The following is a 72,089-nucleotide window of genomic DNA, read 5'->3' as shown; positions in this document are numbered from 1 at the left end:
AGCCTTGCTAAAGCAGACAGCTGGGGGCTGATATTCTCAGGCTGGTAAGGGGCCATTGATCTAGGCCTCCCAGCCTAAAAATAGCAGCCCGCAGCTGCCCAGAAAAGGCGCATCTATTAGATGCTCCAATCCTGGCACTTTGCCTGGCTCTTCCTTGTAGTGGTGGCAAGTTGGGTAATAAGTGGGGTAATAAGGGTTTAATCTCACCTTGCTATTGTAAGGTGACATTAAGCCCGGGTTAGTAATGGAGAGGTGTCAATAAGACACCTATCCATTACTAATCCTAGAGTTATTCAAAGGTTAAATAAACACACACACACACACAATAACAAAGTCTTTTAATGAAATAAACACTCAGGTTTTCCATCATTATTGTTGTAATCCAATCGAAGCCTTCAATCTCCTGCTATAAATAAAAAATAAAAAAACAACAATATACCCATAACTTTCCAGCGAACAGTCAAGTCCCACGGCGTAATCCATATCTGAGGGGTAAATACTTTACAACCGGGAGTGGTCCTAATGCGACCACCCCGACTGTAAAGCACTGAGGAATGAGATGCTGGGAGCGGAGGTTCAGTGACTAGCACTGACGTCACTGAAGTTCCGCCCCATCACAGCCTGACCTGGAGTGAACTCTGAAGCATGGGAAAATCCAAGGGAAGATGTTACCACAGGTAATGTATCTATTCTTTCTATCTATTCTCTCTCTTTCTTTCTGTCTATTCTTTCTTTCTATCTAGAAAAGGATGAAAAAATGGATGCAACAGATCCGTTTTTTCGATGGATCCGCACTGACAGATTGTGACTGACGCCAAAAAAACTGATGTGTGAAAGGCCTAAGTGACCCCCTGTCCTGGGAGTGAGTGGAAAAATTGTGTGGGATTTGGTACACCCACTGCTGGATAAAGGTTATCACCTCTTCACTATTAATTTTTATACCAGCATCCCACTCTACAAATCCCTCTCTGCACAAGATACCGCAGTCTGCGGTACTGTCCACAAAAATCAGAGAGGCCTCCCAAAAATGCTACTTGGGCAGATGCTCAGAAGGGATGAATGCAGAGATTAGGGTTAAGGTTGGAATTAGGGTTAGGGGTGTGTTAGGGTTACGGTTAAGGTTAGGATTAGTGTTGGGGTTAGAGTTGGAGTTAGAATTGGGGGGGATTCCACTGTTTAGGCACATCAGGGGGTCTCCAAATGCGACATGGAGTCTGATCTCCATTCCAGCCAATTTTGCAGTGAAAAGTCAAACGGTGCTCCTTCCCTTCCGAGCTCTGTCATGCGCCCAAACAGTGGTCTACACCCACATATGGGGTATCAGCATACTCAGGACAAATTGCACAACTTTTGGGGTCAAATCTCTTTGGTTACCTATGGAAAAATATAAAATTGGGGGCGAAAAGATCATTTTTATGAAAAAAATATGACTTTATTTTTACGGCACTACATAATAACATAATAAACTTCTGTGAAGCACTTGGGGGTTCAAAGTACTCACCACACATCTAGATAAGTTCCTTAGGGGACCTACTTTCCAAAATGGTGCCACTTGTGGGGTTTTCCACTGTTTAGGCACATCAGGGGCTCTCCAACCGCGACATGGCGTCCGATCTCAGTTCCAGCCAATTTTGCATTGAAAAATCAAATGGTGTTCCTTCTCTTCTGAGCTCTGCCATGCACCCAAATGGTGGTTTACCTGCATATATGGGTTATCAGCATACTCAGGACAAATTGCACAACAACGTTTGGTAATACCGTTGCTGTGCCCTGCGATTGGCGCGATCGTGCCAATCTGGGGGGTTTTCACCGGTGCCTGGCATGGTCAGGCACCGATCTAGGATTGAGTACATCGGTACTCAATCCTAGCCTGAGACCTCATTGTTTCAGCCAATCTGATAGGCTGCGATTGGCTGTTCAGAATTGAACAGCCAATCACAGCGCTCGGGAGGGCGGGATCAGAGCCCGGGATGCAGACTTCATCTTCCCTTAGGTAAGATGGCACCGGAATTTTAATGTGATCACCCTGACTTAAGTCACGGTATCGCATTAAAGGGCATGACGTACTATCCTGTCCATGGTCATATGGGCCTTGGTCACCTGGACGGGATAGTATGTTAGATGTCACTAAGGGGTTAAGCTGATCCACATTTCACTTTGCAAGGATGTTTCTGAATAAACTTTGTGACACTTCAATTCCACAGAATCATGCTAGTACAGGAGCAGGGAGCAGGCTGGTGGAGATGGTATAACTCTCTATAAAGAAGGCAAAGATAACTTATGACCATCTCCACCTGACAGGTTGCTATATGCATGCTACTTAATAAGACTATATAAATGGTTCAAGAAGCCGCTATGACACTTCACTTATCTATTTTGGTAATCATGTGATCACTGGGTGGCGGTGGCAGCTGCTTGGGCTTACTGGCTCTACAGTGCATGCAAGGACCCTACATTCATCCTATAACTGGGGGCTAGTATGACAGATCCAGTTACAGGGGAAATAAAAAAAATCAAAAAATTCCTAAAAATAGAATGATAAAAATGCCTTATTATCGGTCTTTCATAACCTTATTGGAGGGACACAATGTAAAACAAAACAAAAGACAAAACAAAAGAAAAGACAAAACAAATGTAAATCTTTATAAACAAAACTGTCACTAATAGGCAAAACTATAATTTCAAGAGCTGCCCCCATTGAGCTAAACTGCATGCCCTCTATATAAAATTGTGCAGAACAGGATGAGGGGTAATTTAGCAACACTTTATGCTATTAAAAATGTAAAAATGAGGAATACATTTCCATTTTTAAGTTTTTCCAATATCACATGAAAATTAAAAATATGAGTTTAAAACAACTGAAAAATAAACTCAAAGTATCAGGAAAAAAAAGCGTTTGTTTGAATAAACTAAAAAGTAAAAAAAATAAGTTTTCAAAACTGTTCGTGCCTGGTCTCCAACCGGTTAACACAAATAAATTGTATTGATGTTCATTCTAACATTGCTAAAACTAAAGGCAGAGATATAATTCTAATGGTTGCATATCTGCCAAGCTAAGTGCTAAGTAAAGATTTGCACTTTTTTCTCTCCTTTTGAAGATATTTTGGAGGCATTACACTGCCCTCTGGTGGATGTGTTACAAGACATACTTTATTTTGTTTCTATCAGTGCAAATGTGGTGGAAGACATTGCATCCAATTCTTGAATAAACGTGCAATCATTGTTGTCAGGAGTATTGCTCAATAGGTCAGATAAAGCATGCTACATTTCTCGTATGAAGTCTTACAGGAAATCTCTTATGTGCCACCATATGAAATTGGCGGCATAGTTAAGTAAGCTCTCATGCACCTTTATGGTAGCCAAATGATCTGTAATTCCCAAACCACTTCTACATAAAACAAAAAACTTTTATTATACAAACCATAGGATGCATTCTGGTACAATGGGCTTCACGGGTCTTGCTTCATCATCTCCTCTCTCCATCCTTCTGCTTACTTCATGTGGATGACTTCCTATGTTACCCACTCAGTGAACCCTTCTGTGCAGGCGTACTTCGCTCTGCCATGCTAAGGACAGGGCAAATTACTATAATGCGCATGCATGAAGAGAGGCCAAAGAGTCGATGACCTGAAAGTAAAGGCAGCGCATGCGCAAAACAGTACTCTGCTCTGCCCTGTGCCGTGATTGGACTTTGGCTATGCCCCTGCTCAGGGGTATTACTACAATAAAGGGGCACTCAGGGTCATATTATAAGGAGGCACAAATGGGGTGACATATCATAAGGAGGCAGAATGAGTGACACTATAGGGTATTATTACTGTGCAGGGCTCAGAGGGGCATTATTACTCTCTAGGCCACTGGCTATAGCACTATGGTCTATGTAGAGGCAGGGGGATGTGAGGAGGGTGTTGGAAAGAAGTCAGTCAAAGATGTCTCTGTGTTACATATAGCAGGGCAAAGTTATGGATTTGGATTTCTTTGGTATATTCAGTTTGTATTTTGTAATTCATAAAAATTAACTATTAACACTTATTTTTACTTTCTTAATTTGCAGCATTTTTCACATGCTTACCTACATTTTTTGCACGCTCCGTCTACGCAAGATAAATTACACAGTCTATGGATACAATGCGGTGATACCGCATGTGTTTAATGAACACGTGTTATCACCGCACATAGAAAGGGGGGCGGCGCTTTGGGCGGAGCAGGGTTTTCGCAGCGTCCAAAGCGCCGGCAATACTCTATGTGGAAACATACCCTTAGTGTCCATAAAAATGTTGTCTGTCTGATTTTTGGACATGTTAAAGAGAAAAAATAAAATATTAATTGTTAACCCTGATGTTAAGTTATCAATATTTTAAGGCCAGAAAACTCAAACTGCAGATGTGTAGCTACATTCATCCACTCCCCCAACTTGCTTTGAAAGGGGGTGAAAAATGACAGAGGATTGTTCCAATGTATTCTGGTTACATATACTATATTTTTTCATATTAACAAGTACAGTTTGAGAGCACAGATTGTTATATCATCACTTAATAGCTATATGCCTGTCTCAACGCTTAACAAAAAGTAATGTACAAAGTGGATAACAATCACTAGGATAATTACATATATTCTTTCCAATGTCAGACGCTAGCATCCGGCAGTGGGAGCAGCGTTCTTAACGGAGGGCAAACACACTGATCAGTATTGCGGGTGTCACGCTAACTATAGAAATTCAATTCTAATGTGAGTAATTTCAGATATCTTAATTTGTGATGCCAAAAAACCTGCCATACTATATACTATGTAATTTATGTTGTCTGAATGAGAATCTGTAAGTAAAATTAACGAAAACACATATATGGGCATGCAAATGTACATTCATCCACACCTTTATATCTTCTCTCCATTGCTGCATTCCAGAGAAATTAGCGTTTTAATCCACGTGCAAATAAGCATCAAAGGGAATTTGTCAGCAGGTTTTTGCTATGCAATCGGAGTATGACATGAGATAGAGGTTAATGCACAGATTTCAGAGTTGTGTCACTTTTCAGGCTGTGTACTGTAGTTTACTTACAATTAAGGTTTTATTACTAGGTGATTTACACTGCTAGGACTAGATCTCATGTGCCTTCTAGTCTGGCCACACCCCTTCTGTGATAAGCAGCTCTCTATCAATAGACAATGTACATAGAGAGCTGTGGTGTGGGCGGGGTTAGCTTTTCAGTTCACCCAGTGAACTAAGTGATACATCATTGGATTCAGCTGTTCTTTTCCTACATTATGCTGCTCTCAGACGAGGTAGCAAAAATCTGCTGACAGATTCCCTTTAAGTGCTTCAGGTGTGACAGAGCAGTTAAGGGTCCTCTGCCTCCCCAGGATGTTCCCCCACTCAACACCAGACTCTTGAGCTTGACTGATAACTAATTGTTTGATTTCCATGTACACAAAAATACTGATAAAGGCACCTGTACATGACAGGCAAGACAGGGTCTGACTATGCTCACCTGCCAAATTCAGCAAAAGTGCCAGCATTTCGCACATCAGAAATGTTATGCATTTCTAGCTATGCGCTGGGAAAGATTCACCAAATACATTGAGTGGTGTGTGTCTCTTAATGAATTTGGCGAATCCTACTCATAAATGACAGTGTTAATGAATCAGCCCTTAGTCTTTATGAGTTTTACCAGTTTTATCCAAAACATTATTTTTCAAGCATTGTCTATATGCTGACAGCTGGATGGCCATTGATGCAACCTCAGGTTTACTGCTGAGAAATAGTAAATGTAACTACTCAAGGTCTGATAGTAAATTATTAAAGGCATACATTTCAGATCATAAATTGTATCCTAACATTAACTATAACTCAAAAACAACTCCAAAGCACTTTAACCCTGCGATATTGTAACTTTGGAACAATGGGATAAAGTTCCTCCTTCTGCATTCTAGCAGGAACAGGTTGGGTTTCCAGCTGTCAGGGTTCCTTCAGACATGCAACTTCGTTGCGTACTATAAAACCGGACCAATTATTTTGAACAGAGTTGGATCAGAGATTGATCAGAATGTGCTATGCTTGTCATCCAATTTTCTCTTACGTGGAAAAATTAAAAGGAAAATTACTCTACCTTCTCAATTCTGAAAGTCCATGAAAATTGGACCGCACTCGGATGTCATGAGTGCAATTGGATTTCTTCAAGAACCCATTGACTTGCATTTCTGATTTTGATCCAACCCTTGGATCATGTCACTGATATTTTCCATGGACCCCTAAAGTTACAAAGGTACGAGTGCTATCTGTGAAAAACACAGACAGAACGCACACGCAAAAATCGGATGTCTGCATGAACACAGCTAGGGTCCCGTCCCTATCTTCTATTGTGACAGTTTTATGAGCTGCATGTAACGCGAGATGCTTCAATAGAACCTGATGATGATATAATCACCAGGTGTCTGCCATCATAATAGAGCTACTGGGTCCTAGCAGATTGAGATCAGCCGTGCCAGCAATTAATGTCACTGTAGTAGGTTGTTTTCCCCTGAACTTGGACTCTTAGGCCGGGGTCACACTAACCGACGCAAAATACGGTCCGTAGTTTACATGCGTAATTCGGATGAATGACCCCTAAATAGTACTCCGTATGTCATCCGTAAGCAAGGTGTGGTCGCGTATTTTGCGCATGTCAGCATCCGTATGTAATCCGTATGCAATCCGTATGGCGAGATTTTCTCGCAGCCTTGCAAAATGGACATTTAACGGTTTTCAGGCCTGCTAACTATTTAAATCATTAGCCTGCACCCTATTTATTGGCTCAGGAACAGGTGGCTGCCTCCATTCTGTCCATTTGTAACCTTGCCTTCACTAGGTGTGTTGCTGTTGTATGTGCAACATGGCAGAGGGTCTGACTTTCAACACAACTGAGCAGGTTCTCTTCAACTGGCTTTTGTCATGCCGCTTTGGTCAACCATACCCAGTGATAGTGGATCCACAGAGGAGGAGACGCATGTGGGTACATCCACTTTTGAGGCAACGACTCACAAGAGGTCATTTTCACCGCCTCTATTCTTCTCTGCGGGAGCATCCTGTAAAATTCTACCAATACTGTCGCATGAGCCTTGCAACATTTGATCTACTCTTGGAGACAGTGCGCCCTGGGATAACCTTTCAGGACACAAGGATGCGCAAAGCTATATCTGCAGAGGAGCGACTTCTACTCACATTACGGTATGTACTACACAACCACATTCTCTATGTTCATGATGTGTTGGCCAAAGTATGTATTAATTGCTTCATGGACTAATTGTAATGCCCTCATCTTATTCCAGGTATGTTGAACCTTACAGACCAGAATGTTATGTGTAATATGTACTGAATATCACTTAGCAATTGTGCAACCAAATATGTGTGTGTTAGTAGATATGAAATCCTAACAAGTTTGGTATGTACGTACCTGTTTTTTGGATAATTTGTGCATTCTAAAATGTTCCTTTTCTGTTGTTCTTCAGCTTCCTGTCCACTGGCCTGTCTTATGCCGCCCTCCACCATGAGTTTCTCATTGGAAGATCTACCATTTCTGGCATAGTCAGGTCGACATGTAGTGAAATATGGTCAAGACTACATCAACTCGTCATGCCCGAGCCCAGGATGGAAGACTGGTTGAGGATATCAAGGGACTTTGAGGAGGAATGCCAGTTTCCTAATTGTATTGGGGCCCTTGATGGCAAACATATCCGGGTGCATAAGCCGCCGAACTCTGGCTCCCAATTCTTCAATTATAAACAATACTTTTCTGTTGTATTGTTGGCTCTGGTCGACCCTCAATACAAGTTTATAATTGTTGACATTGGGGCCTATGGAAGGACGGGAGACTCTAGAGTCTTCAATACTTCCATTATGGCTCGGCGGCTACGCACCAACCAGTTGGATCTACCACCACCACGCCAGCTACCAGGCTCCACTCAAGAATCTGTCCCTTATGTCCTTGTGGCAGATGAGGCGTTTCAGTTAACTCGCAATGTCATGAGGCCATATCCCCGGCGCAACCTTGACCACCGGCGCAGAATTTTTAACTTGCGCCCACCACGCGCTCGGCGACTGGTGGAGTGTTCCTTTGGCATTTTTTGTGCAAAATGGCGGGTACTCCAGTCTGCCATTCAGCTGAGTGAAGAAAATGTTAATGAAGTAGTTAAAGCCTGTGTGGTTCTTCATAACTTCACCAGGATACATGATTGTTCCTCCTCTGCTGGTGTTGTGCGTGGGTTGGACAATGTGCGTAGGGCGAGACCACCTATCAACCCGCAACGTAGACCGCTCTCTGGCCTCAAAGTGCGTGATATTTTCACAAATTACTTTATGTCACCTGAGGGGGAAACTTCTTGGCAAGAGCATACTGTGTCTATGTTATAATATTTTGGTTTCTGTGTGTCTAAATATATATATTTCTTCTGATTCTATGACTGTTGAATTGCATTGGTAAGCGTATGTTATTATGCGGACATGTTTTTTTTTAGAATTGAGACAGACGTAAAATGTAGTAGACAAATGTTTACTTTTGCTTTTTTTGTTTTATTTTTTAAAGCAAAACATATTCTTGCCATATCAGAAATGTGGCAATGGGCCAAATTGGCCTTTTTGCAGATGTGAACATTGTGTGACAATAAAATTTTCACACATAGAAAACAAAAATAACATTAGGCAATAACAAAATGGAAATATTATAAATGTTGGTATGTTGGGGGAGGAGAAGGCAGAAGACCAGCCTGTGTTTGCTGCTGGCTACTATGTCCAACTTGCCCATCACCCTGTGTGGGGGCATACTGTTGCCCATGATGTGGGTAGTGTACCGACTCCTGGGATTGGGCTTGGTACTGGCCAGAGTGATAATGAACAGGGGCATCTTGTTGGGTCGGGTAGGCCCGTGTCTCATACCCACCAATATAGCCATGTCGTCCTCAACCAGGTTGGGACCAGCCTCCAACACTGGGTGGGAAAAAGTGGTCATATTGGTGAGGTTGGCTAGAGGCAGACATATGTGGCTGCTGTTGGAAAGGTTGGGTAGGGGGTGGAAGGGGGTGAGGTGTAGGCCCACGTATTTGAGGATCCTCAGAGCCTGCTTGAGCAAGCATGTGTGTGGATGGTCTAAGGCGCATTAGATTTCTTGGTGAAAGCTGCCACCTCCAGATATTCAAATAACTCATATGGGGTATTGGGTGTGTGCTTGCATCAAGCAGGATCTGAAAACATCCTTGAATACGGAGCCTCACCTCACGGGAAAAGGCACGAAGATAAAGGGCCAGGCTGCGTGAGTATGCCTCCTCGCCATCATCATTATTCACTCTAGACAGATAATTGAGGACCCCTGTGTCCACATTGGTACGGGTATTTTGGGCAGGGATATGGCGCCTTCTTCTTCCTCGCCGGGATGGTCCAGCAAGCTGTGGGGAGCCCCGGATCTGGGCAGTTGGGCTGCTGCTCATGTTGCCCTGCTCCTCCTGTATGGCTGATGGGGCAGCAATAGACGGTCCTGGTTGTGGATGTGGTCCTGGTGTGGGGTTTGTGGTGCAGGCAATGGGTTTTCCTGAGAGGATTCTTTACCCATGCTTCTTGTAGGGGGAGAAGATGGGCCAGCCACCTCATCCCCTACAGGATCAATGATGGGCTCAGTATCTGAGCCTGTTCCTCTCTCCGTAAGGTTGGACTGAGTTCTGTTATGAAATAGAACAGAGCGAAAAATAAATCAATATTTTTGGCCCTGTAAAATATCTGTGTAATGTGGTGTGAGGTATCGACTTACAGTCTCAGATCCAGAATAGGAGCGAGGAAGGAGAGGCGGTCATAATATATGTCTCTTTAGGTGGCCAGCATCACCACTCCTGGACCGCTGCTGACGTTCCCGCCTCATCACATCTTCCACTGCAATGTGACAGGAAATATTCTCAATTTCACATATTTGATAGGTCAAATTTGCTACCAGGAGCCTAGGCATGTGGCCTTCTGGGGTGTGCTTTCTACCCAGGGAGGCAAATCTAATTGGGCCATCCAGGCCAGATACACAGGGTGACAATAGTTCAGGTATGAAGTAACTACACTTAATAACTTGGTTGGCTAGGAGGATGAGGAGCTTGTGGCCTGTGCCAAATGATGGCAGTGTAAAACCATGGGTCACATCAAAATCTACCCGCCTCATGAGGAAAAAAGTACAAGCACAGGAAGGGGGGGGAGCTGATTCTATATGCATTTTTTGATGTGAGGTAATTTTAAACAGATTTTGGGTTGTACCTACTCAAGTTGCTGCTGCTCCTCACCTAGGCAATCACCAAAATCATGGAACATCTGGCAACATATGCGCCTCCATGACGCCTCCTTTCTTGCCCGGTTGGCATAATGGGCATCACGTTGGTCCCAGAGTTCTGGCCGCTCCTGCACTAACACAATCAACATCTCCACATTCAGAAAATATGGCGCCATGACGCTGATGTATTCCGTGGAGGCGTACTTCCTGGATGTCTGGAGCGCTTTTTGAGCTCATTTGCACGTCTAAGCTTCCTGATGATGGATTGGCCCATTTCCTGTCACCAGCCAAAAGACCTGCATATTTCTCGCAAGTCACGCATGTGGTCCGTGTATAATCCGTATTTTTTGCGCACCCATAGACTTGCATTGGCGTACTACGGGCGTAGTACGCAGACTATCGCAGCCTGCTGCGATTGGCACGGTCCATAGAATACGGGCGAGAATTATACGGCTGTTGGGAGCTGACCCATAGAGAATCATTTGTCCGTGTGTAATGCGTGCTTTTAACGCCTCACACTCGTCCGTATTTCTCTCTAGTGTGACCTCGGCCTTATGGTTACTCCACTTACAGGGTAAAGAAATGACCACTAAAAGAAAAAAAAATGTTCCCCAGATGCCTCTGATGATCTCTCATGAAACAAATTATGTAAAAAAAAGTACATATAAATCATGAGCATAAAAATAAAAATACAAAAAGTAACAAAGTAATAAAAAGTAAAAATTCTTCAATCAGATTTTTTCATAGAAAATTTATAAACATTCTATTTACATACATGTAAGAAAAAAAAAAAAAAGTATGGTTGTGTAGGTATCTACACGACAATAATATCCTAGATAATTTTTTCAACATGTTATTTAGTGTGGAAAATGTACCACAAAAAAATTTAAAGAAAAAAAAGCTAACAATATAATACTTTTACTGATATTTGCATTCCCCTCAAAAGTTATATATACAATTTATACAGTATTTAACCCCTTTCTGCCAGTTGACGTCTTATCCCGTCCATGTGCCTTGGGACTTAATTCCCATGGACGGGATAGTACATTATAGGCGATCGGCCACGCTCGCGGGGGGGAGCATGGGTGATCGCGGCCGGGTGTCAGCTGATTCTCACAGCCGACACCCGGCACTAAGTGCCAGAAGCAGTCAAATACGGCTCCCAGCAACTTTAACCCCTGGAACACTGTGATCAAACATGACTGCAGCGTTCCGGAGTCGGCAGAGGGGCTGACATCCCCTCTGCTTTTGGATCGGAGACCTCACGGCATGACGCGGGGTCCCGATCGCTGCCATGTAGACCAGATGTCGTCATTATGACATCAGGGTCTCCAGGCCTGAGAGACTTCCTGTCATGCACAGTGATGACCAGGAAGTCTCAGGTCAGTGTTATAGAACCTGCAGCACCGACAGCTTCGAAAGCTTGCAGATCTGCATGCTATAGAAACGATCAACCTGCACAAAATGAGTGTCCCATAGTGGGACAAAGTGTAAAAGTAAGAATTAAATTAAAAAAAATGTAAATAATTGTAAAAATATTTTAAATAATAAAAAAGCAATATTTATTCTATCAATAAATAAATATTTGAATAAAAAAAATCTAAACAAAAGTACACATATTTAGCATCACTGCATCCGTAATGACCCAACCTATAAAACTGTCCCACTAGTTAACCCCTTTAGTGAACACCATTAAAAAAGGCAAAAAAAACAATGCTTTAACCTCATACCGCTGAACAAAAAGTGGAATAACACGTGATCAAAAAGACGGATATAAATAATCGAGGTACTGCTGAAAACAACATCTTGTCCCGCAAAAAACAAGCCATGATATAGCTTCATCACCGAAAAAATAAAAAAGTTATAGCTCTCAGAATATAGCGATGCAAAAATAATTATTTTTTCTATGATAGTTTTTATTGTATAAAAGCGTCAAAACATAATAAAAGATATAAATGAGATATCGCTGTCATCGTACTGACCCGAAGAATAAAACTGCTTTATCAATTTTACCACATGTGGAACAGCATAAACAGCCCCCCCAAAAAAGAAAAAAAAGAAATTCATGAATTGCTAGTTTTTGTTCATTCTGCCTCCCAAAAATCGTAATAAAAAGTGATCAAAAAATGTCATGTGCCCGAAAATCGTACCAATAAAAACATCAACTTGTCCACATGACTCTGTGGGCAAAAATATGGAAAAATTATAGCTCTCAAAATGTGGTGATGCAAAAACTATTGTTTGCAATAAAAAGCGTCTTTAGTGTGTGACAGCTGCCAAACATAAAAACTTGCTGTAAAAACTCACTATAAATAGTAAATCAAACCTCCCTTTATCACCCACTTAGTTAGGGAAAAATAAAATTAAAAAAATGTATTTGTTTCCATTTTCCCATTAGGGTTAGGGCTAAAGTTAGGGTTAAGGTTGGGGCTGGGCTAGAGTTGAGGTTATGATTAGGGCTGGGATTAGGGTTAGGGTTGGAGTTAGATTTGGTTTCCACCGTTTATGGTTTATTTTTAGGATTAGGTTTGTGGTTAGGGTTATGATTAGGGTTGGGATTAGGGTTAGAGTTAGATTTGGTTTCCAATGTTTAGGCACATCAGGGGCTCTCCAAATGCAACATGACATCTGATCCCAATTCCATCCACTTCTGTGTTGAAAAAGTTAAATGGTGCTACTTCCATTCCGAGCTTTGCCATGTACGCAAACAGTGGTTTACCCCCACATATGGGGTATCGTCATACTCAGGACAAATTGCACAACAACTTTTAGGGTCCAATTTCTCCTATTACCTTTGGGAAAATAAAGAATTGGGGGCGAAAAGATCATTTTTGTGAAAAAAAACGGATTACTTACCGGTAATACTCTTTTGTAGAGTCCACGACAGCACCCACTGAGAGAGGGGATCCGCCCCTAGGAACAGGAAACCTACAGAGAGATAAATGGGGCGGTCCCCCTCGCTCCCTCAGTTTGTATTACAGAGAACAACGGAGGAACCGCCATACATGTTTTAGTCAATTTGTTAACACAATTCATCTGTCCTTATATATAAACAATTCTACGCCTGCTATAGCTTTCTACATTTTAAGTCCTAATTCTAATCTCCACCACCAAGGAGAAACAACTGTGAATTCTTACGGGCGGGAAGTGAGCGGGTGCTGTCGTGGACTCTACAAAAAAGAGTATTACCGGTAAGTAATCCGGTTTTTCCTCTTCGCCACAACAGCACCCACAGAGATTTTCAGAGATAATCACTTGGGAGGGCACACCGTGTTAAGGACAGATCTACCAAAAGACAGATCCTCTGTAGAGGACAAATCTAGTCTATAGTGACTATAGAAGGTAGATGGAGAAGACCAGGTTGCAGCCTTACATATTTGCTCAATTGGGACGTTCGCACTCTCGGCCCAGGAGGATGACATGGCTCTGGTAGAGTGCGCCTTAATACCCTGTGGAGGGTCCTCTCCTTTTGCTGAATATGCCATTGTGATCGCATCTCTGATCGACCTGGACAACGTGCCCGTTGTAACTCTAGCCCCCTTCTTGTTACCCTGGAAGGAGACAAAAAGAGACCTACTCTGCCTCCAGGGACTGGTCCTATCTAAGTAGGCTAGCACAGCTCTTCTAACGTCTAAAGTATGATATTTAGCCTCGTCCTGTGTTGTTGGGTTCTCATAAAACGAAGGTAGGCAGATCTCCTGAGATCTATGAAACTTAGTTGCCCGTTTGGGAAGGTAGGATGGGTCTGTTTTCAATACCAGTCTGTCCCGTGTTACTGACAGGAACGGGGGGTCAACTGACAGGGCGTGAAGATCACTTACTCTTCTAGCTGATACTAAGGCCACTAGCGTAGCAGTTTTCAATGAGAGGCATTTCATTGATATTGAACTTATGGGTTCAAAGGGGGGCTGAGAGAAGTCATCTAAAACAAGACTAAGGTTCCATGCTGGTAGCTGAGGAATATGAACTGGCCCTGACCGCTGACAAGCTGAAATAAACCGGGTCACCCACCTATTACCTGCCACGTTGTAGTTAAACAAGGCTCCTAGGGCCGATACATGGACCTTAAGAGTATTTACTGAGAGCCTCAATTCCCGACCCTTCTGAAGGAATTCTAGAATGGCCGTAATGGGCACTTCACCGGATAATTTTGCTGGGTGAAAGGCCAGAAATTTCCTCCACACCTTAGAGTATATTCTTGTTGTAGATTCTTTCCTACTTTGCAGAAGGGTATTAATCAGGTTTTTTGAGAAGCCTTTCTGCTTCAATAGTTCCCTTTCAAATTCCAGGCCGCTAGGCGCAGGGCTTTGACCTGTGGATGGTAGCAGGGACCCTGCGAGAGAAGGTCCCGATGTAGCGGCAGAATCCATGGGTTGGTTATTGACATGGCTCTCAGCCATGAAAACCACAGCCTCTTGGGCCAAAACAGTGCTATCAAGATGACCCTCGCCCTCTCTTGTCTTATTTTCCTGATCACTGTTGGTAACAGAACCATTGGAGGAAAGGCATAGGCTTGCTGGAATGTCCAGGGTGCTTGGAGGGCATCTAGTATGTCTGGGTTGTCTGCTCTGTAGAGAGAAGCGAACTTTTTTACCTGTTTGTTGGCTCTGGTTGCGAACAGGTCTATCTCTGGTCTGCCCCATTTTGCCTCTATCAATTCGAAGATGTGGTGGCTGAGGACCCACTCGCCCTGATATAGGGTCTGGCGGCTGAGGTAGTCTGCTCGAGAATTGTCTACTCCTCTTATGTGGAGCGCAGACAAGGAGTGAAGATGCACCTCGGCTATCTGAAAGATTTTTTCCGCGATAGACATCAATGGTCCTGATCGCGTACCTCCTTGCCGGTTTATATATGCCACTGCGGTGGTATTGTCTGACTGGATCCTCACGTGGGTGCCTCTTAACTGCGGGAGAAATTGAGATATAGCATAGTAAACTGCTGTTAGTTCCTTCATATTAGAGGAGCTTTCTGCTTCTTCCTCCAGCCACTGGCCCTGTACCATCTCTTCCTCCAGGTGGGCTCCCCACCCCAAGGGGCTAGCATCCGTGGTGAGTACCCAAGAGGGAGTAACCCACCATTGAACTCCCTTTGATAAATTGGTAGGATCCAACCACCAATCTAGGGAGTTGACGACTTCGGGCGATAGGGGTATCCTCCCTTCCAACCGCCCCTGCAATCTGTCTGTCTCCTGTAAAATAGCCCACTGCAATTTTCTGGAGTGGAATTGGGCCCATTGCACCACTGGAATGAATGATACTAGGGACCCCAGCAAGGACATACCCTGCCTCAATGATATTACAGGTTTTTCAGTGATGATCCGTATCTTATTAACTATGGCCTGCGCCTTAGCATCTGGTAGAAAGCATTTCTGACTTATGGAATCTACTTGCAGGCCTAGGAACTTCTGACAGGTTACTGGTTTTAGCCTGGACTTCTCCCAGTTGATTAGCCAGCCTAGTGTCTGTAAGGATGAGACAATATCAGCTATTCTTTTTTCACATTGGGCAACAGAATTTCCCACTATGAGCAGGTCGTCCAAGTAGGGGACCACTAGGGTGTCATTCAGCCTTATATATGACATCACCTCCAACATCAATTTGGTAAACACTCGAGGGGCCATAGATAGTCCGAACGGCATCGCCGTAAACTGGAAATGTTGAATCCGACCCTCGAACCAGACTGCTACCCGCAGGAACCTCTGGTGCCGCTGGTATATGGGGAGATGGTAATAGGCATCCTTTAGGTCCAAGACTGCCATATAGCACCTGGGGAACAAGAGTTTTATTGCTGAATTTATTGATTCCATTTTAAACGACCTTAGTTTCAAGAATGTGTTAAGCTTTTTTAAATTTATTATAGTCCTAAAAGAGCCGTCTGGCTTAGGGACTAAAAATAGGGGAGAATAAAAGCCCTCTCTCTTTTCGTCCCCCGGGACCTCTATCAGAACACGCTTAGTTAACAGCGTTGCAATCTCCATCTCCAGTGCTTCCTGTTGTGCTTGGGACTTCATAGAAGTCAATAGGAAGGAGTTCAGCCGAACAAATTCTAGTTTTAGGCCCGATGAGATGATATCAATGGCCCAGGGGTTGGATGTAATCTTCCCCCATTGGTGGCTGAATTTCAGTAGTCTGCCACCTACCGGTGTACTGGTACTAGCGGAACCTGTCTCCTCTGAAGGGACGTTTCCCAAAAAGGCTGCCCCTCTGTTTGGGATCCTTATTTCCCCAGCGGTCCTGAGGTTTGAAATCTCTCTTTTTTTCCGAATGGAGGCTTCCTGTAGGCCCTCCTGCTAAAGGGAATATACGGGTTAGGAAAACCTTTCTTTCTCTCCCCCGCTTTTGTTAAGATCTCGTCCAATTCCGTGCCAAATAGGTACTTACCCTAGCAGGGTATAGCGCAAAGTTTAGTCTTTGTCTGCGTATCTCCTCTCCACCCCTTCAACCATAAGGCCCGCCGGCCCGAATTGGTTAGCCCTGCTGCTCTAGCAGATAATCGGAGAGAGTCCGCTGAGGAGTCAGACAGGAAAGCCGCTGCTCCCTTAATGAGGGGAAGAGACGAAAGGAGTTTGTTTCGGGATACTCCGCTCTTTATTTTCTCCTCTAGGTCATTCAGCCACACCAACATTGACCTTGCTGTGCACGTGGCTGCTATTGCGGGCTTAAAAGCTGCAGTGCATGCCTCCCAGGATCGTTTAAGAAAGGTATCTGTCTTACGATCTAACGAGTCAGCCAACGTCCCTGAATCTTCCACCGGCAGGGAGGATCTACGAGAGGTAGAGGCCACTGCCGCATCTACTTTAGGGGCTCTCGACCAAGATGTCAACTCCTCATCGTCAAACGGGTATTTGCGTTTTGACGTTAAGGGAAGGAAGGTTCTCTGACCCTATTTCTCCCACTCCCTCTTTACCAGCTCTTTTATGGCTGGGACTACTGGGAATGCTCGGACCTTTTTCCGGGAAATGCCTGCGAACATCATGTCTTGCGGAGTCTTGGGGTCCTTACTCTCTGGCAACCCCATGGTATTTCGGACAGATTTAACTAGGTTACTAACACTGTCCGTAGGGAAACAAGTCTGTTCCTCCTCCTCTGAGGAAAAGTATTCCTGGGATCTATCTGAGTCTAGTTCTCCAGTTTCTGACGGCGATCCTGACGCCGGTGAAGCCATTCCTCTTGGCGAAACCATTCCTCTAGAACGACCCCCCAGACTACTGGAGCCACCCAAGGCCCGTAGCTCCTCTCTAATTAGAGCACGGATATCTTCCTTTCTCCCTGAGGACTCTTCCTTTAGGGTCTCTTCAATACAAGACTCGCATAATCTTTTAGGGTGGCCATCTGGGAGGGGCTGAGAACATAAGGCACACTCTCTATTTTTTGCCTTCTCCGTTCTCTTGGCCTAAAAGTATGGATCAAGGGAACGCCATTAGCTACGAGTCTGACTAAAAACACTCACCCGTGAATCTCGTCAGCAATTTACCGGCTGCGGGGTTCGCAATTCAGGCTGAGGCGAAGCGTGGGACGGATCTTTCTCCTTCCGCTTCTTTTGTGTGGGCTCATTCTGTCTGAAATGCTCGCTGGACTCCCTTCTGGAGCTGCCACTTCTCCTGGTACTGCTGCTCCTTCTCGTAGTGCCGCTCTCTCTGCTGCCCTGTGGGGACTCATTCGGCTGGCTCTGTTGGAGCGAAACCGGGTCATCTATGGATGACATAGCTGCGCACCGCTGTAACATTACCGGCACTTCTTATGCAGCTCACCGGTTCCTCCCCTCTTTCTCCCTTCTTTCCTCTTTTTTTTTTTTTTTTTTCCTTTCGGCCATTTTTCTTCCCACTGCGCAGGCGCAGCTCTGTTGCCGCGATACCGCGCTTTCCCCCCTGACCCCGGAAGCTGATACTACACTTCCGGGTCGCCTCAGTCTGGGAGCGCTGGCTACCTCCCGACCGCTGCCCCCGGACTCCAGGTATCTCCATTTTCAATCCGCGCTTTTCCTAGCGCCACCTCTAGCCCCCCTTGCTGTATCGGGGGTGGGGGGTACGAACATCTCCGGTGCTGTAATTTGCCCCGTAATGCGTGCATATCCCTCTATGGGGATGGGGGGGCCGCGTTGCTCTGCCCCTGCCCCATTAAGTGAGCCTCGGTACTCCTCACTGAGGCCTCACCTGCATTACCAGCTAGGGGGGACCTCATCTCTTCCTCCCGAACGCTGCTTCCAGTCCTGGGGCCCCCGCTGCTCATATCATGCACGCGGGCGGCTTACCAGACCAGGTATCCTCTTCTGCGGGTTCCTTCCTAGGAACAGGAAACCAAACTGAGGGAGCGAGGGGGACCGCCCCATTTATCTCTCTGTAGGTTTCCTGTTCCTAGGGGCGGATCCCCTCTCTCAGTGGGTGCTGTCGTGGCGAAGAGGAAAATATGATTTTTTATTTTTATGACTCTACATTATAAACTTCTGTGAAGCACTTGGGGGTTCAAAGTGCTCACCACACATCTAGATAAGTTCCATAGGGGGTCTACTTTCCAAAATGGTGTCACTGGCGGAAGGTTTCCACTGTTTAGGCACATCAGGGGCTCTCCAAACGTGACATGGCATCCAATCTCAATTCCAACCAATTTTGCATTGAAAGTCAAACGGTGCTCCTTCCCTACCGAGCTCTGCTATGAGCCCAAACAGTGGTTCACCTGCATATATGGGGTATCAGCGTGCTCAGGACAAATTGTTCAACAACTTTTGGGTTCCAATTTCTCCTGTTACCCTTGGTAAAATAAAACAAATTGGATTTGAAGTACATTTTTTGTGAGAAAAAGTTAAACGTTCATTTTTTTTTTTTAATACATTCCAAAAATTCCTGTGAAGCACCTACAGTGTAGGGGCCTATATACAGTGCGGTAGCTACTGTGGGGGCCATTATACAATGTGAAAAAGAGTTTCAGGCTACTGTGAGGGAACAACGGAGAAATTTTATTATGTAAGGGCACAGTGGTGGCATTACATTTGAAGCAGTATGAGGAGCATTGCTTTCGTACCATACAGCAGGTGCAGTAATAGCGACACAAGAGCAGCGGCTCAGCATTAGGGTATCATCAGGGCTATGCATTTGTGCAGGTTGGGGATAGATGGGACGATGCTGGAAATGTGAGAAGTCAAATGTGTCTTTGTTGTAATCTCTGCAGATAAGTCCTGGCTGAAGAAGTCATGTCAGTCTGGGCCAGATAAAGAAGACGGGAAAAGTGAACGATTCCATCAGAAAGAACGTCATCTGTAAGTCACCATTTATAACTGTACTGTAATCACTTGTATTCTTTGTAGGACTGGTATCTACTACTATATGATCACAATATAGTGGTAATATCAGTGTTGGTCTTTGTGGAGATTTTAGTTACAGCAGGATCATCTGCGGAGGTTCTCCTATACCCACGATTAGAGTACGCCACCATAGTTAGGGTATGTGCACACGTTGCAGATTTAGATGCAGATCCGCAGTGTTTTTGGCCGTATGAATTTGCATCAAATCTACAGTGTAGTGCCACAGCCAATGTAAAGCTATGGGAAGTGGAGATTTGTTGTGCACATGCTGCGGAAAAATCAGCGCAGAAACGCAGCAGGGTTTTTTCCGAAGCATGTCAATCACTTTTGCGGATCTGCAGCGTTTCTGCACCCATTGACTTCCATTGAGTCAGGCACATCCGCAGATACAAAAAAGATCTGCGGATTTGCTGTGGATGTGGGTGCTAGAAACGCTGCAGATCGGGAGGAAGGAAGTGTGTGGGCGGAGTGTGGATGGAGACCGTGTGTGTCTGTGTGCGGGGCGTGGTCTGCGCGTGTGTGTGGGGGTCCGTGTGTGCATGTGTGTGTGCGCGTGTACGTGTCTGTGTGTCCCTATGTGTGTGCGTGTCTGCTTTGTAAGCAGCCACTGTCTGATGGAATTACTGCATTGCCGGGGATGGGAAAGTAGTCCCATCAGACAAAGCATGTCAAGTGTAAAAAAAAACAAAGCATACATAATAGTACATATACACATACATTACAGACAGTACATACAACATATAACAGAGTACATACTCACCAATCACCTAGGGCCCGAAGCCCTCGATCTCCTAATAAAAATAATAAACCAACCTATACTTAACCTTTCCTTCGTAGTCCAGTTAATAACGAGTGTCCCACGACGATCTCCTGTGTAGAACACAGACATCGGCTCCCGCAATGAACTGACAGGAGGAGGTAATCCTCCGCGATGTATCCCTCCGCCGCTGGAAAAGAGGCCCCGTAACCCTAATTCTCACGGAGCATTGCTGTAAAGTGAGAGCCTGAAATCAGGTAACCTCAATGATGCACTGCACGAGCCATTGTCTCCTGTCATTGCATCGTGGGATGCCTTGTAGAGCAGTGACATCACCCGAAGTCACTGTTCTATAAGGGAGAACGTCGTGGGACACTCGTTATTAAATGGACTACTTCAGAACAGGGAGTATTTGTTTTTTGTTTTGTTTTTTTCAGGAGATCGAGGGTGTCGCATGGATTAGGCATACAATAAAATGGGAAAACTGTGTAGTGCTTTACTTCATTAAAAGACTTTCTGGCTGTGTGTGTTTATTTAACCCTTAACTACTATAGGATTAGTAATGGAGAGGTGTCTTAATGACACCTCTCCATTACTAACCAGGCTTAATGTCACCTTACAATACAAAAGTGACATTAACCCCTTATTACCCCATATGCCACCTCTACAGGGCAGTGGGAAGAGAGGCTAAGTGCTGGAATTAGATGCACCATTTCTGGGGTGGCTGGTGTGTACCATCTGTCCAGGCCTATTTCATGAGTTTTTTTTTTATTCTATGGCAGCATGGTTGAAAAGCAATGTCTGACTTTCATTTGTTCATTTTCATAGATTTTTGATTTATTATTACTTTTGTCAAATTCAAGTTATTTCTGTGACCATTGTGGGTTTTCCTGTCATTAAATGAGGGGTACCAACAATTTTGACCACGTGTGTATCTGTGTGTGTAATGGAGTATGAGGTTGGACAAAGAAAAGACATCACAAGTCTTTTTTTCATTTTGTCAAATACCATATCTTTATTTACCTTAAAAAAACGCAGACAAATCCACAGGAAAAATGCATGAAAATCCGCACAAAAAAACCGCATAAAAACCGCACAGATTTTTACCTGCGTTTAGATGCAGATTCTCTGCACAAAATTCTGCAGGCAAATCTGCAACGTGTGCACATACCCTTATGATCAAGGGTTAGGGGCCCACTCAGAAGTCTCGCCCACGCTGTGCTATCCCCTAACTATGCCTCTGATCACAAGTCATGTTACTTTAATCAGCAATTGGAAAGATCTTGTGTACAACATACTATAATTCAGTCCAGAATCCTTGGGCAAGTGCGCACGTACACTGCAGTCTCTATCAGGTCTTAACAATGATTGATAATTCAATTATGGAAAAATAATATGATCAGGAGATCGCTATTCCATATGAGGAAGAACAGATTTCATGTTATGACAAAAGAAAAATGATGCAATGCATATCAGACAGTAACGCAAGTCATCCTCCTTATCTATTCTGCTAGACAGATTTGGAACCTGTAAACACTTGTGACCCATGATGCTCAACCGCTTTTAGCTAATTAAAATAGAAGGATTTCAGCTCCGTGACATTAAATTATAATGTTTCACCAACAGTCTATACGATGGATACAAAGGCTTTAGCTATATAATTTAATAAAGCAGAATTACTCTTATGACCAAACAGAACAACGATAAGACAAATGTGATGAACAGTCTGAAAAGATACAGTAGAAGCTGAAAGTGTATTACATTATGGTATGCATAAAATGTCCTGTCCTTACATAGAAATTACAGAACTGAGAACAATAAAATATACATAAGGCCACTTTCACTCGCCAGTTTTCTCATACGTGAAATATAGTTTATGGGTTTTTTAGTGCGCAAGACCTGTTTTTGGTCATGCGTCTTTTTTTTGCAATCCTTTGAAATCCATTTTTTTTGTATGAAGAAAAAAGTTTCTTAGGTTTTTCCAGCCAATAAACAGTATTGAAAGACTACTCGAACAAGGAAGGGAGCTATGTCCTCCAATCAATGCTATGAGGCAGTGGTTTTATGGTGAGTACAAAAATCCTCTTTTCTAGGGCATTTCATTGAAGGACACAGGGAGCCTAGGGACATCCCAAAGCATTCCCACGGGTGAACAACATAATAACAATGTTACAAAAGGAAGACTAGCATTCTCTCAGTCTTATGAGTGATTACGCTCTCTGACCTTTCCAAGACCAAAAAGAGGAGGTGAGAAGATGGATAAAACTGCCTGTACTCTCTGATCCACACATCCTGGACTCTTGTGAGAAAAGGGTATAATAAAGTAGAAATCGCCTTACAGACTGAGATAGCAAGAGGGCTGAAGGTACAAACTGAATCAGCCATCTCAAAGGGAGGCTTCATCTGGAAAATCAATGTCTATTAGCTACTCCCTAAAATGAGACACTATATCCGCCAAGCAAGAGGATCAGTGGATCTACCAAAGTCCACAAGGTAGAAAGTCAGATGGAAAAGAGGATACAAGGTAAAGTGATAATAGGGATTTTGTACACGTCTACTTTGAGGTCTTTGATCTGTTGATCTGTGGTCAAAGATACTACAAAAGTGACTCTTCTGCATTCTGCATTGTAGAATAGAAATTCTATAGACCCCTGTTAAAATGCAACCTATAATCTGTACAATTCAATTGAAAAATATTTAGAAATTGTTTAAAGGTGGAAAAATAAAAATAAAAAGCTAAAATAATGTGGCTGCATAAATATCCACACATCCTTCAAGTAATACTTTGATGAGGTATACTTTCAATTTATGACATTGTTCAGTCTTTTTGGATAATGTATTAGCATGGCACATCTAGAATTGGCAATCTTCATCCACTCTTCCCTGCAGATTGTCAGATTGTGGGGTCAAATCTATAGACCACAAATTTGGTCTATAGATGCTCCTGCTCTCCCAGCTTAGGATACTGAAATGTCTCTAGTAGAGTGAGCCCTAATGCTAGTTGGGGGCGCTGTTTTCGGACTCATAAGACAGGGAAATCGTGAAGTAACCCATCTGGCTAGGGCTGCCATTCTTTCCTGAATGCGGAATTAATAGGTTTGAGTCTTGTCTCCAGGCCTTAGAAGTTTCCATGTAACACATCACTGATCTCCTTATGTCCAGGGTATGAAAAAGGCTCTCTTTATCATTGCTAGGATGTTGACAGAACGATGGGAGGACAATCTCCTGGTTTTCATGGACAGCAACTTAATGCTAGCCACTTCCTGTGGTTTGAAGGGTGATTTACATAAGGCACCCAGCACTAGATTCAGGTACCATGGTGGAACAGTTGTCCTAATTGTGGGTCTCAACCTGGTAGCAGCTCTAACTAATCTCGTAACCCATGGGTGATCTGCTGGAGGGTAGTCTAGGAACATGATAAGGGCCAAGATCTGAACCTTTAACGTGCTGGGTTTCAAACCCATATTGAATCCTATCTGGAGGAACTCCAGGATCTTAGGGATATCCGGACGGGATGACTCTGAGATGGATTCTCCGATATATGAGCAGATCTTTATCCAGACTTTGAAATAGATGACTGACGTTACCGGTTTCCTGCTTGCATAGTTATTACTTTCTGTCAAAGTCCCTTGGAGCTTAGGGTTTGCCTCTCAGGATCCAGGCTGCTAATTTTAGAAAGTGAGTGTCCTGATGTAGAAGCAGACCCGGAGACAGCAGGTCGTATCTTTAAGGTAGGAGAACTGGATCTTGTAGGGCCATGTGGCATAACAATGGTAACCAACTTCTCAACGGTGTTGTTGAATCTTCCTTAGGACTCTTTATATAACATGGAATGAGGGGAATGCATAGAGAAGATCCACTTCCCAACTTTGGGACAAGGCATCTCTTCTAGGTTGTCCCCTGGGTTTAAAGAAAAGAATCTCACTACCTTTGCATTCTTCTGCGTTGCAAACAGGTCGGTGCTTGGAATCTCCCATCTCTGGGTAAGCTAGAGAAAAACTTCCTGATTCAGTTCCCATTCGGAGGTACAAAGTCTTTCGCTGCTGAGGAAGTCTGCCACTCTGTTATCGGAACCCTTGAGATGGAAATAACTGTCCCCTCTGCCCATTGGAATATTAGCCCTGCCAGGGCCTGTATGAGTCGGCCTTTCTAACCTTCCTGATGATGCAGGAAGAACACTGTGATGACATTGTTTGAAAAGATCTTAATATGATGATTCCTGATTGTATCCTGACATTGTTGCAAAGCCTCCCATACTGGCTTCAACTCCCTGTAGTTGGATGACCGTCCTTGGACTTCTGGGACCCATGTACCCTGAAGGTACCGACCTTCCACTTCTGCTCGCCAGCCTACCTGGCTGGCATTGGTGGTAATACTGATGAAAGGGAAAAGATCCCATAACACTCCTTCCTGAAGTGTTCTCCAAGACGACCGCCATGACAAGGAATCTTTCAGGCTTGCCGAGATCCTCATACTTCTGTCTAGACCTGATGGACGCCTGTTCCAAGCAGACAAGATTGCTTCTTGCAGTTGATTTGAGTGGAATGGACTCCAGCTTCTGAGTATCTGGTCTCAAATCTGACTTTTCCCAGTTGATACGCCAAACTAGAGCCTAAACAGTTGTGACATTTGGGCATTGAATGGCAATATTGTGTAGGTAACATAATACAATGTAATCAGTCTTCAGGTTTACAGGTACAGATGTAGCAAACCAGCATGACACGTGCAGCATTATACACCAGGAAGTAGCAAAATGTAGCCAGTGTATGGCAGTACTTGTGCATGGAATGGCCATGTTCTATTGGCATTGCATGGCAGAAGACCCCAAGGACACTTCCATTTTCTCAATAACTGTCAATCACCATAGAATGATACTAGCAAGAAACGAATAGCTAATAAAGCTAGCCGGCTAGTGTCATGTATATCTGTAGACATTTAATTTTAAAGAAGTCTTATCTACCATAGCATGTAGAAGTGTGAAATAAAAAACTCACCACCACATAGAATAGCAGGCGTGCAGTATTTATCAGCTAATTATTCTTACTGGAAGGCAGTCACGCCCCAGAATGGTTTCCCTTCTCTTTCAAAGTTCTTTTTGATCTTAAAAGAGACCTCCAGATCAAAATGTAAAAAGGGGCAGATCTAATATATAAAGCTGAATGTGTGTGTGTATATTTGTTTGTATGTATGCGCGTGTGTGTGTGTGTGTGTGTGTGTGTGTGTGTGTGTGTGTGTGTGTGTCCGGGATTGGCATCTGCACTGTCGCAGCTACAGCCACAAAATTTTGCAGTCACACGTCTGGACCCTGAGAGCGTCATAGGCTATGTTGTGAGGTGAAATTTTAACCCCGCGCGTTTCAATTCACCAAACAATTTTGCCCTTAGGTACATAATGGGGAAAAAGTGTATGCATGTATGTGTGTATGTCCGGGATTGGCATCTGCATCGTCACAGCTACAGCTACAAAATTTTGCACAGTCACGTCTGGACCCCGAGAGCGTCATAGGCTATGTTGTGAGGCGAAATTTTAACTCTGCGCATTCCAATTCACCAAACAATTTGGCCTATTATTCTTATCATTTCTATGGTGTTATCGTACTTCTGTAAAGCTGGAAATAACACAATTTATTACCGTGCCAACACAGACCACCCTCTGACACAGACTGCAGGGGGAGCCCAGTATCACACAGGATATGATTAAACACACAGCTCAGCAGTCAGTATCACACAGGATAGGATTAGATACACAGCTCAGCAGTCAGTATCACATAGGAATAGATCCACAGCTCAGCACACAGTATCACACAGAATAGGATTAGATACATGGCTCAGCAGACAGTATCACACAGAATAAGATTAGATACACTGCTCAGCAGTCAGTATCACACATGATAGGATTAGATACACAGCTCAGCAGAAAGTATCACAGAGGAGAGGATTAGGTACACAGCTCAGCAGACATTATTACACAGGATAGGGTTACACAGCTCAGAAACAGGATGTGCCAAAGGAGAGGACATTTTCATTCCAAGAATTCCAATCATTCCATCTGATTAGTTTTTTGATTTTAAACGCCTCCAGTTTCCAGTTCAACTGCTATTTGCAATGTCCATTAACAATGCTCAGGGACAGTCCTTGAAAGTAGTAGGGATCGATTTGCAACCTCCATGCTTTTCTCATGGTCAACTTTACGTGGTCTGTTCAAGAGTTGGAACTGCCAAAAATCTGTTCATCTTTGCACCGAAAGGAAAAACCAAAAATCTTGAATGAGTTGAAAATAAAATACTATCAATACTTGGGTAATCGTTTAATTTGTGTTGCAAATCTGTAGTGTTGAATATATGATGTGAAATGTTTTTATGTGCAATATAATCATTATAATTTGTTATAACTAACCACAGTTGGTTACTATGCCCAGGCAATGCCGGGCTCTTCAGCTAGTTATATAAATTTGTAATTGAGGATAATGTCATAATTGCCGACCTGTATTAATACAGAGAATCAGCTATGGTGTAAAGTCCTTTTCACCACTCAAAAGACCCTCAGGGGTTAAATGCTGAATATAGCCTATAGAGTTCCCCAATTAGAAGTAAAACATAACCTTTAATCAACCATTAAAAAAAGACAGAACACACAAAAAACATAAAAAGTGCTCGTGCAAACCAGTGCTCAGTAAAAAATGGTTTGGTCTCACCATCAATGACGGACATGCTATCCCAGCATCACAACGTATCCAGCTGGGAAAACCGGATTACTTACCGGTAATACTCTTTTGTAGAGTCCACGACAGCACCCACTGAGAGAGGGGATCCGCCCCTAGGAACAGGAAACCTACAGAGAGATAAATGGGGCGGTCCCCCTCGCTCCCTCAGTTTGTATTACAGAGAACGGAGGAACCGCCATACATGTTTTAGTCAATTTTAGACATTTCATCTATCCTTATACATATATATTCCTCTATGCTTGCTATAGTTATCTACATCTTAAGTCCTAATTCTAATCTCCACCACCAAGGAGAACCACTTGTGAGAATTTTATGGGCGGGAAGTGAGCGGGTGCTGTCGTGGACTCTACAAAAGAGTATTACCGGTAAGTAATCCGGTTTTTCCTCTTCGCCACGACAGCACCCACAGAGATTTTCAGAGATTATCACTTGGGAGGGCACACAGTGTTAAGGACAGATCTACCAAAAGTCAAATCCTCGGTAGAGGACAAATCTAGTATATAGTGACTATAGAAGGTAGATGGAGAGGACCAGGTTGCGGCCTTACATATTTGTTCAATTGGGACGTTCGCCCTCTCGGCCCAGGAGGATGATATGGCTCTAGTAGAGTGCGCCTTAATACCCTGTGAAGGGTCCTCTCCATTTGCCGAATACGCCATTGTGATTGCATCTCTGATCCATCTGGACAACGTGCCTGTTGTAACTCTAGCCCCTTTCTTGTAACCCTGGAAGGAGACAAAAAGAGACCTACTCTGCCTCCAGGGACTGGTCCTATCTAAGCAAGCACAGCTCTTTTTACGTCTAAGGTGTGATATTTAACTTCCTCCTGAGTTGTTGGGTTCTCATAGAAGGAAGGCAGGCAAATCTCCTGAGACCTATGAAACTTAGTAGCACGTTTGGGAAGGTAGGACGGGTCTGTTTTCAATACTAGTCTGTCCCGTGTTACTGACAGGAACGGAGGATCTACTGATAGGGCGTGAAGATCACTTACTCTTCTAGCCGATACTAAGGCTACTAGCGTAGCAGTTTTTAATGAAAAGCATTTCATTGATGCTGAATTTATGGGTTCAAATGGGGCCTGAGTGAAGGCATCCAAAACAAGGCTAAGGTTCCATGCTGGTAGCTGAGGAATATGAACTGGCTCTGACCGCTGACAAGCGGAAATAAACTGGGTCACCCACTTATTACCTGCCACGTTGTAGTTAAACAAGGCTCCTAGGGCCGATACATGTACCTTTAGAGTATATACTGAGAGCCTCAACTCTCGGCCCTTCTGAAGGAATTCTAGAATGGCCGTAATGGGTACTTCACCGGACAATCTTACTGGGTGAAAAGCCAGGAATTTTCTCCACACCTTAGCATAGATTCTTGTTGTGGATTCCTTCCTACTTGGCAGAAGGGTATTAATTAGGTTTTTTGAGAAGCCTCTCTGCTTCAATAGTTCCTTTTCAAATTCCAGGCCACTAGGCGCAGGGCTTTGACTTGTGGATGGTAACAGGGTCCCTGTGAGAGAAGGTCCTGGTGTAGCGGCAGAATCCATGGGTCGATTATTGACATGGCTCTCAGCCATGAGAACCACGGCCTCTTGGGCCAAAACGGGGCTATCAAGATGACCCTCGCCTTCTCCGGTCTTATTTTCCTGACCACTGTTGGTAACAGAACCATTGGAGGGAAGGCATAGGCTTGCCGGAATGTCCAGGAAGCTTGGAGGGCATCTAGTATGTCTGGGTTGTCTGCTCTGTAAAGAGAAGCAAACTTTTTTACCCGTCTGTTGGCTCTGGTCGCGAACAGGTCTATTTCTGGTCTGCCCGTTTCGCCGCTATCATCTCGAAGATGTGCCGGCTGAGGACCCACTCGCCCTGATATAAAGTTTGGTGGCTGAGGTTGTCTGCTCGAGAATTGTCCACTCCTCTTATGTGGAGTGCAGACACGGAGTGAAGATGCACTTTGGCTATCTCTAAGATTTTTTGTGAGATAGACATCAATGGTCCTGATCGCGCTCCCCCTTGCCGGTTTATGTACGCCGCTGCGGTGGTATTGTCTGATTTTATCCTTACTTGGGTTTCTTTTAGCTGCGGGAGAAATTGAGATATAGCATAATAAATTGCTGTTAGTTCCTTTATATTAGAGGAGCTTTCTGCTTCATGCTCCAGCCACTGGCCCTGCACCATCTCCTTCTCCAGGTGGGCCCCCCACCCTGAGGGACTAGCGTCCGTGGTGAGTACCATAGAGGGAGTAACCCACCACTGAACTCCTTTTGACAAATTGGTGGGATACAACCATCAACCTAGGGGGTTAATAACTTTGGGCGATAGGGACATCTTCCCTTCCAACCGTCCCCGCAGTCTGTCTCCTGTAAAATAGCCCACTGCAATTTTCTGGAGTGGAATTGGGCCCATTGCACTACCGGTATGCATGATATTAGGGACCCTAGCAAGGACATATCCTGTCTCAATGATATTACGGGTTTTCCAGTAATTTTCCGTATTTTACTAATTATGGCCTGCGCCTTAGCATCTGGAAGAAAGCATTTCTGACTTACGGAGTCTACTTGAAGGCCTAGGAACATCTGACAGGTTACCGGTCTCAGCCTGGACTTCTCCCAGTTGATTAGCCAGCCTAATGTCTGTAGGGATGAGACAATATCAGCTATTCTTTTTTCACATTGGGAAACAGAATTTCCTACTATGAGCAGGTCGTCCAAGTAGGGGACCACTAGGGTGTCATTCAGCCTTATATATGACATCACCTCCAACATCAATTTGGTAAACACTCGAGGGGCCATAGATAGTCCGAATGGCATCGCCGTAAACTGGAAATGTTGAATCAGACCTTTGAACCAGACTGCTACCTGCAGGAACTTCAGGTGCTCTTGGTATTTGGGGAGATGGTAATAGGCATCCTTTAGGTCCAAGACTGCCATATAGCACCTGTGGAACAAGAGTTTTAATGCTGAACGTATCGACTCCATCTTAAACGGCCTCAGCCTCAAGAACGTATTAAGCTTTTTTAAATTTATTATAGTCCTAAAAGAGCCATCTGGTTTAGGGACTAGAAATAGGGGAGAATAAAAGCCCTTTCCCTTCTCGTCCCCCGGGACCTCTATCAGAACACGTTTAGTTAACAGTGCTGCAATCTCCATCTCCAGTGCTTCCTGCTGTGCTTGGGACTTCATGGAAGTCAATAGGAAGGAGTTCGGCGGGTGCCGAACAAATTCTAGTTTTAGGCCTGATGAAATGATGTTAATGGCCCAGGGGTTGGATGTAATTTTTCCCCATTGGTGGCTGAATTTTAGTAGTCTGCCACCTACCGGTGTACTGGTGCTAGCGGAATCTGTCCCCTCTGAAGGGACGTTTTCCAAAATAGGCTGCCCCTCTGTTTGGGATCCTTATTGCCCCAGCGGTCCTGAGGTCTGAAATCTTTTTCCCCAAACGGAGGCTTCCTGAAGGCTCTCCTGTTAAAGGGAATATACGGGTTAGGGAAACCTTTCTTCCTCTCACCCGCTTTCGTTAGGATCTCGTCCAGCTCCGTGCCAAATTGTGCTATACCCTGCCGGGGTAAGTACCTAAGTTTAGTCTTTGTCTGTGTATCTCCTCTCCACCCTTTCAACCATAAGGCCCGCCGGCCAGAATTGGTTAGCCCTGCTGCTCTAGCAGATAATTGGAGAGAGTCCGCTGAGGAGTCAGACAGGAAAGCCACTGCTCCCTTAATCAGGGGAATAGAGGAAAGGAGCTTGTTTCTGGATACTCCGCTTTTAATTTTTCCCTCTAGGTCATCCAGCCACGCCAACATTGACCTTGCTGTGCACGTGGCTGCTATTGTGGTTTAAAATCTGCCGTGCACGCCTCCCAGGATCGTTTAAGAAAGGTATCTGTCTTACGATGTAATGAGTCAGCCAACGTCCCTGAATCTTCCACCGGCAGGGAGGATCTACGAGAAGTAGAGGCCACTGCCGCATCTACTTTGGGGGCTCTTGACCAAGATGTTAACTCCTCATCGTCAAATGGGTATTTACATTTTGAAGTTAAGGGGAGGAAGGTTCTCTGACCCTGTTTCTCCCACTCCCTCCTCACCAGCTCCTTTATAGCTGGGACTACTGGGAAAGCCCGGATCTTTCTCTGGGAAATGCCTGCGAACATCATGTCTTGCGGAGTTTTGGGGTCCTTAGTCTCGGGTAGCCCCATGGTATTTCGGACAGACTTAACTAAGTTATTGACACTGTCCGTAGGGAAACAAGTCTGTTCCTCCTCCTCTGAGGAAAAGTATTCCTGGGATCTATCCGAGTCTAGTTCCCCAGTTTCTGACGGCGATCCCGATGCCGGTGAAGCTTTTCCTCTCCGTGAAACTATTCCTCTGACAGAGGAGTGACCCCCCCAGACTACTGGAGCTGCCCAAGGCCAGTAGCTCCACTCTAATTATTGCTCGGATATCCTCTTTCTTCCCTGTGGATTCCTCCTGTAAGGTCTTTTCAATACAAGACTGGCATAATCTCTTAGGGTGGCCATCTGGGAGGGGCCGAGAACATAAGGCACACTCTATTTTTCGCCTTCTCCGTTCTTTTGGCCTAAAAGGGGTATGGACCAGAAAAAACGCCATCAGCTGTAAGTCTGACTAAAAACACTCACCCGTTAATCTCGTCAGCAAACTACCGGCTGCGGGGTCCGCGACTCAGGCTGAGGCGAGGTGTGGAACGATTTTTTCTCTTTTCGTTTCTTTCCCAAGGCTTCCTCCTGCCTGGAATGCCTGCTGGACTCCTTTCTGGAGCTGCTGCTCCTTCTCGTAGTACCGCTTTTTCTACTGCCATGTGGGGATTCCCCTGGCTGACTTAACGGGAGCGAAACCGGGTCGTTTGTGGACGACATGGTTGCGCACTGCTGCAGCATTAACCGGGTCCTTTTATGCCGCTTCCTGGTTCTGCCTTTTTTTTTTTTCTTCCTTCCAGCTCCACTGCGCATGCGCAGCTGCTCTCCCGCTATACTGCTGTCTTCCTGTCTCATCTGACCCCGGAAGCTGTTGCTCCACCTCCGAGTCGCCTCAGCCTGGAAGCGCCGGCATCCTGCCCATTCTGCTCGTCGCTACCCCTTGCTTACCAGGCTATACGCCGCCGCAAGGTATGTCCCCGTCTTGGTGCCAAGCAGCGCTATCAGCGCGAGATCAGGATCTCCTGCTTCTCCTCATGGCCTCGCTGTCTCAGGGGGGCGCGGAGGCCAAAATTCCCGGTGCCGCGCTCACGTAATGCGTCCGCCCTGCTCCCGGTGGGGGTGGGGTTAGCCTGCCCCATAACCCAGTGAGCCTCGGCACTCCTTACCGCGGCCTCACATGCATTACCAGCCATGGGGGGAACCTTCTCTCCGCCCGACGCTGCCTCCAGTCCTGGGGCCCCCGCTGTTCATATTATGCATGCGGGCGGCTACCAGACCAGGCATCCTCTTCTGCAGATTCCCTTCTAGGAACAGGAAACCAAACTGAGGGAGCGAGGGAGACCGCCCCATTTATCTCTGTAGGTTTCCTGTTCCTAGGGGCGGATCCCCTCTCTCAGTGGGTGCTGTCGTGGCGAAGAGGATCCAACAATAGGGGCTATAACACAAAGGGATAGGGATGTAGGTGTGTAGTATTTACCTAGGCTCCCTGTCGTGCCCCAGTATTGCTCATGTCCTAACAAGGACAGGCCCAAGTGGATCCTATAGTGGACACCCACAAAGATGAGGGGTTAAATACTCCCTTTATGTGTTATATCCCTGATTGTTGGATTCTCTTTTCCCAGCTGGATACGTTATGATGCTGGGATAGCATGTCCGTCATTGATGGTGAGAGCAAACCATTTTTTACTGAGCACTGGTTTGCATGAGCACTTTTTATGATTTTGTGTGTTTTGTCTTTTTTAATGGTTGATTAAAGGTTTTGTTTTCCTTCTAAATGGGGAATTCTCTAGGCTATATTCTGTTTTAATAAAGCCCTTGATTTGTAATGCATTAACTTGGTTTGCTAAATAATAGCTAGGCCTGCATTTTATAAATCTTGAATGAACGACTGAGGATATTCCTGAAAAAAAAAAAAAAGTTTCATAGTGTACAGCTGGATTCCTTGGCTACTAGTGCCTGCCTAAACCCTGGCCAAGAGAGTGCACAGTACTTGTATTCCAGCAGGCGGGTTAACTCCAAATATCCCAGCCACCTCTTGCGAGCCCATTGATTTCTCTACTCACCTCACTCGCTGACAAGCTGCTGTTAGAAAATCTTGCAAAATCACCAGCCCCCCCACAACCATCAGCAGCTTTCAGTGCAGTTCTGCTAATCAGGACTCTGTGAGTGCATTCAAATATCCAGTTAGCTCTATGTATAAAGACAGTGATAACAGTGCAAACTCAGAACTAACCACTGATGGCCTAATGTGTTACAGTAGACCCTGTGCCGAGACTTCTGGTAAAATAACAGAACTGTAGTTTTTTGTAGAACTAGAACGAACAATAAACAATAAAAAGAAAAAAAAAACCTCATGTCATCAACACAAATTTTATTTAAAAAAAACACAATTGAATGTGACTGTTCATAAAAGCAGGCAGAATTTGAGAATAGTTGTGAAGTGACTATAGGAAAACCCATTTTGTCTCCTGTTTTTTTTTTTTTTTTAACCAAAATTGTTGAGAAATAATATAGCAAGAGTCCTTGGTCATCTGCCTGATGCTTGTTTAGTACTCTGCTCAAGTCCATTTCACAAATTCACATAAAAAAAAAAAAACTTTCATAAAATATACAACAAAACTGATGAGGCATCCAGAAAGTTCACAAAATAATTGAATCAGGTATGACCAGACTGAATTGTAACGTCAGTATATAGCACGAGGATTTTTAGTGCTATAATGGGCCTCATTGGCAGCCACATACGCCGTCTCTGGAAAGAAGTCTTCATGATACTCCGCAAGAAACCTGAAAAAGTGAATTGCTTAATTAAAAACGCAATAAAAATGTGGTAGGCACACACCTGACATGGAGGAGATGGCACTGCCAAAAGGGGCTGGGCACTTGATTTTTTTTTTTTTAAACCAGTAGTAGAAGAAAGCAAAGTTCTACTGAAGTGTTAACGGCAAGTAGGAGTGGAGCCAATAGTACAGGGAATCCATGACACTGTCTTGTACTTAAAGGAGTGGGCATCACGCAAGTGTTAAGCTACCCCTTTTCTGCACAAATCATCTAGGAGAACAGATATAAGGCGAAAATGTCAATATGCTTTGTTAAAATTCATTTGTTGACTGTTAAAATATACAAAATGTTAATATAAATTTTGGAAAACAAGTTTAAGCTACATACTAAGCAATGATTGAGGGGCATGCACATACCTTAGAAAAAGTTCAAAGTGCTTGAGCAAAACTTTCAAATTTTTCTCTGCAAAGAACATCTTTCCCATTATTTCAGGAAGTTTCACTAAAAAGTAAAATCAGATTTTTTTTTTTTTTTTAGCACAACACTTGCATCTTTACCTCCATTTCAAAGTTCCAACATATTCTAGTGCGAACACAGAAATCAGTAAATCACTTGTTTTCTCCAAGACATGTAATAAGTTTAGTACATTAAAATACCCCGTCTTGTTACATTGGCAGTAACCAGTCCCAATAATAACCCCTTCATGACCGGAGCTTTTTTCGAATTTTTCGTTTTTCGCTCCTTCTTTCCAGAGCTTTAACTTTTATTTTTCCATTAATATGGCCATGTGAGGGCTTATTTTTTGCGTGACGAGTTGTACTTGTAAACAACTCCATGGGTTTTACCATGTCGTGTACTCGAAAACGGGAAAAAAGATTCCAAGTGTGGTGAAATTGCAAAAAAAAGTGCAATCCCACATTAGTTTTATGCTTGCCTTTTTTGCTAGGTTCACTAAATGACTGACCTGCCATTATGATTCTCCAGGTCATTACGAGTTCATAGACACCAAACATGTCAAGGTTCTCTTTTATCTAAGTGGTGAATATAATATATATATATATATATATATATATATATATACACACACACATACATACATACACTCACTGGCCACTTTATTACGTACACCATGCTAGTAAGGGGTTGGACCCCCTTTTGCCTTCAGAACTGCCTCAATTCTTCATGGCAGAGATTCAACAAGGTGCTGGAAGCATTCCTCAGAGATTTTGGACCATATTGACATGATGGCATCACACAGTTGGCGCAGATTTGTCGGCTGCACATCCCTGATGCGAATCTCCCGTTCCACCACATCCCAAAGATGCTCTATTGGATTGAGATCTGGTGACTGAGGAGGCCATTTGAGTACAGTAAACTCATTGTCATGTTCAAGAAACCAATCTGAGATGATTCGAGCTTTATGACATGGCGCATTATCCTGCTGAAAGTAGCCATCAGATGTTGGGTACATTGTGGTCATAAAGGGATGGACATGGTCAGCAACAATACTCAGGTAGGCTGTGGCGTTGCAACGATGCTCAATTGGTACCAAGGGGCCCAAAGAGTGCCCAGAAAAAATTCCCCACACCATGACACCACCACCACCAGCCTGAACCGTTGATACAAGGCAGGATGGATCCATGCTTTCATGTTGTTTACGCCAAATTCTGACCCTACCATCCCAATGTCGCAGCAGAAATCGAGACTCATCAGACCAGGCAACGTTTTTCCAATCTTCTACTGTCCAATTTCGATGAGCTTGTGCAAATTGTAGCCTCAGTTTCCTGTTCTTAGCTGAGAGGAGTGGTACCCAGTGTGGTCTTCTGCTGCTGTAGCCCATCTGCCTCAAAGTTCGACGCACTGTGCGTTCAGAGATGCTCTTCTGCCTACCTTGGTTGTAACGGGTGGCAATTTGAGTCACTGTTGCCTTTCTATCAGCTCGAACCAGTCTGCCCATTCTCCTCTGACCTCTGGCATCAACATGGCATTTCCGGCCACAGAACTGCCGCTCACTGGATTTTTTTTCTTTTTCGGACCATTCTCTGTAAACCCTAGAGATGGTTGTGCGTGAAAATCCCAGTAGATCAGCAGTTTCTGAAATTCTCAGACCAGCCCTTCTGGCACCAACAATCATGCCACGTTCAAAGGCACTCAAATCACCTTTCTTCCCCATACTGATGCTCGGTTTGAACTGCAGGAGATTGTCTTGACCATGTCTACATGCCTAAATGCACTGAGTTGCCGCCATGTGATTGGCTGATTAGAAATTAAGTCTTAACACACAGTTGGACAGGTGTACCTAATAAAGTGGCCAGTGAGTGTATATATATAGTGCAATTTTCCGAGAACTATAGAGTCTCCACTTTTCGTGATCTGGGGTTGGGTGATGGCTTATTTTTTGTGGATCGAGGTGACGTTTTTAATGATATCACTTCTTTTGATCGCCCGTTATTGCATTTTAATGCAATGTCACGGCGACCAAATAAAAAGTAATTCTGGCGTTAATTTTTTACTCGCTACGCCATTTAGCGATCAGGTTAATCCTTTTTTTATTGACAGATCGGGCGATTCTGAACGCGACGATACCAATTGTGTGGATTTTTTATTGTTTTATTTTGATTGGGGCGAAAGGGGGGTGATTTGAACTTAGGGTTTTTTTCCAAATTTTTAGACTTTTTTTTTTTTTTTTTTTTTTTTTTTAACTTTTGGCATGCTTCAATAGCCTCCATAGGAGGCTAGAAGCATGCCACACTTAATCGGCTCTGCTACATATGGGCAATGAGCAGATCTCCCATATGTAGCAGATTTATTGCAATGTGCCTGCAACAACCATAGGGGTCTCTCAGACCTCTGGTTGTCAAGGCAATGAGTCACCAACCCCCGATCACATGACGGGGTCGGCGATGCGCTCACTTTCAGCCCGACGGCTTGAAGCGGTAGTTAAATGCCCGCTGTCAGCATCTGACAGCGGGATTTAACTAGTTAATAGGCACGAGCGGATCGCGATTCCGCTTGCGCCTATTGCGGGCACGTGTCAGCTGTTTATAACACCTGACATGGGGCTTTGGGGTGGGCTCACCGCCGGAGCCCATCTCAAAGCAGGGTTGTCTGACCGCTGACGTACTATCCCATCAGCGGTTAGAACGGGGTTAATGACAAGTGTTTGTGAGCATGTGCAGTATGATGATTCTCTACTGCACCATTAGAAGGGGTTGTCCAAGTAGTGGAAAACTTGTTTCATACCCCACACTTGGCCCCAATACAAAAAGCCTCTCCCATGCCGGTGCCATTCTAGCACTCGCATTCCCACGGCCCTTGTGCGGTTATTATGACACGTGAGCCTGGCCCCAAATCAGCACTGGCGTCGCTGGCCCCACCAGCAGACAAATCAAACATCAAGAGGAAGTCCGGGCAGCAGCTGCTCTCTGTTCCTTCTGGATGTTCGATTGATCCGAAGGCGGAGACAGTGACAATAGTGCTGGATTCAGGCAAGGCTCACGTGTCATAACTGCACGAGGGCCCCGGGAACATCAATGCCAACACTTTTTTTTTTGTGCCAAACATTAAACGGGTTTTTCCCAAAGTTCATTTTAATCAATAGATCCTGGAATAACTTTCACAATTAGATGCTTTTAAATACTTCCTGTGGTGATATAATCCTATAATTGTCCTTCTGCTGTGTACTGTGTAAAGGCTGTGTCTGACCGTGCAGGGACTTGGTCTGATCATATCACAGCTCCTAGGCAGGGGATCAAGCAAAAGAAAGTATACAGACATTACAACAGGAGATCGCAGCTGCTGCTTTCTGTGAGATAAAGCATTTCACTGCCTGTTCTTAAATAATGTTTTACTTCAAAGAAAACATCAGCTGCGATCCCATGCTGCCCTGTCTGTATACTCTTTCTTCCTCCTCTGCCCAGGAGCTGTGGTATGATCAGACCATATTGCCTGTTAAGAGTGCTGGACATTGCCCAAAACCACTGTGATTGGCTGTTCAATTCAGAACAGCCAATCACAGCGATGATAGTTGAGGGAGGAGGGGGGGCAGCGCTACCCCCCTTGACGATGACACCCGGTGCCCTGCCGCACGTTTCAGCATGCACATTAATGTGATCACTGCCGTTGCGGAGCTGCATTAAAGCTAGGAAGCAAACACCTACTAACCTGGACATATGGATATCTTTAAGGTTGTGAAGCAGTTGAAGAAACACACACACACTATTAAGGTATAGACAGATTGTGCCACTGACCACTTGTTGCCAAGACTTCATCCAGCGCAATGGCCAGTTGCCGAATGATTGTGAAACAATTAAGATCCAATTAGACTGCTGAGAGAGAGAGTGTGTGTGTGTGTGTGTGTGTTTGTTGGGTGGGTGGGGGGGGGTGGGGGGGGGGGGGGGGGGGGGGGAGAAACTGGGCCTCACTGTCTGGCTGCATCCTTTATACAAAGCCAAACAATAAGGCCGGGGTCAGACTAGTGTAAAGCATGCGGTATGCTAATGACCCACGGCTCCTGCTCTGCTGCAAGCGGGAGCCGAGTGTCATGCTACTGTGCTCCAAGCATCTTGCACAGAGAGGATCGGAGCACAGCTGCGGAGGAGGCGGAGAAACTAATTTCTCCATCTCCTCCATTGCCGGGTCAGCGTATATCACACAGCCCTCCGATGATCTCCAAGTGATGTGCGCTGTGTCACTCGCACCATAGGCTTATATGGGTGCGAGTGAGCTGAGACTCGGCCGAGTGTCGGTGACAATCGCAGCATGCTACCATTTCATGTGCACATTAAAAATGGCCGAGAAAAAAAAAAAACAAAAAACGCTAATGCCTCAGACTAATACTGGTCCGAGTGCTTTGTGATGTTTTATCACAAAGCACTCCTCCGTATTCATCGTTAGTGTGTCCTCGGCCTAATTATGTATTCTGCTCGTTTTGGCTATTGAAGCATTTTCTCTACATAACAGATTTTTCTTACCAAACAAACGAAGCAAATGTTGTGACCCATAGACATAAGAAGGAGGTGGCGGATGGTCACTTTGAGGATAGTTTTCTGGCATTAGTCTCCAAGACAACACCTGCAGGCAGAAAATATATTATGTTATTAGATGCAAACAGATGTGTATCCAACCGGGTAACATTCAAGGGAACCCATCAGGTTTTCCCAATATAAAGTAAGGCCATCAACTTTAAAATGCCTCTTTTACAGCAGTCCAGGAAGCTGTATACAAGTCCTCAACACCTCTACAGATCCAAATAAAATACCTTTTATTATCTCTCCATATGGAGGGGACCCGTTTGTCGCTGGTGTTGCTTTGGCACCTCCCCTCTCCCTGCAAATCAATGTCCTGCTTGCTCATGTGGATGACACATCCTAAGTCATCCACACAGTGCCCCCGATCTTGCTCCTAAGGAGTAGTTGCTGTGCCCTACTGAGGGCAGAGTAAAGTACAGGAATGCACATACGCCATGAGGCCAAAAAGTGCTGATGATCCGCTAGTAGAGCCGTCGCATGCATATTACAGTACATTGCTCTGCCTTAAGAAGGGCAAGTACGCCTGTGCAGGAGTGAGACTGGGGCACTGTGTGGATCACATAGAACAAGTCACCAACAATGCAGGGCAGGAGGATAACGATTGCAGGGATACTGGAGGCAACAAATCAAGACAAAAGAATCTGACCATGCTGAAGGTGGAGGGTTGTAAAACTGGCGGCAGCTGTAGTTTATATTGGTAAAACCTGTTGACAAAGAAAACCAGTCATGCCGAAAATAGAATGATATGCAAGCAGGATTTGTTTATGGAAACGTTTTAGTATAACTTCCATTTTACTCATTGATCCCTGGTATTTGCGTGCATACCAGTCCAGAGGGTGATTCTATTCACTGAATGCATGCAGATAGCTGTCAAATCAGTAAATATTCCATCACCGAGTAGGGCAGCCCACTGGACTCAGGTTTACAAATAACAGGTTTCAGTGAATAAGAAGCAAGTTATTCCAAAGAGTCACAGCACATTGCATTAGCTCAGCCATTAACGATCAGGTACATAGACCTGCTATATCAAGACATATACTGCAGAGTCCTTGCATTACTTCTTACACAACTTTAGCCCGCTTCCTCTGATAGAGATTATATATATACTAGATGTGTGCCCGATGCTATCGCATCAGGAGGGCAGTAACATCACGATGGGGGCAGCTTTGTGGCGCTGGGGGTGGCGGCCCACCTACCTCTGTGCAGTCATATCCAGCAGGAAAGACAGTGTTTTGCAGCCTGTGCTGGAGATGGTGTGCGGCGCCACCAGAGGGTGGTCGCACCCAATCTCCAGCATAGGCCTTAAGCCGAGGCCTTTCCTGCCGGCTGTGACTGCACTGTGGGTGGGCAGGCAGCGGCGGGACCCGGCGCGTGTAGTTAGGTGGTGGGTCCTGGCAGGGGTTCAGGGGAGGCATCCCTCTCATTACTCCTCCCTCATTGCACCCCTCTCACAGACGGCAGGAAAGACCGTTTTGCGGCCTGTGCTGGAGATGGTGTGATGCGCCACCAGAGGGTGGCCACACCCAATCTCCAGCACAGGCCTCAAGCCACGGTCTTTCCTGCCAGCTGTGACTGCACGGAGGTGGGTGGGCAGGCAGCGGCGGGATCCGGCACATGTAGTCAGGCGGTGGGTCCTGGCGGGGGTCCGGTAGCAGCATCCCTCTTATTATACCCCTCTCGCTATACCCCCTTCTTTACACCTCTTTCACAGCCTCGTGATCGCAGCGGCTGCCTAGATTCGAGTGGCAACTGGATCAGAGCAGTGGCTGGGATCCAAGCAGCGGCCGGGATCCCAGCGGTGGTGTTTTCGCAGCAGCGTTTGGGATCGCAATGGCAGCCTGGATCCCAGCGGCAGCCTGTATCCGAGTGGCGGTCGAGATCACAGCGGCGTTCGGGATCGCAGCTGCGTCCTGGATCCGAGCGGCATCACTTGGGTGTTCCAAAATGGGGGTCGGCGTTCTTCCGATGCGGTGAATTGTGGGATTCGGGGACATCCAGACGGGAGTGAGATATATATATATAAATAATCTGAACCCCATTGAAAACCTCTGGAATGTAATCAAGATGATTAAAAATAATGTTTATTCCACAATATATTGATTTATGAACTCTTAAAACATTAGTTTTAAGATGAAACTGAATGGGAGGAGACACAGATTAGATATTAGAAAAAACTTTTTGACAGTTAGAGTGATCAATGAGTGGAACAGGCTGCCACGAGAAGTGGTGAGTTCTCCTTCAATGGAAGTCTTCAAACAGAGGCTGGACAGACATCTGACTGGGATGATTTAGCGAATCCTGCTTTGAGCAGGGGGTTGGACCAGATGGCCCAGGAGGTCCCTTCCAACTCTACGATTCTATGAAGCATAAAAATGAATATATCTTTAACGATCTATAGTATTGTTGTTTCTAAATGAGTATGAACTTGCTTTCTCTGTTCCTTGAGGTCTGAAAGCACTAGGTTTTTTTTTTTATATTTTGACCATTTCTCCTTTTCAGGAAAAAAAAAAAAAAAAAAAAATCTATTGCTTGGAAATTCAGAGACATGTCAGAAGTTTGTAGATTAAAAGAACAATTTACATTTTCCTCAAAAATATAGACCTATAAAGAGAAAAATCAGACAAACTGAACATTTGAAAATGGTCTCTTAATTTTTGCCAGAACTGACAGATTTTAGTGTACTCACCGTAAAATCCTTTTCTCCGAGCCAATCATTGGGGGACACAGTGGGTGTTATACTGCTGGCCACTAGGAGGTCACTAAGTAAACCAGAAAAAAAGATAGCTCCTCCCCTGCAGTATACACCCTCTCGCTGGCTGAGATTTCTCCAGTTCGGTGAAAAAAGCAGTAGGAGCATAAACAGTCAATAATAACCATAACTAAGTCAAAGCCTAAGAATGCTACAGTTAGCCAATAGGCTAAACAGGGTGGGTGCTTTGTCCCCCAATGATCGGCTCGGAGAAAAGGATTTTACGGTGAGTACACAAAAATCCCCATTTCTCCTACGCCTCATTGGGGGACACAGACAGTGGGACGTCCCAAAGCAGTCCCTGGGTGGGGAGCATAAATCTACTAATACCCCATGTACCACTGAGTCAACAGTGAGGTACTGCCGATTGCAGGCTGCATCCACAGAGGCCTGAGAATGAAGTAGGCAATGTTTTTAAAGGTATGCAGGCTGGATCAAGTCGCAGCCTTGCGGACAGGCCTGAGAATGAAATTGGTAATATTTTGTAAAAAGTATGCAGACTGGACCAAGTCGCAGCCTTGCAGACCTGTTCTGCCGAGGCCTGGTGCCGAATGGCCGAAGAGGCGCTCACTGATCAGGTAGAGTGCGCCTTAATCCCCACTGGGACAGGCGCGTCCCTGATACAGTAGGACTACTTAATCACCAGGTGAATCCACCTGGCTAGCGTTGCTTTGACACGGCTAGACCCTTCCTATGCCCCTCTGGAAGCATGAACAGGGTATCTGACTTGTGGAAGGGAGCCGTCCACAAGATGTACCGTCTCAGCGCCCTAACCACATCCAGGGTGTGGAGGGCCTTCTCAATGCGATGCACTGGCGCCGGACAAAAGGAAAAGGCAAAACATTTTCCTTGTTGAGATGGAAGAGGAGACTACCTTGGCAGGAGGGACGGGGACGTCCTGAGAACTACCTTTTCCTGATGAAAAATTCAGGAACGGAGAACGGCAGGACAGAGCTGCCAATTCCAAAACTCGCCTGATTGACGTAATTGCCACTAGAAAGACCACTTTCCAAGAGAGGATGGACAGTGACACGTCCTGCCGCGGTTCGAAAACAGCATCCTGTAAGGCCTCGAGAACCAGGTTAAGGTCCCATGATTACAATGGCCTTCTATAAGGAGGCGCCACATGGGAAACTTCTCTGAATGAACATCTTGAGAAACGACATTGATCCGGAAGAGAAGGTAGAGGACCAACCGGAATTGTTGCGAGAAGATAGAAAACTCATTGGCTGTTGGTTGCAAAACGGCCGAACAGCCCCTATTGTTGAGGAAGGAATTTACTTTTTCCCCCCGGTAGTATCGGAAATGAGTTGGTCCAGTTTCTCTCTAAAACAACGACCCGTTTGAAAGGGGAGAGAAGACAACGATCTTTTAGGTGTGGCATCCGCCCGCCAGCCGCGGAGCCATAGGGCTCTTCTAATGGAGATCACATTAGCGGCAGTTTGAGCCGCGCAATTGGTGGCATCAAAAGAAGCGTCCACTACAAAGTCAGCTGGACGAATTATCTGCCCGGCTACAGTGGTTGCCTCCGGAGGAAGATTGGTGCCTTGAAAGGAAGTAATCAAGACTTCTGCTCAAGCGGCCATTGCCTTAGTGACCCAAATTGCCGTGAAAGATGGAAAAAAAAAAACACTGCTCTTGAAGCTTCAAAAAAAAAAAAAAAAAAAAAAAAAAACTAAACGGGCAAGGTAGTCAATTTGACAATCGGAGGGGTTTCTGACTGAGGAACCATCAGAAACAGATAGGAGTGTTTTAGAAGCAAGACGCAATACAGGAGGGTCTACTGGAGGGGACTGTAACCAATGCTACATTAGGTCTGGATGAAAAGGGTATTCAGCCTGAGTAGACTTTTGCCCTGTGAACCGCTCATGTGGCCGGTCCCTATGTTACTAGACGGCTGGTATATAGCGTGCGCACACGCTAGGTTTCCTTAAATGAGATAGGGTGTGCTGGAGCGGGAATATTTTCCTCATCCGACCTCAGAATCCTGTTGACTGATTCCATAAGAGTCAAGCGACTCTTGATCAGTTGGGGGATTCTGAGGGACTGACGTGTCAGATTCAAATTCAGAGCCGTGCTCGCTGTGAACCTCAGGAGAGGGCGAGCGAGAGACAGGAGTCGCTGAGGCGCTGACTGTCCCTTGGACGAGTATGGCCCCTGCTGGGGGACAGTTCCTGGCCGACGCCAGAGCCCTCCTCGGGAGGTAAGGACGCTTTCCCTGGGTCAGAGCCTCCACCGACTGTGACAGGGACACAGCCCACTCAGGGTTACTAAATGCAGGAGGCTCGTCAGCAGCGGCAGCGAGGGACTTTGGAGCGCGGGTCAGGGCGCAGTCCGGGTCGCAGTCCGTGCATAACGGATTAGTCTGTGCACTGGGTAAGGCAGAACTGCAAGTGGTACACACGGTAAAAAACGCAGTGTGCTTTTTAACAGCCCGTTTAGCCTCCTTAGATTGAGGCATAGCGCTCCTGAAAGGGTTATCGGCAGAGACTGTCTGCAGCTGCAAGGAATGTGCCGTGAAGAGGTTAAGCTTTAATCTGAGGGCAGATGCAGCTTACCCGGCCCTGTGCTGGGTCCCCCGGGAGGAAAAAAAAAAAAAAAAAAAAAAAAAAAAAAACACGGTGGCCTTGTGGTGTCACCCGGTATCCGGCTGTCCAGAGCAGGCATAGCGCTCATGAAAGGGTTAACGGCAGCTGAAGACATGGCCCCCGAGAATAGAATTGCGCGTTTCGTAAGTAATGAGAGGCGCCAAGAGGAGGGGGCGGCGACGTTAGCGCGGGCAGCGCTAATCAAATTGCGGCCTAGTAGGCCGGAAAGGCCAGGGACTAAATTTTTGGCCTACCCGCGGTAGGTGCCGGGGGCGGAGAGAAGGCGGCGCCATTCAAATTGCGGCCTAGCAGGCCAGAGAAGCCAGGGACTAAATTTTTGACCTACCCGAGCGCCGAAAGCAGGGGGGGGGGGGGGGGCGCGAAGGACCGCTGACGTTAAGTCAGCGCTTCTCCCGGGGGGCAGGACCCGACCCCATACCTCCACTCCTGTGCTCAGGCAGGTCATCGCTGTCTGGGTCTTCTTGTCTCATTCTCCGGGCGATGTAGCAGAGCTGGAGGAGGTCTTAAAGGGGTATGCTCAATCGTAAGGGAACCATCGTCAGAGGAATCAGCCCCATTCGTCGCAGGAAAGTGTATGGGGAGGTATACTCCGCGTGCTTGCCTGTTGTTGGTTCGGGGCAGAGCGGGCCGTAGAAAGGAACCGTCGCCCCCTTCACTCCGTTAATGAAAAAATAAATATAAATAACGGTGGGGTCTGAAACCAGACCCAAGTGCCTCCTACAGACACTAAGCAAAGAACTGGAGAAATCTCAGCCAGCGAGAGGGTGTATACTGCAGGGGAGGAGCCAACTTTTTTTCTGGTTTACTTCGTGTCCTCCTAGTGGCAGCATAAAACCCACTGTCTGTGTCCCCCAATGAGGCGTAGGAGAAATATATCTATCCATCTATATCTATATATAATCTGCAAATAACATCTGCCCGTGAAGATGAGGGCAAGGTTGGGGAACTGTTTGGAGGCAACTGAATGCAATTGCTGAACAGCTGATGCATTACTGATCTAATGCATCTCACTATGCATTTTACCCCCTCCTTGAACAGTTCAGATAAAACACATGACATTGTCAAGAATACTGAAATAATAATAAAGTGATATTAATTATGCGAAAAGTGTTAGCCACTTTAACCCCTTTCTGTCATGTGACGTACTATCCCAGGGATGGGATAGTACGTCACAGCGATCAGCGGTGCCCACGTGGTGAGCGCCGCGGTACAATGTGTCAGGGGCGGTCACGGACCGCCCCCGACACGTTAACCCCTTGCACACCGCAATCAAACACGATCGCGGTGTACCGGGGGTTAAAGGGAAGCATCGGCAAGGAGGGGGCTCCCTCCGTGCTTCCCTGAGCCCCCCACAGCAGCGCAATGTGCAGCGCTGCTGCGGGGGGCTCCATCCCTGCAGGGGGCTCCATCCCTGCAGGTCCCCGAATCCAAGATGGCGACGGGGACCTTCGGGGGCCTGCAGGGAGCTGGCTTCCTCAAGCCTGCAAAGCGCAGGCAAGGAGGAAGCCTTGTGCAGTGCCTGTGACAGATCGCTGATCTGTCACAGTGATCTGATCTGTGATGTGACAGATCAGCGATCTGTCACAGGACAGTGATGTCCCACCTGGGACAATGTAATGAAGAAAAAAAAAAAAAAAAACCCGATAATTAAAAAAAAAAAATTATTCCCTAATAAATTCTTTTTTTGGAAATAAAAAATGTACACATTTTATATCGCCGCGTCCGTAACGACCCGCCCTATAAAAAACTGTCCCATTAGTTAACCCCTTTAGCGAACCCCTTAAAAAATAAAAACGATGCAAAAAATAATGATTTATTATCATACCGCCGAACAAAAAGTGCAATAACGCGCGATCAAAAAGACGCATATAAATGTGCATGGTACAGCTGAAAACATGTCGTCCCGCAAAAAACGAGCCGCCATACAGCGTCAGTGAAAAAATAAAAAAGTTACAGCTCGCAAGCCTCGCAGAATAAAGCGATGCAAAAATTATTATTTTTTATATAAAATTGTTTTCACTGCATAAAACCGCCAAAACATAAAAAAACGACCTAAATGAGATATCGCTGTAACCGTACTGACCCGAAAAATAAAAGGGCTTCATAAATTTTAGCGCACGCGGAACGGTGTAAACGCACCCCCCAAAAGAAATTCATGAAACGCTGGTTTTTGTTCATTCTGCGTCCCAAAAATCGAAATAAAAAGCGATCAAAACATGTTATGTGCCCGAACATGATACCAATAAAAGCGTCAACTCGTCCCACAAAAAATAAGACCTCACATGACTCAGTGGGTGAAAATATGGAAAAATTATAGCTATCAAAATGTGGTGATGCAAAAACTAATTTTACAATAAAAAGCGTCTTTTAGCGTGCGACAGCTGCCAAACATAAAAACCGCCATAAATAGTAAATCAAACACCCCATTATCACCCCCTTAGTTAGGGAAAAATAATAAAATTAAAAAAATGTATTTATTTACATTTTCCCATTAGGGTTAGGGCTGAGATTAGGGTTAGGGGTGTGTTGGGGTTAGGGTTGGAGTCAGAATTGGGGGTTCACACTGTTTGGGCACATCAGGTGCTCTCCAAACGCAACATGGCGTCTGATCTCAATTCCAGCCAATTCTGCGTTGAAAAAGTCAAATGGTGCTCCTTCCCTTCCAAGCTCTGCCATGCGCCCAAACAGTGTTTTACCCCAACATATAGGGTATCAGCGTACTCAGGACAAATTGCAAAACAACTTTTGCGGTCCAATTTCTCCTGTTACCCGTATGAAAATAAAAAATTGGGGGCAAAAATATAACTTTTGTGGAAAAAAATGTTTTTTTTTTTATTTTCACGCCCGGGCGTTATAAACTTCTGTGAAGCACTTGGGGGTTCAAAGTGCTCACCACACATCTAGATCATTTCCGTGTGTGTGTGTGTGGGGGGGGGGAGGGGTCTAGTTTCCAAAATGGGGTCACTTGTGGGGGGTTTCCACAGTTTAGGTACATCAGGGAATCTCTAAAAGCAACATGACACCCGCAGACCATTCCATCAGAGTCTGCATTCCAAAACGTCACTACTTCCCTTCCGAGCCCCAACGTGTGCCCATACAGTAGTTTTCTCCCACATATGGGGTATCAGCGTACTCAGGACAAATTGGACAACAATTTTTGGGGTCCAATTTCTCCTGGTACCCTGGGGAAATAAAAAAAATTGGTGACTAAAAGATCATGTTTGTGGAAAAAAAAAGGTTTTTTTTTTATTTTCATGCCCGGGCGTTAAAAACTTCTGTGAAGCACTAGGGGGTTCAAAGTGCTCACCACACATCTAGATAAGTTCCTTAGGAGGTCTAGTTTCCAAAATGGTGTCATTTGTGGGGGGTTTCAACTGTTTTGGTACATCAGGGGTTTTCCAATTGCGACATGGTGTCCGATCTCAATTCCAGCCAAAAAAGTCAAATGGCGCTGCTTCCCTTCTGAGCTCTGCCATGTGCCCAAATAGTCGTTTACCCCCACATGTGGGGTATCAGCGTACTCAGGACAAATTGCACAATAGCTTTTAGGGTCCTGTTACCCTTGGGAAAATAAAAATTGGGGGTGAAAAGATCATTTTTGTGGAAAAAAATATAATTTTTTAATTGTACTGCTGTACGTTATAAACTTCTGTGAAGCCCTTGGGGGTTCAAAGTTCTCACCACATATCTAGATAAGTTCCTTGGGGGGGTCTAGTTACCAAAATGGGGTCACTTGTGGGGGGTTTCCACTGTTTAGGTACATCAGGGCCTCTCCAAACGTGACATGGCGTCCGATCTGAATTCCAGCCAATTTTGCATTGAAAAAGTCAAACGGCGCTCCTTCCCTTCTGAGCTCTGCCATGCTCCGAAACAGTGGTTCCCCCCCACATATCAGGTATCAGCGTACTCAGGAGAAATTGCACAATAACTTTTGCAGTCCAATTTCTCCTTTTACCCTTGGTAAAATAAAAAAAATTGAACCTGAAATATTTTTTTGTGAAAAAAAGTTAAAATGTTCATTTTTTTTTGTTTTTAAAATATTAAAAAAATTCCTGTGAAGCACCTGAAGGGTTAATAAACTTCTTGAATGTGGTTTTGAGCACCTTAAGGGGTGCAGTTTTTAGAATGGTGTCACTTTTGGGTATTTTCTATCATATAGACCCCTCAAAGTGGCTTCAAATGTGATGTGGTCCGTAAAAATAAAATGGTGTTGCAAAAATGAGAAATCGCTGGTCAACTTTTAACTCTTATAACTTCCTAACAAAAAAAAAAATTTGGGTTCCAAAATTGTGCAGATGTAAAGTAAACATGTGGGAAATGTCACTTAAGTTCTTTGTGTGCCGTATCTCTGTGATTTAAGGGCATAAAAATTCAAAGTTGGAAAATTGCGAAATTTTCGCCAAATTTCCATTTTTTTCACAAATAAACGCAAGTTATATGAGTGAAATTTTACCACTAACTTGAAGTACAATATGTCACGAGAAAACATTGTCAGAATCACCGGGATCCATGGAAGCGTTCCAGAGTTATGACCTCAAAGGGACAGTGGTCAGAATTGTAAAAATTGGCCCGGTCATGAACGTGCAAACCACCCTTGGGGGTGAAGGGGTTAATGTTGCCATTTATTACCTCATTGAGCTCATTGTTTCGACGACCTTCTAGACCAGAAAACACAGAACTTCCCTCTTTGCTGGGAGTTAAAGTAATGGGTGAGGATGAGCCACTATGAACAGGTGTTTCTAGAAAGAGGAAAAATGAAAAATCTAAAATATTTAATATAGGAAAATAAACTCCAATAATATAAGAGGTGAATCTAGTGTGAACTTTCATAATTAGTAAAATGAATATATTTGGTGGTTTAACCATTAGGGATCTTATATTCACTTTAGTCATCAAAATTCAAGTTTCCATACATTTCACCAACACAGGAAATAAAATTACTACAGGCTAGAGCACTGTACGCAAGTTCATAAAAAGTTACACCTTTGGGACAATTTTGCAGAGATTTAAAACCTGACTTTCTGCTCTGCACTAACTTAAAGGGAACCTGTCAGCAGGAGTGTGCATAGTAACCTTCAGTGTCATGTTGGCGCCGTTGTACTGACTAAAATGATACATTTGTTCATAAAATCCGTCTTGTGCTTTTTTAATCCTTATTTTCAGTTTTCAGTTAACGATCTGCTCGTGTCCTAAGGCAAGGTTGGGGTAGGTGGTGCTCTGATGCTATTCACAATGCAGACTGCTGACAGGTCACGGATCACTCAGTGACCGGCCCCCTAGTTTGCATAATGAATATAATATGTGCATTTGAAGAAAGCATGTCACGTAATCAAAATGGCGGCGCCTGCGCACTATTATCGGTTAGTGCCTATTATCTTCCGATGTTTCAAAGAAAAAAAAAAAAAAAAATCAATATGGCACCATTGGGTGCGCCTGCGCATAAGCATCTATTTTGTTCCGACAGATGCTGACACTACAAAAAATGGCGCCACCAGCGGCGATATCGCAATAGCATCTCGGTACGTGATAGATGCTACTGCGCATGCACCGCCTCTGGCGCCACTTTGTTGTAGTGTAACTTTTTTTTTTTTTTTTTTTTTGACTGCAGCAACAAGGAGCCAGCGGTGGCGCACTAGCGTCTATCTCGTACCAAGAGATGCGACGGCGCAACCGCCGCCATTTTGTTGTAGTGTGCATTTTTTTGGCTGCAACAATATGGAGCCGGTTGCGGCGCTTGCGCAGTTACATATATCAGAACACGATAGATGCTAACGCGCAGGTGAACCTGATGGCACCATATTGATGGTGATTTTTCTTCTTCTTTGAAACACAGGAAGATAAAAGGCACTAACCGATAGGAGAAAGTGCGCAGGTGCCACCATTTTGATTAAGAGGCATGCTTTTTTCAAATACACACATAAGTATATTCATTATGCAAACTTGGGGGGAGGTCAGTGAGTGATCAGTGACCTGTCAGTAGTCTACATTATGACTAAGTAATCAGAACATCACATACCCCAACCCAGCCTTAGGACATGAGCATATCATTAACTAAAAATAAAGATTAAGAAACAACAAGACGGATTTCATCAACCAAGGTATCATTTTATTCAGTATAACGGCGCTGACCTGAAACTGTGTGTACTGAGGTTACTATGCACACTCCTGTGTACAGGTTCCCTTTAACTAGTTTTTAAGCACTTCTGTTAATTAGATTCCGTGCCAAGTCATTTGATTACATATTTTGTATAGGTGCAGATGGTTGGACAGAAACCAGGCCAGTTGCATACACAGCCAATAAATCTGCAGTATTTGTACGCAACTGGCCTGTATTTCAGTGCAACCATCTGAACCTAAAGAAAATGTGCTTGTCCACATTGTGTTCGGATGCAGGAACGGCCTCTCTGCGGAGTGTAATATTTTGACTCAAACTATGTTTATCACGTGGACCATGTAGCAAATCAACCAAGTACACGGGTTATAAGTCTGTGGCGTACACAGATCAAATATATGCTCGCATGAATGAGCCATTTAAGCACCACTACAGCGTCTTGTTTTATATTTCAGCTCTGAAGTGAGGCTACCTATCTAAGTTCCCTGACCCTAGTTTTATTCTTACTAGCTGCTGTCTTCAGCTCTTCCCGATACCCCTCTGGTCAGGCGATCACAACTTCTGACTGACTGGTAGTCAGAAGCAATGGTCATAAGCTCTCAATATAAGTCTTTGAGAGCCTTGTTCTTACTTTGTTCTGGCTGTCAGACTTTACATTGAGTTGTGACTTCCAGACCGCCCGGCAAACACTGGAGCGATCCGGCAGGACACAAGCTGCTGGAGCAGTGCAGAAAAAAAAAAAAAAAAAAGAAAAAAAAAACAAAAGTGAAGACAGAGGCTGGCAAGTACAAAACTAGTGGGTAAGGAACATAAATTAGTAGCAGCACTAAAGAGATGCAATAGAAAGTCAAAAGCAGGCGTGGCGCTTTGAAAAGGTGTAACAAAAGTATTAAGTTACGTACCGGTAACGGTATTTTTCGGAGGCCCATGACAGCACCACGAGAGAGGGGATCCGCCCTATAGGAACAGGAAACCTACAGATACAAAAGGGCGGCACCTCTCCCACGCATCAGTTGGATTACAGAGCTTGAGAGGCTACCACGGTTAGTACACAACATATGATATATACAACCTATCTACCCTATTTAACAGAATTATTCCATACCAACTCCCGCATAAGGTGATTCTATGAACAATCTTCTAAGGAGTGCACCCCTATATGTGAACAAGGGAGGGAACTAAGGGTGCTGTCATGGGCCTCCGAAAAATACCGTTACCGGTACGTAACTTAATACTTTATTCGGACTCCCATGACAGCACCACGAGAGAATTACAGAGATGTAAACTAACTTAGGGAGGGACTACAGCCTGCAGCACCCTTAGCCCGAAGGTGAGGTCTGAGGAGGCACCCATGTCTAACCGATAGTGGTTAAAAAAGGTGGAAGGAGATGACCAGGTGGCCGCCTTACATATTTGATCAATTGATACTCCAGATCTCTCCGCCCAGGATGATGCCATGGCCCGAGTGGAATGTGCCCTCAGGTTCTGTGGAGCCGGACCGCCACCTGCTGTGTAGGCAAGAGAGATAGCCTCCCTAATCCACCTTGCTAATGTGCGTTTTGATACTCTGTATCCTTTCCTGGAACCTTGGAAGGATAGGAATAATGCGTTCTCCTTCTTCCAAGGATCCGTGGCTGCTAAATATGTCAGTAAGCATCTTCTAATATCTAACGCCTGGAGTTTCTGCTCTTTAGGGTTGGTTGGGTTAGGGAGGAAGGAAGGCAGAACTATCTCCTGTGGAATTGTGTTGCTACCTTGGGAAGGTATGCTGGATCTGGCCTTAGGATTACTCTATCCTGTAAGAACTCTGTGTAAGGAGGCAATCTGGAAAGTGCCTGTATATCGCTCACCCTACGCGCGGATGTTATTGCTACCAGGAATGCTGTCTTAAGAGATATAATCTTTAGTGAGGCGGAATCTAAAGGTTCAAACGGACTTTCTGTCATGGCTGTAAGGACTAAGTTTAAGTCCCACGGTACGCATCTGTCTTTGTGTATAGGTCTTGATCTGGCCGCTGCTCTGATGAACCTTGCTACCCAATAATCCTTTGCAATATCAGCTGCAAACAGGGCCCCTAAGGCTGAAACTTGTACTTTTAGCGTACTTGTGGAGACCCCCAATTCGAAACCTTTCTGGAGAAATTCCAGAATATGTTTCGTGGGAATTCCATCTCTGATGTCAAAGTGAAAGGTGGACAGGAAGCGTTTCCAGGTCCTAGCATAGATGTTAGTGGTGGTTAATTTTCTGCTTCTTAGGAGGGTGTCAATTAAGTTCTTGGAGAACCCTCTATTTTTTAATAGTGACCTTTCAAATACCACGCCGTCAAATGAAGTCCCGCTACTTGTGGGTGGCTGACTGGCCCCTGGTAGAGGAGATCCGGAAGGTTCGGCAGTACCCAGGGATCGCCTACCGACATGGTCCTCAACCACGCGAACCAGGTCCTCCTGGGCCAAAAGGGGGAAATCAGTATGACTCTTGCCTGATCCTCTCTGATCTTCCTGACTACCAGAGGAAGATGATTCAATGGTGGGAAGGCGTATGCCAGAGAAAAGTCCCATCTTATCAGTAGGGCATCCACCGCCAGGGGATTTTCCCTGGGGTTCAGAGAGCAGAACAATCTTTCTTTTCTGTTTTTTCTGGTGGCAAAGAGGTCTACCTCTGGCTGACCCCATCTGCGGACAATCTGGCGGTAAATATCTTTGTTCAAAGCCCATTCTCCTCGTCTTAGAGCCTTGCGGCTTAAAAAGTCTGCTCTTACATTGTCCTTTCCGCTGATGTGGAGCGCGGTCAAAGATAGACAATTTCTCTCTGCTATCTGGAGGAGCCGTTCTGTTATCTGCATCAGAGCGCTGGAGCGGGTTCCACCTTGGTGGTTGACATATGCTACCGCTACCTGGTTGTCCGAGTGTATCCTCACATGATGGCCCTGCAGGTAGATAATGAGTTTCTTGACTGCCCGCTCTATCGCCAATAGTTCTCTCTGGTTGGATGAGATTTCAGAATTAGAATCCCACTGGCCCTGTACCACTATGTCCCCCATATGGGCTCCCCAACCGAAGGAACTTGCGTCTGTGGTTATAATACGGGTTATCTGTGTTATCCAGGGCACCCCTGACGCTAGGTTCTCGCTCTCAAGCCACCATCTCAGTGATGTAACAGTTGAGGGGCTTAGACACATCCGACCTTGTAAGGAGCCTCCAAGGGCCCTGCTATTAATCAAGACGTCGTTTTGAAGGGTTCTGGTATGGAACTGTGCCCACCTTACTGCTGGGATGCATGAAGTTAGAGAACCTAACAGGGACATGGCCTGTCTGAGGGTCATAGATGGATTATCCATTGCCAGAAGAACCTGCTCCTGTATCTTTTGTAATTTATCTAGTGGTAGCAGGCACCGCTGAGTGTCTGAATTTAGTATCAACCCTAAAAATTTCTGTATTTTTAAGGGCTGGAGTCGGGATTTCTCGTAGTTTAAAATCCATCCCAGGTTTTCTAACCTGGATCTAGCTTTTTCTATCTGGGATTTACAATGACCCACCGATTTTCCTACAATCAAGAAATCGTCTAAATATGGAATGATTAAGACGTCAACCTCTCGTAAGTGAGCCATAACTTCGGCCACTAACTTTGTAAAAACCCTGGGTGCTGCTGAGAGACCAAAGGGAAGGGCTCTATACTGAAAATGACGTACTGTGCCCTCTACTGAAACTGCCACCCTCAGGAACTGCTGGAAGTCTGTATGGATAGGTACATGATAGTACGCGTCTTTCAAATCTATGACTGCCATAAAACAACCTTTAAACAATATTTTTATTGTTGTATTAATGGACTCCATTTTGAATGTATGATTAATCAAAAACTCGTTAAGGGAACGAAGGTTTATAATCGTTCTGAATGTGTTATCAGGTTTCTGGATTAGAAACAGGGGAGAGTAAAACCCTCTTCCCCTTTCAGCCTCTGGAACCTCTACCAGAACATTTTTCTGACATAGGCTCAAGACTTCCGCTTCTAAAGCCGCTTGTTCGAGATGAGAAGATCTTAAGGGGGTCAGTTTAAAGGTGTCCCGCGGGATCTGGGTAAATTCCAACCTAAGCCCGGTGGATATTACCTTACGCGCCCAGTCACTATTCGTAATCTGTGACCATGCCGGGAAGAAGGATGACAGTCTACCCCCCACGGGAACCGCTAGTCATTGATTTGGTTTCTTTTGATCTCTCGACAAGCGTGTAAACATATAGCCCGTACCTCGTCTCCTTCTGTCTTCCCATCTGGGTCGATCTCTAACAGGCGAAGAGTTGTGCCTTCTCCACTGGCCAAATCTCCTTCTACCAAATGGGCGACGGTAGGACGCTGATGAAAGGTTTGGGAATCTTTTCTTGTCGTCCCCCGCCTTTTCAAGCAGCTCGTCTAGGACAATTCCAAACAAATATTCGCCCTCACATGGAATCGCACAGAGCTTTGCTCTGGACTGGATGTCTCCCTGCCAGCACTTTAGCCACAGGGCTCTGCAAGCTGCGTTAGAGAGACCTGCTGCTCTGACGGCCATTCTCACTGCATCCGCTGAGGCATCTGCCAGGATGGCTGCTCCCTCTTGGATGGTCGGTAGGGCCCCAAGAATTGTCTGTCTTGATGTACCCTGTTTTAGTTGTGACTCCAACTGGTCCAACCAGACCATCATGGACCTGGCTGTGCACGTTGAAGCCACTGCTGGTCTTAAGGACCCGGCTGCCATCTCCCAGGTGTTTTTCAGGAAAGTATCAGCTTTCCTGTCTAAGGGATCTTTAAGGGATCCCATGTCCTCAAAGGGGAGCGAGGATTTTTTTGATGCCTTCGCAATGGCAGCGTCTAATTTGGGGGCTCTGTCCCAAGAACTTACTGCTGGATCGTCGAAGGGGTATCTTCGTTTGAGGGCTGGTGGTAGCGACCCTCTTTTGTCCGGTTTTTTCCACTCTCTGTGGATCAGATCCTGTATCTTTTGATTTAACGGAAAGACTCTCCGCTTCCTCTGTTCCAGCCCACCGAACATGACATCCTGCATGGATAAATGGGGTTTAGGCTCCTCTACCTCCATTGTCCCTCTGACTGCTTTGACCAGCTTGTCTACCCGGTCAAGAGGCAGACAAAATCGCCCCGAGTCCTCTTCTCCTGAGGAGGACGAGGGAGATGAAGCCTGGGAGTCTCTGCTTTTTCTCCACTCTAAAGGAATCAGACTCGGCCGGGACCTCGCCCCTTAGACTTTGCGGCCGAGACAAGGACTTTAGGGTTTCCCTCATTTCTACCCTGACAATGTCTCTCAAACTCGCCGCTACTGCAGGCGACTCTTCTGCCACCGTCTGCTGAATACAGGGGGGGCACAATCTTTTGAGGCACGCGTCCGGTAATGGTCATGCACAGAGTGCGCATTCCCTATGCTTATTCTTACTTGTAGCTTTTTTTCCCTAGAAAAAGAAACACACAGAAGGGGGGTCCCGTCACTGAGTGAACTTTCACGAAGATCACTTACCAGTGCCACAATCAAGTACCGGAGAACGAGGGGGATTTCTTTCGGTCGATGCTTCTGTCTGCCTGGAGGAGCTCTTACGAGTGGACTGGTCACTTCGTCCCGCATTACTGTCACGGGACCCTTTCTTTTTCTGTTTGACCTGCCGAAGGTCATCCAGGGGCGGCAGTGATGTTTGCCGCTGCTGCCCTTGCTTCTGCCGCTGCTGCTGCTCTCGATCGCTTTCCATTACCACTGCTGCTGCACACTGCTGCATGTAGTAATGTGGCCAAGGCAAGGTACCCTGCCCGGGTCCCGCCTAAATACCCCCTCCTCCGGTCAGCAGTATCCATGCCGCGCCCCTCCCCCCCCCTTAACGGAGCTCCCTACCCCAGCTGGCGCCCGACCCCGCGCCATCGGTGTTTCCGATGGGCGCCGCCATCTTGGAATCGCCGCGCATGCGCAGTGGCGCGCTGACCCGGAAGCGCCTCCTCCGCCCGCCCCCTGACGTCACCGCTACCCCGGAAACCCCGCGGGACGCCCGGGAGCTCCGGAGCAGCGCCCGGTCGCAGCCCCCTGCACAGCGCTGCCAACATATCTGCGCCGCCGGAGCCGGGAATCCCCGGGGGGGGTATACTTACCGGCGGCGGCTTAATTCCGGAGACGGACATCCTCCGGACGCCGCTCCCTGCTGTCCACGCCACCGCCGTGACACCCATCCTGGGCCACCGTGGCGACTTCCAGGAGATCCGAACCAGGCCGAGGTAGGAGACCCCCTCGCTACCGGTGTCGGCTGGCCGGCCTGGGATCCAATTCTTCTGTAGGATCCCGTCCCCTCAGGAACAGGAAACCAACTGATGCGTGGGAGAGGTGCCACCCTTTTGTATCTGTAGGTTTCCTGTTCCTATAGGGCGGATCCCCTCTCTCGTGGTGCTGTCATGGGAGTCCGAATAAACAATGCTTTTGGATTGCTTGCGCATGGGAGATCACCTACTCTTTTCTAAGTGAAGAAATAGCTTTGGCATTGAAGTTGGCGTGTCTTGATGTCGTCGCTTAGGCTGGGGAGAAGCGCTACTCTCAGACATCCTATCACAGCTTGTACTGTGTCGCGTTGAGCGCCTCAACGATAAGATGTCTGGCTCGGTTCTCCGTCTCTTCGGAGTTATTGAATCGCCAGTGGTGGGCTGGCTATCTATGGACTGCGGTGTTGGTGGGTTCAAAAGTGGTGGACTAGGAGATACTTCCTCTTGGTTTCTAAATAAAATAAAAAGGATTAACAGATGGCCTTTGTAAGTGAACAAAAAAAATAAATTAAAACACACCATACCTATTTCCAATTGATGTAATTTCTCTGATTGGAAGGAAGAATTTAGAGGAGATCACTTTCTTATATTGTGCTTGCTCATATGGGTAAAGGAGTATCAGTGGAAGAGTGAAGTCAAATGTAATTCTTAAGCCATCCACCATTTCTTTGCACAGTTCCACACTAAGAAACAAAAAATAAGTAATTTTATCAGTAATTCAGCTTCTAAGACCCTCCACGACAGCACCACCACAGGAGGTTGTCTCCCCATCAGGGACAAGAAACCCAAAGAGGTAAAATAGCCCCACCTATCCTCAGCGTTTTTCTAAAGGACCACACCAGAATGAGTGCTTCATTTATTAACACAAGAATATTCGAAAAAACAAAAAGGGCTATTATGGAGGAGCGTCTTACAAACTGAATTACTGGTAAATAGTTCCATTTTCTCTAATACCCTCCACAACAGCACCACAGGAGCAATACCAAAGAATAATACTAGCGAGGGACAATTGTTTGAAGGACTTTCCTTCCAAAGGCTAAATCCCCATTTGACATCAAAATACAGCCCATGTCATCTTGAGAAAGAGTGGAAAGAGGTAGTAGCCCTGTCCGATGGAGGCACTAGCCCTCTCGTCCCATGAGACAGACAGGGCTCTGGTAAAATGAGCTTTCAGCAATTCTGGAGGAAATAAATTCTGACTTAGCCTTCTTAATCCTGGTTGCAAGCGTTTTTTTCCTTCTTGGAGATCTTCCCTTTGTTGAGACCGCAGTATTGTACAAAGATTTTGATCTTTCCTCCAGGCCTTAGAAGGAATATTCACTACTACTTACAACATACTGACATCCAAAGCAAGGAATTCTTCTCTGCCATTTGTAGAATTATGACAAAAGGAAGGGAGGACTATCTACTGAGACATACAAGTCTGTTAAGACTTTAGGTGAGAATGAAGGGTCTAGCTGGAGAAGTATCCCATCTTCATGGATTTTTAGATATGGTTCCCTGGTAGAGGGCCTGGATTTCACTCACCCTTCTAGCTGTTATGGTGACTAGAAATGCAGTTTTCCATGACAGTACGCATTAAGGACAATGGTTCGAAGGGAAGGAGTGTGGTTAGACCCTTTAGTGCAATATTTCAAATTCCACAATGGGATTCCAATGGATCTTTCCAATGGATGCATTCGAGAGGCAGGCGTCAAGTCTCTATCCATTGGTGATCCACCAGATTTCTATCAAAATAGGAACTTAAGGCTGACACCTGGACCTTGATGGTACTAGGTTTTAATCGTTTTGACAAGCTATCCGGCAAGAAATCCAATATTTTGGTAATGTCTGGATAGAAAGGATCCAGAGGAAGGGACCCATACCATAACCTGAAGGTCTTCTAAAAACTTAGCATACATGGAATTTGTGACCCATTTCCTATTCTTCTGGAGGTTATGGATCGCCCCCCCTGAGAGGCTTTCGCTATAGGATTGAGGCTGCAGAAGCCAGGCAGCTATAGATCCGACTCTGAAGCAGCAGGTCATGGAATGGTGGAAGAACCCTCTATCTTCAGGCCGTTTAGTGTCCCAAACCATCCTCTTTTTGGTCATATCTGTGCTATGAAGATAGTCTTGACACCTTCTGCTCAGAGTCTCTGCAGTGTTCTTGGCAGCATTGGAATAGGTTGATATGCAACACACTCCTCACCTTCCTGAGAAACCACAGCCCATCTTGCCCAAACACATCGCAGAAAAAAACTACTTACAATGCCAACAACTATTGGCTCTTTATCTTCCTTCTCCTACTGATTTCAGGAGACATCTCCCCCAACCCTGGTCCACCATCCCCCAACCTCGACCCCTACCCTACCTCATATCGAAACCACAATAATCTGATTAACATTACTTGAACTCCCTGATCTCAATCTTTTAATTGTGCCCTCTGGAATCCACGGTCTGCTTGTAACAAGCTTCCTTTCCTACACAACTACTTTCTGAACAACTCTCTTAATCTGTTGGCCCTCACTGAAACCTGGATTCAGGATTCTGACACTGTCTCTCCTGCTGCCATTTCCTACGGTGGCTTACAATTCTCTCACTCCCCGAGACCCACAAACAGACCTGGTGGTGGAGTTGGCATACTCCTGTCCCCACAATGCACTTTCCAGGTCATCCCCCTGTCCCATCACTCTTATTCCCTTCTTTTGAGGTCCACACCATCAGGCTCTTCCGTCCCCTCTCCCTCAGGGTAGCGGTCATATACCGGCCCCCAGGCTCACCCACCCTCTTCCTTGACCACTTTTCAGCCTGGCTGCCACACTTCATGTCCTCAGAACTACCAACCCTCATCCTGGGAGACTTCAACATCCCTATTAACAGCCCTAATTCCACATATGCATCCCAGCTTCTATCACTAACCACCTCTCTAGGCCTCTCACAGCTTTCAACCTCTGAGACACATAAGGACGGTAACACCCTTGATCTGGTCTTCTGCCGGCTCTGTTCAATCTCCCACCTAAACAACTCATCGCTTCCACTCTCTGACCACAACATTCTCTCTTTCACGCTCACAAATCCTCGCCCACCCCAGCTCATTCCTACCTACCACACAGTCAGAAATCTACAAGCTATTAACCCTCAGACACTTTCAGATTCCCTACACTCATCTCTGTCCCCAATCTCCTCTCTTTCCTGTCCTAATCTGGCTGTTCATCACTACAATGACACTCTTAGAAGCACCCTTGACCAAGTAGCTCCCCTCACCCTCAGAACCTCCAAACACAGAGCAAAAGAGCCCTGGCTCACATCGCAAACTCAACTTCTCCAGCGATGCTCCAGGAGTGCTGAACGCCTATGGAGAAAAACCCGCACACCAGAAGACTTCATCCACTTCAAATTTATGTTAAGAACCTATAACGCTGCCCTTCACCTTGCCAAACAGACCTACTTCACCACCCTGATCTCCTCACTAGCCAACAACCCCAAGAAACTTTTTGACACTTTTCACTCCCTCCTCAGGCCAAAAGCACAAGCCCCTATCACAGACATTTGTGCTGATGACCTGGCCTCCCACTTTACAGAAAAAATAGATAATATCCGTCAAGAAATCTGCTCCCAACCACCAAGTGCTGTGACTCCCATCCCTTCCTACATCTCCCCTGGCTCACTCTCCACATTTGATCCCATAACAGAAGAAGAAGTCTCCAGACTCCTCTCTTCTTCTCGTCCGACTACATGCACTACCGACCCCATTCCCTCACATCTCCTCCAGTCTCTCTCTCCAGTCGTCACAACCCACCTAACTACAATCTTTAATCTCTCCCTCTCCTCGGGCATTTTCCCATCCTCCTTCAAACACGCCATCGTTACTCCACTACTAAAGAAACCTGCTCTCGACCCATCCTGCACAAACAACTACAGACCAGTCTCCAATCTCCCCTTCATCTCTAAACTTTTGGAACGCCTAGTTTACTCCCGCCTTACCCGTTACCTCTCCATTCACTCCCTTCTAGACCCTTCACAGTCCGGCTTCCGCCCCCTACATTCGACTGAAACTGCACTCATCAAAGTGACCAATGACATTCTGACAGCAAAACGTAACGGTGACCACTCTCTGCTCATTCTTCTTGACCTATCTGCAGCTTTCGATACTGTTGACCACCATCTCCTACTCTCTAGGCTCCAGTCACTAGGCATTAAGGACACTGCACTCTCCTGGTTCTCTTCCTATCTCTCTGACCGCTCCTTCAGTGTTTTGTTCTCTGGCTCCACGTCATCTCCTCTTCCTCTTGCTGTCGGGGTACCTCAGGGCTCAGTCCTTGGCCCCCTTCTTTTCTCTCTCTACACGGCCCCAATTGGACAGACCATCAGCAGATTTGGCTTTCAGTACCATCTTTATGCTGATGACACACAACTATACACGTCTTCCCCCGACCTTACCCCCGCTGTACTACAGAACGCCAGTGACTGTCTGTCCGCAGTTGCCAATATCATGTCCGCTCTCTATCTGAAACTCAACCTCTCCAAAACTGAACTTCTTCTGCTCCCGCCGTCTACTAACCTCCCTAAATCTGACATTTCCTTCTCCGTGGGTGGTACCACAATAACACCCCGGCAGCAGGTGCGCTGTCTGGGTGTTATGTTTGACACCAATCTCTCCTTTACATCCCATATATAATCCCTTGCCCGCTCTTGCCGCTTACACCTAAAGAACATCTCTAGAATCCGCCCTTTTCTCACTATGGAAACAAAAACCCTCACTGTTGCATTGATCCACTCTCGCCTGGATTACTGCAACGCTCTATTAATTGGCCTCCCCGTCACTCGACTATCCCCTCTCCAGTCCATACTCAATGCAGCAGCCAGGATCATCCATCTGGGTAATCGGTACTCGGACGCATCCGCTCTTCGCCAGTCCTTACATTGGCTGCCCATTCATTATAGGATCCAATTCAAAGTACTTGTTCTCACCCACAAAGCTCTCCACAGTGCGGCACCACCTTACATCTCTTCTCTCATTTCTGTCTATCGGCCTAGCCGATCGCTGCGCTCTGCAAACGACTTTCGACTAACCTCTGCACTAATCCGTACCTCCCACTCCCGACTCCAAGACTTCTCCCGTGCTGCTCCTATCCTCTGGAATGCTCTACCCCAAGAAATCAGGACTATCCACAATTTGCATAGTTTTAGGCGCTCCCTCAAAACACACCTGTTCAGAGCGGCCTATCACATTCACTAATCAAAGTCATTCTCTGTGTAAGTGTGCGTGTGTAGCCCATTCACTATCTCCATCCATCCTTCACTCCTGCAAGATGGCTGGACCTTCATTGTAAATACACCATTGTAAATACACACCTGTACGCTGTATCTCCCTCACCTCATTGTAGATTGTACGCTCTCACGAGCAGGGTCGTCTTATTTTGCTTTAATTATTGTATTGTTAGCGTTGTTACTTATGACTTGTGTTTTGAAACTGTTAAACTGTAAAGCGCTGCGGAATATGTTGGCGCTATATAAAGATTATTATTATTATTATTATATGCATAAACAGCCTGACCTTCCAATGGTGGGCAAATGCATCTACCTCCGCTAAAGCGTCCTTGGTATTCAGAAAAAAAAAAAAAGAAAGAAAAGAAAAAAAGGAAAAGAATGGTTTTACTTTTGCATTTTGAGGATTTGCAGAGACACACCTCTTGATGACCCCATCTTTTTTTTTTTTTTAATCATGTGAAAGATATCTGTATTCAGACTCCATTTTCCTTTATGTAAATCCCTATTGCTTAAAAAATTTGCTTGAATTTTGTCAGAACCTCTTAAGTAGAGAGCTGGCAAAGACAGGAGGGGGATATTCTGCCCATGCAAAGATTCTTGCTGAAATTTTCTGCAGATTTTCACATCTCATGCTCCCCTGACATTTCAGGTGTGCCACTGTAGTCATGTTGTCCAAAGAAACTTTGACATGAATGCAGAGATGTTGATGCCTTGTGGGTCTCTTCTACTGCCTTTAACTCCCTGAAGTTCAAGGACTGACTGGTGGCCACATTCCTCAAACCGAGGGAGCCATTAAGAAATCGTCTAAGTAGGGGATGATACAGATGTTTTTTTCTTACGAATGTTACCACTTACGCAATGAGTTTTGAAAAAATTTGAGGCACTAAAGAAATCCCAGAAGGAAGGCCGCTGAATTGGTAAAGGCAGATCTTATGTCCTTATTTGAATGCAAATCTCAGAAATTTCGGGCAAGAAGGATGTATGGACACGTGGTAGTAAGCCTCTTGAAGACGATCGCTGGTTGCCATGAATTGTCAGTGGAATTGTGGATTTTAGATTCCATTTTGAATCTTCTGTGCAAGACATGGTGAGTCAGGCATTTCAGATATAGTATTCTGTAAGCCTGTTTTTTGGGGTTTTTTTTTTTTTTTTAAGGGAGGGGGTGAGGGATTTTTAATAAAAAAAAAAAAAAAAAAAAAAAACCAACCCCAAAGAATAGTGGCCCCTGCCCTGTTCGATCACTGGAATTAGTGCCATTACTTGACTCCTGCAGGTCTTGGAGCCTTGATATCATGATCTCTTGTAGTTTTGGGGATGACAGATGTTTTTTCTAGCCTCAGAGGCAGATAAGATGAAAACTCAATTTTTGACCCTACTTCAACAGATTCTCGAATCTCAGTCTGATGATATTTCTTGCCACAGAGAAACTTCGCGGTGTGCCTACTACATACCTGGGGTCATTGCCTCAGCACTAGTTCTGTAAAATAATTTTCCCTCTTCCTCCTCTAGGAAAACTCCAGCAACCATATTTACCCTTCCCTTTGCACTGTAGTGTTTGGGCCTGTGATAGACAAAAGGATATTTCTTATAGATATTTGGTTCCAGTAGCGATTTCTTCTTATCCGATGCCATTTCTTAAAAACATCATGCAGAGCAGATCCGAATGCATATTCTCCTCTAAAGGGAATGGAGCAAAGTTTGGACTTTATATCTCCGCTCCACATCTTCAACCAGAGTTGTTCTTAAGGAGTTAGACAAGACCAAAAGATCTTATAAGCTATCCTGACTGCCTTCACTGAAGCATCTACTAGAAATCAACGTAGGTCTTCTCTAGGAATACCCCTACAGAGATGTTCTTCCAGCTGACGTAGCCAACAGAACATGGATCTTGCTATACAAGTTAAGACATTAGTCTTCAGTGAAGCCGCAGATGTTTCCTCAAGACTTCCTAAATAAAAACTGTCCATTTTCCGGTCCATCGGACCTTTGAGCCGAGAAAAATCCTCAAATACGTAGTCTTCATTGCCACTCTCGCAACCTGTATATCCACTTTTGGAATCTCAGACCAACATTTGGCTATGTCTTCATCAGGGGTATTCTATCCTTCATGTCTTCTGGAATAGTCAGCCGCTTCTCCGGAAGCCCCCCATTCATCCAGTATTAGACTCTGTATGCCGTCATGAATGGGGAATACCATCTTCTTCTTTGACTTGTACCCTTCAAACATCTCAACCTTAACGATTCAAGTAGTCTTTTCGCCATAGTATTTGTCACAGCTGACAGTTCCTCCATCATATCCTCAGAGGAACAGTAATAGTTTTTAGCATCCTCCAAGTTCGAATTCAGGCTTAAATTTCCTTTCTTCCAGCCACTCGTCAAAGATTGAAATGTCTGCCTTAGCAAGATCAATCCCTAGGATTGTACTTCCACTTTTTTGCTGATGGCGAACCCATAGAGACAGATTTTCATCTCAGTCTCCTGCTGTACCATTCCCCTTACTTCTTCCATAAGGGAAGGCGGTTCTCCCTTTTATGATCTTCTCCATACATCCCTGGCAAAGATTTTTGGATGGCAAAAGTGCGCTTTTTACTACAGATGGTGCATTTGTAGGTCACAGTTATCTCCCTCACTCTGTGCATGATCCTTGTCTCCCTACCACAAAAAAAGAGGAGATAACCTAAACAAGGATCCTGCCCAAGGGGTGGGAACTTGCCCATACCAGCAATACTTATTGGGCCTGGGTTCACGCTGGGCTCTGCAGATGCAGATCTTAGTGACACCACACCTTCCATAGTCAAATACTTTTTTCCTACATTAAAAGGTGTCTTCCCATCAGGGTCTTCCTACCGTTATTCATCATGCCCTCATCCAATGGGATAAAAAGTTTCCTCTTTTTTAGAAGGAAAAAAAAAAAAAACAGCCTAGGGATCCATTTTCAAATTTCCCACTTGCGATGCCATGTATTCCACACTGAAACACACCCGTAAGTGACGTTACACACAGAAGGATCCTGGGAACTGCTGGCACTTCCTGCATAAGTGTCACACGCAGACATGGAGGGGAGGAAGACTGCAGCTGGGGAGCTACAGGAAGACTGCAGCCCTGACTCCACACAGCATTACCCTGAGGCACAGGAGATTGGTGAGGTCGCTCTCTGCGGGAGCTGTATGAGGAGGAAAGCAGCGGGATCAACCTATGCAGCCCGGCTTGCTCTCAGGTAAGCTGAGGCCACAGCACCCCACAGATAACCATTTTATTCCTTAGGGACAGGAAAAACGGAGCATAGAAGGTGGTGACGGGCTATTTAACCTCTGTTTCCTGTCCCTAATTATTCTATGTTGAATAAAGAGAATGGGGTGTAGAAATAAAGTCTATTTCTCTATTGTATCTACTTGGACTCCACTGGTAGATGATTCTTACAGGAGAGCAGCGCAGCCTGATGCCCCATTCTCTTGATTCAACATAGAATCATTGCTTCGGGGCTTGCAGTAGCCGCCAATGCCAAGCACAGTGGTTGCGCCTCACACAACCACAATAGGTGAGTAAATTTGAATTCTCTCATGAACATTTCTTTTATCCTGGATAAAGGCCCCGTCACACTAAACGATATCGCTAGCAATATCGCTGTAACGTCACTGGTTTTGTGACACAGTAGCGATATCGCTATGTGTGATACTTACCTCCGACCGGCTGCCCCGCTGATCGCGCGAGAACAGCCTGGGCCGTTTCTCGTCGTCGGCTTCCTGTGGCGCCGACGAGCGACGCGGGCGGGAGGACGTCAGGATCACCTCGTCTGACAGGTACATAGCGACCTCCGACCGCTGCTATGTCGCTGGTGAGATCTGCCTGTGTGGCAGCTCACTAGCGACCACTTAGCGATGCACCAGCGATCCGTATTGTTGTTGGGATCGTTGTCGGGATCGCTGGTGCATCGCTAAGTGTGACAGTACCTTTAGACCCAGTGTGTGCTCTATATTCCTTCTAGCTATCTGTCCCTAATTAGGGAGCAACCTCCTGTGGTGCGGTTGTGGAGGGTATTAGAGAAATAGATGCTGTATCCAATAAGCATTGAGTATTATACATTGATTAACATTAACTGTTTATACCATTTCTTACTTATTACGTTAAAGCAATTGCCCCCTAAACCTAGCAACTGGTTGTGATATTCTAGGCATGGACAACTGCAGAAAAGCAATCGGCAAAAACATAAGAACTTGTGATGAAGTCTACCTTCTGTAGAATGGTTTAATTCAGCTTTAGTAAAGGGTCTTTGAGCAAGAGCTGTCGCTTCTAGTTCTTGGCACACCATGGAATTCTATGAGATTCTAGTCAAGACTTTCCACTCCAAAACCTAAATTTTGGATCAAATGTCCTGCTGTATAACATAAATGGGTTTGAGTTTTATGCCACAAATTCAGTGTCTATGCCATTCTTTAAGATTTCTTGATTTTTTTTTTGGATGCTTCAACATATAAGGGGCAATGTTTTCATGCTGGGCAAAGCTGAGCTAAGCATCAATTTTCCTTAAATAAATTTAAAAACCAATAAGACAATAAAAAGGCTGGTTAGAAAATATAAAATTATCAAATATATAGTGGTGTTTTTTGGGGTTCTGGGGAAGCAGTTAGGTTCCTGTTAAAAGGTAATTTTTAGCTGACATGAATCAGCGACCGCCGCCCCCCCGCCGGGTATCGCTGATTGGCCCAGGACTAACTTGCACATTTTTTGATTGTTGGTTTCCCGCTGGCCAGCATGCATCGCTGCGTGTGGCAGCGGGAGACAACAATCAGCGACGCTGTACGCTGGTATCTAGGGTAAACAGCAGGTACCCAAGAGCCGCACGGCTCTTGGATACCCGCTGTTTACCCTAGGTATCAGCTTGCTCGCTGGTGAGTTTATGTGACAGGTCACCAGCGATCAGCCTAACTATGTGCCAGCGATTCCATCCATGTCGGATCGTTGGTGGGATCGCTGGGACATCGTTATGTTTAACGTAGCTTTTAGTATTAATGTAAATACATGCTCAGCACAGGCTTTGTTGCAACATTCAGCTACCAGTGTTTTTTTCCCCAACTCAAGTCTACACTACTGTATGTTCTTTGTAAATACAAAGATAACAGCATTTGAACAAGAACACAGCTCAGGAAAGTGAAAGCCACGATTTGGGCTCATAGTCACATGCGAGAAACTCGGACGAGTCTCGCACGTGAATACCCGGCACTGCCGCAGGTACTCTGATCAGAGCATTCAGCTGTATGTATTTCTATGCAGCTGAACGCTCTGATCCAACTGCCGGCGGCAGTGCCGGGTATTCACCTGCAAGACTCGTCCAAGTTTCTCGCGTGCAAGTATGAGCCCTTAGGAAAACTGTTGTGGGTGCAGCTGGTGGTCAAGGAGGGAGATTTTGCAATATTTATAATAGCAGCTTGTCAGGACCCAGGAAGCAGTAAGAGCAGACCTGCAAACTGATGTATGGAAATTAATTGGCTGGAGAAGACTAAATTTCTCTGCCAGTTAACTCCTGTCCTGGATTTTTTTGGAATCAAGTAAATCTTTTATTAATTTCATAACTGTTACACCCTCCCCTGAACCCCCCCCAAACATTTGTTATTCAGAATACCATATCATAGATATACGACCATACAAAAAAATAATGTCAGGTCGGTCAAGACAAGTCAAGTCTTAAGGCATATAACCGACTGGCATTTGTGAACGCAATGCGTAGAGATTCCATAGCAACTGATACACATCTAACAAGATCCTATTGAGGCTGATCGCTGGTAAACTCCAAGACAGGGACCCCATGATTTATCAAAATATTTACTTTTCTCTCTTTTGAGGTATACCCTTTTCTGCAAGGATATGAGGAACTCAACTTGATTAATAAACTCTGTCGGGAGGGGATTTGCACAAATCCAGAGCAATGGCAAGCTTCCCAATCTCAACAGCACACAGTTAATCTACATATCCAAGTATGCAGGTGAGAGGATTACTAGTCACTATGCACCCATAGGCTGATTCTCTCAGCTCTCCAGAATCCCAGAGTGTCTATCAGCCATATCCTCCTTCTCCTCTCGCTTCCTCAAACTCAGTGTGGTCAAATCTGAACTGATATCATCCTCCCCCCCCCCCCCCCCCCCCCCCCCCCCTCCTGAATAGCCCCCATCCTCTGGAATTCCCTGCCCCAACAAGTCTGGCTATCAACCACACTCGGATCCTTCAGACGGAAGCTGAAAACCCACCTCTTCAGGAAAGCCTACAGCCTGCAGTGATCCCCGCTGCCTCCTCACGACTACTGGAGCTACCGCCTCACCGTCACTAGAACTGCTGTAACCCCCCAACCTACTGTCTCCTTCCCCACCATCCTGTAGCATGTAAGCCCGAAAGGGCAGGGTCCTCTCTCCCCTCTATATCAGTCTGTGATTGTTAGTTTACTGTAAGTGATATCTGTATGTAACCCCTTCTCACGTACAGCACCATGGAACCAATGGTGCTATATAATTATTATTATTATTATTATTATTAATAAATAATATGCCCCAAAACTGCTCCCCAATATGAGTGCAGAAGAGGGCATGACCATAACATGTAATATTCCTGCTTCCTGTTGGGTGCACCTCAGGCATCCAGAATAATTTCTAAGACCTATTTAAATAAAATTTCAGGTGATCTGTATACTCTGAATGACATACAGCTGTGAGAGTTGTTTGGGCTCACTAAGCGAAAGATTGGGTATGTATTCCAGCACCGAAGCCCACTCATCTGTGATAACACCAATCTCCGTCTCCCTGCGGGGAAGTCCAGTCTGAGGGGTGTCACTCTTCTTGGTTTGGCACCTCCCTTCGTCTTGAGATCCAGCCCTATTTCATGTGGATGATGTGTCATCCAGTCTCCCCCGACATCGCGCTGCTGTGCAGGCGTACTTCTATGCCCTGTTGTGGGCAGAGCAAAGTAATGCAGTGCACAGGTGCTGGGAAGTGTCAAAGAGTCCTGGCCCATGCGCACTGCAGTACTTTACTGTAGTCAGAGTAGAGAAGTACACTTGTGCAAGAGCGCGGTGCCGTCGAGACCGTGGAATGCAGGGATGCGTCATCCACACGAAACAAGATGGAGGACGGCATCGCAAGCAGGGATGCGCTGGACCAAGACCAGCAACACTCCAACACCCCTCGGACCAGACCACCCTGCAGGAGAGTACAATAAAAAGCTTTTTCTTCTCTTGCAGGTCTGGTTGGGGGCTTATATACGGCATTATAGAATGCTGTATACAGTTGTGGTCAAAAGTATTGACACCCCTGCAATTCTGTCAGATAATACTCAGTTTCTTCCTGAAAATGATTGCAAACACAAATTCTTTGGTATTATTATCTTCATTTAATTTGTCTTAAATGAAAAAACACAGAAGAATTGTCCTAAAGTCAAATTGGATATAATTCCACACCAAACATAAAAAAGAGGGTGGACAAAAGTATTGGCACTGTTCGAAAAATCATGTGATGCGTCTCTAATTTGTGTAATTAACAGCACCTGTAACTTACCTGTGGCACCTAACAGGTGTTGGCAATAACTAAATCACACTTGCAGCCAGTTGACATGGATTAAAGTTGCTCAACCTCTGTCCTGTGTCCTTGTGTGTACCACATTGAGCATGGAGAAAAGAAAGAAGACCAAAGAACTGTCTGAGGACTTGAGAAACCAAATTGTGAGGAAGCATGAGCAATCTCAAGGCTACAAGTCCATCTCCAAAGACCTGAATGTTCCTGTGTCTACTGTGCGCAGTGTCATCAAGAAGTTTAAAGCCCATGGCACTGTGGCTAACCTCCCTAAATGTGTACGGAAAAGAAAAATTGACAAGAGATTTCAATGCAAGATTGTGCGGATGTTGGATAAAGAACCTCGACTAACATCCAAACAAGTTCAAGCTTCCCTGCAATCCGAGGGTACAACAGTGTCAACCCGTACTATCCGTCGGCGTCTGAATGAAAAGGGATAGTATGGTAGGAGACCCAGGAAGACCCCACTTCTTACCCCGAGACATAAAAAAGCCAGGCTGGAGTTTGCCAAAACTTACCTGAAAAAGCCTAAAACGTTTTGGAAGAATGTTCTCTGGTCAGATGAGACAAAAGTAGAGCTTTTTGGGCAAAGGCATCAACATACAGTTTACAGGAGAAAAAAAAAAAGAGGCATTCAAAGAAAAGAACACGGTCCCTACAGTCAAACATGTCTGAGGTTCTCTGATGTTTTTGGGTTGCTTTGCTGCCTCTGGCATTGGACAGCTTGACCATGTGCATGGCATTATGAAGTCAGAAGACTACCAACAAATTTTGCAGCATAATGTAGGGCCCAGTGTGAGAAAGCTGGGTCTCCCTCAGAGGTCATGGGTCTTTCAGCAGGACAATGACCCAAAACACACTTCAAAAAGCACTAGAAAATGGTTTGAGAGAAAGCACTGGAGACTTCTAAGGTGGCCAACAATGAGTCCAGACCTGAATCCCATAGAACACCTGTGGAGAGATCTAAAAATGGCAGTTTGGAGAAGGCACCCTTCAAATATCAGGGACCTGGAGCAGTTTGCCAAAGAATGGTCTAAAATTCCAGCAGAGCATTGTAAGAAACTCATTGATGGTTACCGGAAGCGGTTGGTCGCAGTTATTTTGGCTAAAGGTTGTGCAACCAAGTATTAGGCTGAGGGTGCCAATACTTTTGTCTGGCCCATTTTTGGAGTTTTGTGTGAAATGATCAATGTTTTGCTTTTTGCTTCATTCTCTTTTGTGTTTTTTCATTTAAGACAAATTAAATGAAGATAATACCAAAGAATTTGTGTTTGCAATCATTTTCAGGAAGAAACTGAGTATTATCGGACAGAATTGCAGGGATGTCAATACTTTTGGCCACAACTGTATCAGTCATGTAGCTGTATCTCACATCGGTCAAACCTGGTGCCAGGTTCGCTTTAACTACTGCGCATTCGACTCAGAGCAGGAATTAGTGGTGTAACTCAATGGAAACCAGCTATACACTATATAAAACAAAAGCCCCAATTGCAGGAAAATGACAACAGATACAAAAAGCAAGTGAATTGCAAACTCGCTTATTTTCACGCTAACAATTTAATATCATGAATACCCCTGTAAAATGTAATCAGTGGATGACAACATAATATACAGATGTCAAAAATGCATGTTTTAATTATGTTAAAAAACAAGGCAGCCCAAATAAACATATTGAAATATCTTACTTTTTCTCAGGTGGAACATAGTGTACATTCATGTTGACATTTGACGTGGTCTGATGATGCCTAAATCTTTCATTTGCTGAAAACGCTGCATTTATGGCAAAGTGTTTAACATACGATTCAAGAATAGTAATGATGTTGGTCTGACAAGGAAGTTTCACAAGCTATGGGAGAAAAAAAAAATTGCAATAATTTTCTATAATGTAATTTATGTACCAAAAAAAAAAAAAAAAAAAGTATATACTCCTAGTGTATATATACACACATATGTAAATACAAGGGAATGCTCACAATATAAATGTAGAATGTCCTTGTTCTCCACAAAACAGAACACATGCAGTACATTTCTGCCTAACTATTCGTTTGGTCTGATTCTCAGGAAAAGATCCCCAAAACTGCATATGGCAGACAACACAGGAAGAAGACAATCTGCAAGCAGCAGAGTAAGGGTATGTGCACATGCTGCAGATTTGCAGCGGATTTGCCCCTGCAGATCCGCAAGTGATTTACAGTACAATGTTATTCTATGGGGGGAAAAAAACGTTGTGCACATGCTGCGGAAAAATCCGAGCGGAAACGCAGCAGGTTTTTCTCCACAGCATGTCAATTCTTTGTGCGGATTCCGCAGCGTTTTTACACCCATTACAGGAATCCGCAGGTGTAAAAACGCAGGCCAAATCCGCAGGAAGTCCGCATAAAAAAAAAGTGTGGATTTTGACCCGAGATTCTGCCAAAAGATGCAGATTCCGCACAGCAATCCGCAACATGTGCACATACCCTTAAAGGGAACCTATTAGCAGCAGGATTATGCTGAGTAACCTACAGACAGTGTCAGTTTGGTGCCGTTATACTAAC

The 72,089-nt window shown here is 45.2% G+C and overlaps 1 protein-coding gene across 1 annotated transcript; it reads right to left on the bottom strand.

The window, feature by feature from the left end:
- Positions 1-33,544: 33,544 nt before the first annotated feature.
- On the bottom strand, positions 33,545-71,424 carry MSL3 (MSL complex subunit 3). The gene is made up of 7 exons (XM_073586147.1): positions 71,238-71,424; positions 57,272-57,430; positions 56,939-57,198; positions 48,986-49,095; positions 38,942-39,041; positions 34,385-34,469; positions 33,545-33,974 (listed from the first exon to the last, which is right to left on the bottom strand). The coding sequence occupies exons 1-7, from the start codon at positions 71,267-71,269 to the stop codon at positions 33,875-33,877; spliced, it is 846 nt and encodes a 281-aa protein (XP_073442248.1). The 5' UTR covers positions 71,270-71,424; the 3' UTR covers positions 33,545-33,874.
- Positions 71,425-72,089: the final 665 nt, after the last annotated feature.

Source organism: Dendrobates tinctorius, unplaced genomic scaffold (assembly GCF_039654945.1).
Source record: "Dendrobates tinctorius isolate UK_male_01 unplaced genomic scaffold, ASM3965494v1 ptg000091l, whole genome shotgun sequence".
NCBI lineage: Eukaryota > Metazoa > Chordata > Amphibia > Anura > Dendrobatidae > Dendrobates > Dendrobates tinctorius.
This window is presented reverse-complemented; position numbering and strand designations above follow the sequence as displayed.

Excerpts from the sequence above, each read along its gene's own strand:
- MSL3 (XM_073586147.1), bottom strand. The coding sequence starts at position 71,269 with ATGAATGTACACTATGTTCCACCTGAGAAAAA. Across the intron at positions 39,042-48,985 it reads GAAACAATGAGCTCAATGAG|GTGTTGTCTTGGAGACTAAT; the intron begins GTAATAAATGGC and ends TTCTGCCTGCAG. Across the intron at positions 33,975-34,384 it reads CACTTTGAACTTTTTCTAAG|GTTTCTTGCGGAGTATCATG; the intron begins GTATGTGCATGC and ends TCACTTTTTCAG.